This window comes from Poromitra crassiceps (assembly GCF_964638095.1).
Source record: "Poromitra crassiceps genome assembly, chromosome: 9".
Classification (NCBI taxonomy): domain Eukaryota; kingdom Metazoa; phylum Chordata; class Actinopteri; order Beryciformes; family Melamphaidae; genus Poromitra; species Poromitra crassiceps.
The window spans coordinates 6,166,673-6,238,761 of NC_139630.1; the positions used below are offsets into that span (position 1 = coordinate 6,166,673).

General features: G+C 43.6%; 2 protein-coding genes and 1 pseudogene across 3 annotated transcripts in view; all 3 read left to right on the top strand.

Annotated features, from left to right (window-relative positions):
* The window catches only part of LOC310782977 (uncharacterized protein), a gene marked incomplete at both ends in the record, with an annotated part of 30,095 nt that extends 5,157 nt beyond the window's left edge, over positions 1 to 24,938 (top strand). The window contains 3 exons of the mRNA XM_083643750.1: positions 3,529 to 3,648; positions 4,141 to 4,260; positions 24,824 to 24,938. Of these exons, the coding sequence (XP_083499876.1) occupies positions 3,529 to 3,648; positions 4,141 to 4,260; positions 24,824 to 24,938 (355 nt within the window). The remainder of the gene's footprint in view (positions 1 to 3,528; positions 3,649 to 4,140; positions 4,261 to 24,823) is intronic.
* A 4,023-nt stretch (positions 24,939 to 28,961) lies between these two features.
* Positions 28,962 to 57,178, top strand: LOC310782978 (NLR family CARD domain-containing protein 3-like; the record flags this gene model as incomplete). Its single annotated transcript, XM_083643751.1, has 7 exons — positions 28,962 to 29,050; positions 29,139 to 29,286; positions 30,097 to 30,200; positions 45,240 to 45,310; positions 45,654 to 47,562; positions 53,706 to 53,879; positions 56,983 to 57,178. 7 exons carry the CDS (start codon positions 28,962 to 28,964, stop codon positions 57,176 to 57,178), a joined length of 2,691 nt encoding a protein of 896 aa, XP_083499877.1.
* Positions 57,179 to 70,363: 13,185 nt separating this feature from the next.
* The window catches only part of LOC310782979 (selenoprotein T2-like), a 3,552-nt pseudogene continuing 1,826 nt past the window's right edge, over positions 70,364 to 72,089 (top strand). Inside the window, exons 1-3 of the transcript in view lie at positions 70,364 to 70,599; positions 70,940 to 71,049; positions 71,365 to 71,519. The product of the transcript in view is annotated as a selenoprotein T2-like (transcript). The remainder of the gene's footprint in view (positions 70,600 to 70,939; positions 71,050 to 71,364; positions 71,520 to 72,089) is intronic.

A 72,089-nucleotide genomic window follows, 5' to 3' on the forward strand; every position in this document is an offset into this window, starting at 1 on the left:
TAGGACAGGTTTTTGAGAGCCAGTCTATGTTTAAGTCTCCCACAAAGTAAATTTCTCTGTCTGAGTCAGAAACATTCTGAAGCATTGTACAGATTCTTTCGAGATATGCAGCATCAGAGTTAGGTGGCCTATAGCAGCAACATACTAATAATGGCTTGAGATGTGGCAGGTGAACCTGAATCCAGATTGCTTCTACATCTGTCCAGTGAAGATCTCTTCTTATTTTTGTTGGAATGTGATCTTGTATATAAATGGCCACTCCTCCACCATGTCTGTTTCTATCACGTCTAATCAGATTGTAACCTTGTACCATTACCTCAGTATTGTCAATCGATTCATCCAAATGAGTTTCAGAAATTGCAACTATATGCAGATCATTTTCAAGCATTATAGCACTCAACTCATTTACCTTATTTTTCAGACTACAGATGTTCAAATGGGCGACTTTAAGTCCTTTCTTCGGTAGTTTAATGGACATTTAGGATAGGTAAAAACAAAAGACAGGGCACATTGATTGATGTTCATGAACAGTGGTTTGAATTCTTCGAGTAGAGCAGAGAATCATAAAGTCAGTTTTGTCAGATTGGAGAGAGATGTCAGATTGATAAGAAAAAAAAGGAATAAAAGAGAAACACAACATAGACATATAACAAGATACAAAAATAAAACAACAAAATTGCATTTCTATGCAAATTTGTCTAACTCCTTCAAGCTCCTGACCATCAACACTTTTGCTTGCTCAGGTGTACCATTTAGCTTTATGTAGATTTTGCAGTTGGATGACCATGTTGCTTGTATTTTATTCTCTTTGCGTAGGTACCTAGCTCTTTTGGCAATATCGGCGTTGTTCTTGGTTAAATGTTCATTCAGGTACACATTTGTTCCTCTGAGCATCTTACCCTGTCGCAAAAGATTCATTTTAAATTTTCTATTTGCAAACCTCATGATGATGACTGCTGGCTTACTTTTGTCTTTTTGGAGAAGAGGGTGACAAGCTTCTATATTATCTTTGTTTATGCTAATTCCCTTGTCTTGGAGGAACTCTACTACCTGCTGCTCCACCGAATCCAAATCCTGGTCGCTGGGCCCTGCTCCCTCCCTCCCTCCCACTGCACTAGCAAATGACCGGGGTCTTGTTGGAATCCCAGTAATAATTACATCATTCATTCGAGTGTACTGTTCTAAATCAGACATCCTGTTCTCCAATTGTGCAATTTTCACATCTTTCTCCTCATTCTGTCTCTTTAGTTCCTTGATCTCCTTCATCATGTCGATTAAAGTATCTTGCTTATTTGTCATAGCTTCAATTTGCTGTCCCATGAACTCCACCGATTTCCTTAATTCCTCATTCGATCTCTTTAATTCTTCTACATCCCTTCTCGTAGCCATTCTGCCCCAGCCTTTCTAGCCAGCACACACAAGATGTTGATATAATTTAAGCAGATAGTAGGACAAAGAGTACCATAGCAAAGGGACCGGCCTGGTGATAGCTAGGCAGTTGGTGTAGCCTGGATCGGCCTGGTGGTAGCTAGGCAGTTGGTGTAGCCTGGGACCGGGTAGCAAGCAGACGGCAGTATTTGACAATTTAGCAGCTAAATCAGAGATTATTGAAATATATTCCATATTCTAGACTGAAATGCTATAACAGAAGTGGAGTATTGGCCAGAATGACATGAACATTTGGACACTTATTCAGCGAGTATCTTGCATGTTGCGTTCAGGTGCAATGTAATTTTTTTTTTTTTGCAATTCCATCGTGGGCCGCATGTGGCCCGCGGGCCACCAGTTGAGTATCACTGCTTTAACCCCTTCTACTCCACCCCTCCCTACCAGACACTTAAACTATCTTTTTTAGGGGGGACTGGTGAGTTTAGTGTAAGATAGCATCAACACTTTATGTCACATAGAAGTGGCATCTAAAAGCTGGAACCTGAAGGTTCATTTGAGGTGCAGCTCAGAACTGTGTGTCAAGGAAGATGTTCTGTAGAATTGGTTCCCTTCACTGTTGCTTCGTTCAGTGGTTCTCAAAGTGGGGTCCCTGAGGCGGTTCCAGGGGTCCCCAGCACAAAACGGCAATAAGTTATTTTCACTATACTTCCATCTATAAGTAACACAATGACAGAATGTATGATTATTTTGGTCATGTGTTAAATACACTTTCTGTAATAAAACATCTAAAAGCAAACATCTTATCAGATGGGGGTGTGGTCTAAGTTGTGTCCATTTAGGGGTCTTTGACGTGAAAAGGTTTGAGAACCACTGGTTTAGTTTAGTATGAGATGATTGTATTTCTGAAGCAAAGCTTGTATAGGATACACACTTTCAAACACATTTAAATCAGTGTTATGATGCTATAACAGTGTAGAGAGCTGCACGGGCCTGACATTTTGGCCCCAGCCCGACCCAGGCCCGTGGCATTCAGGCCAGGCCCAACCCGGCCTGAAGGGTTAAGAGAGCCCAGCCGAGGCCCGAAGTCAATAACACCATATGATGACCCATCTCTCTCTCTCTCTCTCTCTCTCTCTCTCTCTCTCTCTCTATCTCTCTCTCGCCACTGCCACTCAGAGTCTCTCTCTGCCCCCCTCTTCCTCTTACACACACACACACACACACACACACACACACACACACACACACACACAGAGACACACACACACTACAACTATGTGCGCTGCAATCACTTGACTACCGTAGCCGATCAAAATCCAACTTGCCACAATAATAAAAAATACATTGTCTCTCTCGTTTAATTGCCAACAGCAACAGTGCCCACAAACTGAAACATGTCACTCAAGCATATTGAAATTGAAACAGCAGACTTGAACCTGGACCCCCAGACACAAAGTAAGATGACTGTTATACCAGAGGTGCCTGAATTATTTTCTGTGAAGGACCAAACATGAATCTGAATGGAGGGCCATGGGCCAAAAAATAAATGTTGTTATGTGAAATAACATTAGATTAAAAAATAAGGTTGGATGAAATCTCTTGCGTGGATGCCAAACCCGGAAGAGGGTGTCACTTTGGCATTCTATAGAGCAGTGGTTTTCAAACCTTTTCTTGTCAAGCACCCCCAAACTGACACAAATTAGACCCCAGACCCCCATTTGATAAGATTTTTCCTTTTAGAGGTTTTATTACAGAAAGCGTATGAAATCCATGACCAAAACAGTCATACATTCTGTCATTGTGTTAATATGCAAATACAGTATAATGAGAAAAACAAACTTTTTTCTGGGGACCCCTGGAACCTCCTTCAGGACTTTTTTTTGCTTTGCCCTTTGACTTGCCTTGGGCACAAACAGTTTGAAAGCACCACAGTAGCACACATGAGACAGGCCAACCAACACATAACAGAGAACATGAGCACCGTGCTGAAATCATCACATTGAAGCAAACTAATCAAGACCTGTAGTGTGGTCTTCATCACACTAACAAACACACAATACAATTCAATATGCAACATCACATGCATTGTTGTCTGTCTTAACTAGAACTAATGATGTGTATAACACATGTCTGTTTCAGAGGTCAGTACCACAGGCAGAGAGCAGAGTCTCCAGTACCCAGCTGTCTGTCTATGAAGAGTGACTGGTCATTGCCTCTACCTCCAAACTTCAGTAATGAACCTGGACCTTCAGACACAAAGTAAGAGGACTGTCAGCCTACCTGAGAAGACTACAGTAATGATGATGAAGGAACATGTTCTGTTCTGTCATGTAGAATTAGTTCACTGTTGCCTAGTTCAGTGGTTCTCAAAGTGGGGTCAGGGGTCCCTGGGGGGGTTCCAGGGGGTCCCCAGCTAAAACGGGACTAAGTTATTTGCACATGCTTTTGCACTACTTCTCTTAGTTATTCAACATATAAATAGACTCTGAAGAAAACAATAGAATCATATATTCTTGAGTCCTTTAACCTCCTCTACTCCACCCCTCCCTACCAGACACTTTAATTTTAATCTTTTTTAGGGGAGACTGGTGAGTTTAGGCTAAGATAGCAGGTCAACACTTTATGCCACATAGAAGTTGTACACATCTGAATGCTTGGAACCTGAAGATTAATTTGACACGATGTGTGGTGATTTGGTGCAGCCATCACAATAACATGTCTAATGATGTGTATAACACATGTCTGTTTCAGAGGTCAGTCCTACAGGCAGAGAGCAGAGTCTCCAGTACCCAGCTGTGTGTCTATGAAGAGTGACCGGTCTAAAGGTTTTCCTCCACACTTCAGTAATGAACCTGGACCTTCAGACACAAGGTAAGAGGACTGTTATACTGTCATCCTACCTGAGAAGACTACAGTAATGATGATGAAGGAACATGTTCTGTTCTGTCATGTATAATTGGTTCCCTTCACTGTTGCCTAGTTCAGTGGTTCTCAAAGTGGGGTCAGGGGTCCCTGGGGAGGGGGGTTCCAGGGGGTCCCCAGCAAACACGTGTATAACTTATCTTCACATGCTTTTGCACTACCTCACTTTCACTAGCAAGGACCACACCACAACAACATATCATTTAAAGGTTTAATGACATTGAAATGTGTTGAGGTGCAAGTGTCTCAGTGCATGAGGATGTTGTCCCATGTCATCTGACTGGTCTGGGAGGCTGAACTGAGACCAGGCAGAGGGAGACTCAGTGTGGGGGTTCTGTCTCAGGCCGGGCAGAGGGAGACTCAGTGTGGGGGTTCTGTCTCAGGCCGCGCAGAGGGAGACTCAGTGTGGGGGTTCTGTCTCAGGCCGGGCAGAGGGAGACTCAGTGTGGGGGTTCTGTCTCAGACCGGGCAGAGGGAGACTCAGTTTGGGGGTTCTGTCTCAGACCGAGCAGAGGGAGACTCAGTGTGGGGGTTCTAGCTCAGGCCGGGCAGTGAGACTCAGTGTGGGGGTTCTGTCTCAGGCCGGGCAGAGGGAGACTCAGTGTGGGGGTTCTGTCTCAGACCGGGCAGAGGAAGACTCAGTGTGGGGGTTCTGTCTCAGACCGAGCAGAGAGAGACTCAGTGTGGGGGTTCTGTCTCAGGCCGGGCAGAGGGAGACTCAGTGTGGGGGTTCTGTCTCAGACGGGGCAGAGGAAGACTCAGTGTGGGGGTTCTGTCTCAGACCGGGCAGAGGGAGACTCAGTGTGGGGGTTCTGTCTCTGAGCTGATTACATCTTCAGAGTGTTTAACAGCTGAGCTGATTAGAGACCCGCCCCCCCCAGACAGATCCTGGAAATGAGACATTAGGAGAGACATGCACCAGATCTGACAAGAATGAATAAAGATGTTATTATCCTGAACCTAACTTAATAAAACCTTTTATACATCAAAAGTCCCACTAGTACATGTGTTTTTGTTAGCCAGGAAAGCAGCAGGGGGTAGCAGCAGCAGCAGCATCGCATTTTAAACTTTTATATCACACTCTCAACCTGTGTTTCTCCACCGCTGCAGGCTGTCTCTTCCCCCTCCCTTTTCCCTTCTTCTCTCACAGCTGTCCAGATGCAGCATCCACCAGCCAAAACAAAATGGAAACTTCTGAGTAAAAATGACAAACTAATGTGATTTAAACAAGTAAATAGCCTGACTGATGCACGTTGGAGGAGAAAAAGGTGTTTCAACAAACGAAGCAGCAAACATTATATCAAAATACTCATTTTGATGTTAAGATGACATAATAGTGAAGCTGTAAAGCATTACTCAAAATGTGAACGTTACAACGAGGGCTTTATTTTGAAAGAGCTAAAGCGGACGACCTACTTACTTAACACATTCACTGCCAACAACGTGTAAACACGTTTTCAGAATCCAGCTGTTGACTGCCAACAACGTGTAAACACGTTTTTGGCATCGATTTTTTTTTTTTAACGGGGGGTTGTGCATCTAACCCTTTTACATATCTTATATAAGTATTGGACGTGTACAACGTGTACAACCCATTCCACCGACCCACTAAGTGGCGACAAGGAAGTAGGAAGGCAAGCAAAAAGCAGTGTGATCCATTTCCATTCTCATTAAAATGGATTGGCGGAGGCGCTTTCGTTTTCGCGTTGATTGCTGGCGGTGCGGGATTGCAAACTTGCATCGTGGATTGCGGATGGAGCACACTTTGAGGCACGCAGCGTAAATATGACCAGAGTCGCAGGGGCTTCATCGGAGCTCTCGGCCAGGGCTCCGGGAGGCGGGCGAGTCCAGCCTGGCTTCCTCAAAGAGCGGCCGCACAGACAGGCTCACACCCGCACAGCAGCAGCAAAGCAAACTGGTGACAAGCGGGGACTGCCCCCTAGTCCGACACCAAATTGGAAACAAATCCCATTCTAAAAGGCTTTTAGAATGGGATTTTCAACCCATTCTTTTTTGTTTCTTTTTCGCTATAATTTAGAGTAATTTAATTTCTATTCAGAAATTTATTTGAGAGGTCGAGAGTATGAGAAAGTGCATTTGCAAAGGTAGGAAAGTGCTTGTGACATGGCGCTGCAGCAAAAAGAACGCCCACAGGAGGGAGGAGTTGAGCAGAGGGAAGTTTACTGCTGTTATGGAGGAAATTACTGTTCAAAACTATTGTTTAGGTCTTACTGATGCCAAAAATGAATGGTTAAAGTGACAGTTCTATCGAATTTCACAAAAAGCCGTTTATCTCTGAATATTTTTTCTGACGCTAAAACCATGCTGTATTCAACTGCTAATGCTTACATAACTACTAACTCTACAAACTAACTCTTTTAGACAGAGAAAGTACACATTCTATTAGTACTTTTGAGATATTGTATGTTCACAAACTCCAAGCAGAAAATAATCCTCGGCTCTTGTAAAATGAGCCACAATCCTCAAAAAACGGCTTGGCAGAAGCTACCTACAGCAAGAAAAAAACGTCTGGCAGTCAATGTGTTAATAAACTCCAAATCCTATTATTCAAAACATTTTTCTTTTCTTTAGAACATCTTTATCAATTTTCTTTTACAGGATATCTCTTTTTTTATGCCTCCGCCGGCGATAGCCAGGCCGGAGGCATTATGGATCCAGGTTGTCCGTCCGTACGTACGTACGTACGTACGTACGTACGTACGTCCTTCCGTACGTCCGTACAATGTTTGTTAACGCGATATCTGAGGAACGCCTTGACGGAATTTCATCAAATTTGCCTCAAACATCGACTTAGACTCAAGGATGATCTGATTAGATTTTGGTGGTCAAAGGTCAAAGGTCAAGGTCACTGTGACCTCTCGAACGCCATTTTCAAGCTTGTTAACGCGATATCTCACGAATGCATTGACGGAATTTCATCAAATTTGCCTCAAACATCGACTTGGACTCAAGGATGAACTGATTCGATTTTGGTGGTCAAAGGTCAAGTTCACTGTGACCTCTCAAATGCCATTTTCCAGCTTGTTAACGCAATATCTCACGAATGCCTTGACGGAATTTCATCAAATTTGCCTCACACATCGACTTGGACTCAAGGATGAACTGATTCGATTTTGGTGGTCAAAGGTCAAGTTCACTGTGACCTCTCAAATGCCATTTTCAAGCTTGTTAGCGCAACATCTCAGAAATGCCTTGACGGAGTTTGATCAAATTTGCCTCAAACATCCACTTGGACTCAAGGATGAACTCATTACATTTTGATGGTCAAAGGTCAAGGTCATTGTGACCTCACGAATGCCATTCCCAAGTTCGTTAAAGCGATATCTCTAGAACGGCTTGATGGAATTTCTGACAATTTGGCTCAAACGTCGACTTGGCCGCAAAGATGAATGGATTACATTTTGGTGATCAAAGGTCAAGGTCACTGTGACCTCACGAACGCCATTCCCAAGTTGGTTAACGCAATATCTCAAGAACGGCTTGATATAATTTCTTCTGATTTGGCTCAAACATCCACTTGGACGCAAGGATGAACTGATTCCATTTTGGTTATCAAAGGTCAAGGTCACTGTGACCTCTCGAATGCCATTTTCAAGCTTGTTAACGTGATATCTCCGGAATGTATTGATGTAATTTCTTCGAATTTGCCTCAAGCGTCCACTTGGACTCAAGGATGAACTGATTACATTTTGGTGGTCAAAGTTCAAGGTCACTGTGACCACACACACCCAATTTCCAAGCTCTGTAACGCAACATCACAGGAGCGCCTTGACGGAATTTCTTCCAATTTGCCTCAAATGGCAATTTGGACTCAAGAATTAACTAATGGCGAAGGCATAAGTCCGCGTTGCGGTCGTTCTAGTTCTTTAGCTTGACTCCTGAAATAGTGCATGAAACAATAAATTGCACAAACATGACTGGCATTACTTTTTTTTTTTTCATTGCCAGGTTTCTAGAACCAATGTCTTTACTTAATGACAACGTCTGTCAGCCTCTGTGGCAGCTTGATCTGCCTGTGGGGTCTCTCATATCTGGGTGTGAGAGGCTCTGTCACATGACACAGAGACTCAGTGTGAGTCTCTGTGCTGGACTCTCTAGTGTCGCTGTCCCGGTTCTGGTTCTCCTCATTCTCAGTCCATGCAATTTGTGTTTTGTCGGTCGTTTGTGGAACCTGGTCCTCAGCATAGTACTTCTTGACAAATGTAGTGTTCCTGGAGTATGTAGCTCCACTTGGTGATCTGACAACCACATTATTACCGTCCTTACTGATTACCTTGTTGTGGCGTCTTGTTGAATGTAGTAGAGAACTTGTCTGTCTTGCTTCAGTAGAACCTCATCACCGACTGTCACATCCGAGTACTTTGCTTTGCTCCTGTTGTCTGTGTAGATCTTTGACTTGCCTTTTCGTTCAGCTTCTGTGTCTCTTGTCTCCAGATCTCTCTGTGGTGTTGTTATGTCAGGGAGCTTCCCTCTGATTTTCCTTTTGAACAGTAGCTCCGCTGGACTCTTTCCTGTCATAGAGTGGTTGATAGACCTGTAGATTGTAACATATTTCCTTAGTTCCTTTTTCCAGTCTAGCCCTTCAGACTGGGCAATGCGTATCCTCTTCATCAGTGAAGCGTTTTGTCTCTCCACTTCTCCGTTGGCTTGTGCCCATTTCGGTGTCGTTTTCACGTGTATTATTCCGTTGTCCTGATAGAATGTTTGGAACTGGGAGGACATGAACTGTGGACCACAATCCGATCTGATCGTGATTGGGATACCATGTCGACTGAAAATGTTCTCCAGACTGTCGATCACTTTGTCTGTGGTAGTTGACTGTAGAATCTCATATTCCTAATATCGGCTGTAGTAGTCTATAACTACCAAGACTGAATGTCCTGTTGGCAGTGGACCTAGTCAGTCAGTGGCAACATCTTGCCACGGCCCATCTGGTAACGCCGTTGGTCTTAGTGGTTCAGGTACATCGGGTCGTGCAACTATCTGGCAACCGTGACATGACTTTACATGTTTCTCTGCCGCCCTATCCATACCCGGCCACCATACTTTACTCCTGAGGTGTTGCTTTGTGCCTACTATGCCTAGATGTCCCTCATGGGCTAATGTTAAGGCCCTTGCTCTCAGTGTGTGTGGTAAAATGATACGTGTTCCCCTCAACACTAACTGTCCAATCACACACAGTTCATATGCTATGGGTGCATATGCCTGGCACTTATCAAAACACCCGCCTTTTACAGCATTTCTAATTTCTCTCAGCTCCTCATCGGCCACTGAAGCCTCCTCCACTTCCCTAGTGGTCAGCGCTCTTGGTGTTGCGTTTGTGGCAACAAACCTCACATATTCCTCTGCTCCGTGCTCGTGAGTCTCCCTCATCGCACTTTTCCCGAGCAGGCGTGATAACAGGTCTGCAATATTATCTTTGCCTGGGATGTGAACTACTCTGAAATCATATGGTTGTAGCCTTAGCACCCACCGCTCTACACGGGCGCTTGGTTTTGACGTGGGACTATAGATGGCTTCTAGAGCCTTGTGGTCCGTCACCAAGTCAAATCTTGTACCATATACGTATGGGTGTAGTCTCTCGCAGGCCCAGACTAACGCTAGAGCTTCTCGCTCGGTCTGCGAATATCTACGCTCACAGTCTGTTAGGCTTCTGCTTACATAACATATCGGCACCATCTCTCCTTGCTGCTCTTGTACTAGAACAGCCCTTATGCCAACTTGTCCTGCATCCGCTATGACTTTGGTTGGTGTGTTTTTGTCAAAATACGCTAGAGTGCCAGCTTCAGCTAGTTTTTCTTTTAGCACTTGAAACGCTTGTTCCTGCTCTTGCCCGAATTGAAATGGCATATATTTTCTTGTCAGCCTCCTTAGAGGTTCTGATACACTGGCAAACTGAGGTATAAATCGGCTCCTGTAGCCAGCTAAACCTAGAAAGCTACGCACTTCTGATGCGTTCTCAGGCTCTCTTGCCTCAGCTACAGCTCTCACTCTTTCAGCAGTAGGGCCGATGCCCTTTTCTGTTAGTAGCATGCCCATGAATATCAGCTTGTCCATGTTAAACTGACATTTCTCTTCGTTCAGGGTCAGCCCACAACTCTCGAGTCTCTTCAGCAAATCCTCTGAGTTATTGTCTCTGTTGCATCACTACAGCTTCTTCTAAACAGTCAGATGTGAGTTTAACTTCTGCCTCAAGTCAGGTAAAATATTGACAATGCAGACTACTGGAGCTGTATTTGAGAACGGCATCGCAATATAGTTCGTTATTTCTTGAATTACTTTCGACTACTCGCTCGCTCCGCTGGAAATAGGAACGTATCAAATCCACCGCGCCAGGGGCCTGTACCACAAAGCAAGATTACTGGCTTAGCGAGGTAACTTCAGGGTTGCCGTACCACAATGCTAGTTAACTTCTTATCGAGATGGATCACCATAGCAACTTATGCTCTACGGCTAACCTGCTTTGTAGCAGGTTAAGTTCAGAGGATAAGATCAAAACCCATGAAAGACCCACCTGCTGACCAATCAGCTCTCTGGAAACAGCGAGTCACCATTCATATCTCCATATGAAATATACATTGCATTCAAATGAAAAAGAAAAAGAAAAAAGAAAAAGAAAAGGCTCCTGTTGAATTAATCAAGGACTAAAGCCTTGCACTTGTTGCAGGCTACATTTAAATTAAGCCCTACTTACCATTTTGGAATATGTTTTTATATATTCATTTTTGTGCTCTCAAGTAGCCTGGATACGTTGTTTGACCCCGCCGATCGATTGCAGCTGAATAGTGATTGGAGAAATATCACTAAACCGGCATAAAAAGGTTACATAAACGTCTCCAAAGCGCACGGTGCCGTGTGCGCAACGGAGCCGAGACTGACGTTGGGTTGGAATTGAAATGGTCATACATGCTAGAATAGCCTACTACATCTAAGCAATTTAATATGGGATCACCTGCACACAGGCGATCCCATATTAACTCATTGAGTGCCAATGACGACGCCTGTCGTCAAAGTAAATAGTGACGTAGAGTGCCATTGACGATAGCTGTCGTCAATTGCCTTTTTTGACGGTGGGACGTCGATCAAAGCCTTATGTATGTCCTGTACAAATATTGTAGCTATTGAAGCTGTATAACCTATTTTACGGACTCATCAGGTGGCGACAGTGCTCTCCAGATTATAGAAAGGTCCGGAACACAGCCTGAAAAAGCCCCGTGATCAAACAGAAACTGCTGCAGCCCAGAGCCATGTAGATTGATCTGGCTGCAGCTGAAGGTGCCTGCCAACAGCAGTCAATCCGCGCACACAACTGAGCTCCTCTGCCTCTGTCTGTCTGTCTGCATAGTTTCTTCACACGATTAGCCACTAGAAAAGCAGCAGCCGACACTGAAAAGCCAAACCTTTCCCTGCAGTCCGGGTTGGCATTTCCTTGTCCCGCTGCCTGGGAGGCGGCGCACAAAAAGCACTCCGAAAATAGACGCTGGGTGCGTGAGGCTGTGTGTTACTAGTGTGGGGAGGAGTTTTCAGCTGAGGGGGGGAGAGGGGGGTGGGGCACGCAGGGCAGCACACAACTACACCACGTCACTACATCAAAAAATATTAGCTAGAGCCAGTGAATGTGCTTGAAATGCTGCATTTCACAAAAGGCTCATTATCTCAGCTTATAGAAAAAAATGGCTGTTTTTGGTTAAATCAAGCTATCTTCTCCGGCTCATAACTAAAGAACGGAAAATGGGATCAATAAACTTTTTTTTGCAGATGATAGAAGAGAGTCTCCTCGTTCTTTGTGCGTGTTAGGTGTTTACATAGTAATATCACACAATATTCTGTGGGCCTCGAGAAATCACTGAAAACGCTCTGAAACTCTGGCACTGGGAGCGTCCGTTCTCCAAAAGTGGCTGGCACTCAATGAGTTAAGATGATTCATATCTAGGCTACTCCTGCATTTTGCAGCTGCAACTGTGTTACTTTTGGCCTGTATGATGTGATTGAACTTCATATTTCCAGCATCATTATATGAAATATGGAGATATGTGACTCTGCTGACAATAGCCTATATATGTGACCACAAAATAGGCTAGTTTTTATAAATGAAATCTATGCCCGCACGTACCGTGTCGATTCAGTTCAGAAGCATTTTTTTATTTTATTACCATTCTTTTTTTTATTGATTAGCCTATAGGAATTATTCAATCAGTGCGACTAAACACATCATGAGATCATTATTATTCATTGAGCCTAAATGGTCTATACATACAGATTTTGGACTGAGATAGATTACATATTGCTTCCACAAAAGACATGCCAGTTTTATTTAGTTTATTGAGAGGGTGAATTGAGCTGCTGTAGATAGCCTACGTGGAGGCAGAAACCGCTCTTCAAAGAAAATACTGGTGTCGATAAAAGTGGTAACTTTAGACAGTCATTCGGGAACAGACTAATAATATCCAATGCAGATTTTTATTTGCGGTTCCAATGAATGAGGAAATAGGCGTGTCTGGCGCTGTAGAAGTTGGAGCAGTCCATATTGCATTGTGATTGGCAGTTAAAAGCCACGCCTCTTTTGCGGGCACGAGCTCCAGTGCACGGGCATTTTCATGTGCACGAGCTCTCGGCTTGATTAGAAAAACCTGGTTCCAGTTAACGAGTGGCAATCGACGTTCGTGGTACAAGTTAACTACAATCGAGCTTATCTGGTTTAGACAAACCAGATCAAGGAACAGATCCTGGATCTTCTTATACAACATTCGTGGTATACAGCTCAGTTCAGCTCTTCCCAAAGTGCTGTGTGTGTGCGTGCGTGCGCGTGTGGGCGTGACTGGGTGGTGTCATATTATAAAAACCCTTTTTTCTGTTGGGGAGCAACAACAAAGTGCAATGCGGAGTCAGAGTAAAATAATGTGTCCATTATTACAAAAATATATATAAAACTAATCCAATAGATAAAAAGGTTCAAAGTTGTAGAAGTTCCAGTCCTGTCCAATTGTCCTCTGTCCTCGCTCCTGAAGACAGGCAGCAGATGAGTCCTTCGTCTGCCGGGGACGGCTGATCACACCAGCAGCTTAGGATAAAAACAGATATCTCGTCAGGGTGATGGGCTTCTTTAAAATCAGTCTGTTGTTATAGCTAAAAATGGGCGCTCGATAAGGCTTGGCTGGGAGGAGAATTAACAAAATAAAAATAGTCCACGGCACACCAAGAGTTCAACTCAGGAACAAATCAAATCAAATAATAAATGTTATGATTGCACTGCAAATTAAACCCACTTCAATTCAAACAGAAATAAGACCCAGTCCAAACTATCGTAGCCTAGATAGCCCACGTTAAAGCGCTGATATCAAAACCCCCAACTTGATGGATAACTAAATTTAAAAGGCGTCAATATGGGCGCCGATAGATAGCTTGCTGCGCTGGTAAAACACTGATGGAGAAAAGTGTGAGAGAGGCACTTAACTGGAGGAAGGGCGGAACACGTCCCCTCCACTTTTGTCCAAGGCCTCCTCTCTCGAACACCGAATGGCACTGGAACGGAAAGCGGCTGGCTAGTTCTCCCTGGTGACTGGGCTGGCTCTCAGGCTGACTCCCCCGGACGGCTTCCTGGATGCAGCAGACGGCCCGCTGTGGCTGTAGTAGGCTCACACTGTCTCCCGGACCTCTCGAGCACGGACGGGTGCTAGTCTCTCTGCTGAAACAACAGTCGGGTCGGGTTTGTCTCTTGACAGCTTTCTGGCTCGTCTCTTCCAGGCAACATTCTGTCTGCTTCCCTCCAGTTCTCCCCCTGTCCTCTCGGCTGCTGCTTAAGACAAGCCAGGGGGAAACCAAACTGCCCGCACCTGTGTGCAAATGGTGCCAATCAAACCCCTGTGGAAAGAGTAGAAGGCGTGGGACTCAATCTCACTCACACACGTCCCACACACACACATTATTGGCCCTATTCTCCCACAGGCCTTCGGCGGGCCTTAAACACAAAAAAACGTGCCTTGCGCCTGTTTCGGGAAGATATCAATATGGCTTTACGCTGCCAAATGCGCTTTAGGCCGAATGGGCGTGGCGCAGTCCCAGAATGGGCCAGAGTGGGCGTGTCGGCCTTAAATCTCGGCGTACTGATATCTTCCCACCTGGCGTAAATTTAGCGCTTTGCGCTTTTGAAAACCAGGCCTATTCAGTGCTGGACCACTGGAATTGGAGCTAAAAAGGCAAGTGTGCGATTCGTTTATTGCACTTATCCAATGAACTGACGGTACATAATTTTACGCTTAAAAGGCGTGGTGTAATGCGTTAGGCTGAGTGGAGCGCCAGCACCAAGATATCAAGTGCGCTGGTCCACGCCCACTGCGCCAGGCGCTCGGCCTAGAAACTACGCCGATGCAACGATAGGGGCCATAGTCACCCTGTGACATGTGTGTGTGTGTGTGTGTGTGTCCGCTCGCTCCCACGTTGGTCTTAACGCTACGTTTTGACTGCTTCTTGCCTCATCATTTCTGTTTCCATGGCCCATCAGTAACATGTAAGTTCAGATCATACGGTGACGCTACATGTAGTTTGTGTGAAGTAATGTTACGTCCTCTGCTGGGATGAAAGTTAATATAGCTACAGTATATGATATATATTATATACATATCACATATATATTATAAACAGTATGTGATATATTATATATATATCACATATATATTATATACAGTATGTGATATATTATATATACAGTATATATCACATATATATTATATACAGTATGTGAGTTCTGTAAGTGAGTAGACTGTATACAGAGAGTCACACTGTCTGTATACAGAGAGTCACACTGTCTGTATAGTCACACTGTCTGTATACAGAGAGTCACACCGTCTGTATACAGAGAGTCACACTGTCTGTATACAGAGAGTCACACTGTCTGTATACAGAGAGTCACACTGTCTGTATACAGAGAGTCACTCCGTCTGTATACAGAGAGTCACACCGTCTGTATACAGAGAGTCACACCGTCTGTATACAGAGAGTCACACTGTCTGTATACAGAGAGTCACACCGTCTGTATACAGAGAGTCACACCGTCTGTATACAGAGAGTCACACTGTATACAGAGAGTCACACTGTCTGTATACAGAGAGTCACACCGTCTGTATACAGAGAGTCACACTGTATGTATACAGAGAGTCACACTGTCTGTACACAGAGAGTCACACTGTCTGTATACAGAGAGTCACACTCGACTGGAGGTTTTAGAAGAAGTGCCTCAAAAGCAAACTCATATTGATATCTTATAAGGAGCAGTGTCTGGCCCCCACCCTCCAGAGTCTGCTGTAAAGTTCCATCACCTCACCAAAGTGATATAAGGTAATATAGCTACAGTATATGATATATATTATATACATATCACATATATATTATAAACAGTATGTGATATATTATATATATATCACATATATATTATATACAGTATGTGATATATTATATATACAGTATATATCACATATATATTATATACAGTATGTGAGTTCTGTAAGTGAGTAGACTGTATACAGAGAGTCACACTGTCTGTATACAGAGAGTCACACTGTCTGTATAGTCACACTGTCTGTATACAGAGAGTCACACCGTCTGTATACAGAGAGTCACACTGTCTGTATACAGAGAGTCACACTGTCTGTATACAGAGAGTCACACTGTCTGTATACAGAGAGTCACACTGTCTGTATACAGAGAGTCACACCGTCTGTATACAGAGAGTCACACCGTCTGTATACAGAGAGTCACACCGTCTGTATACAGAGAGTCACACCGTCTGTATACAGAGAGTCACACCGTCTGTATACAGAGAGTCACACCGTCTGTATACAGAGAGTCACACTGTATACAGAGAGTCACACTGTCTGTATACAGAGAGTCACACCGTCTGTATACAGAGAGTCACACTGTATGTATACAGAGAGTCACACTGTCTGTACACAGAGAGTCACACTGTCTGTACACAGAGAGTCACACTGTCTGTATACAGAGAGTCACACTCGACTGGAGGTTTTAGAAGAAGTGCCTCAAAAGCAAACTCATATTGATATCTTATAAGGAGCAGTGTCTGGCCCCCACCCTCCAGAGTCTGCTGTAAAGTTCCATCACCTCACCAAGGAGGATTCAACTGTCACTCTGGTCAGGCAGACCTGGACGTTCTCTCCCTCACATGCCTGAAGGCCTTTGAAGCTCAGCAAGCAGAGATGATTCATCTTAACCCATTGATAGCTGATGCAGCATTTGCGTATATATCCCTCATTTGTGTGTGTATCCCTTTAAGACCGCGAACCGCATCACACGGTTCGCGGTCTTAACACACACAAATGCTGCATCAGGTATCAATGGGTTAATGATGATTTTTAATGATGTTTGGAACTACAGCATCTCTCAGATGGGGAAGACCACTCACCAACACTGAACACAGACAATAATGATCAACAATCAATCAATCAATCAATCAATCAATCAATCAATCAATCAATCAATCATTTTCACTCACAGTTCCACTGCAGAAATGATGCACAGAATAAATTTTCTGTTAAACAGTTAATTACATTTTTAATTGGTGAAGGTCTTAATGGCAATTAATCGAGTACCGGTTAATCATTAACATCCCTAGTTTCATACATTTCTGTAATAAAACATCTAAAAGCAAAAATCTTATCAGATGGGGGTGTGGTCTAAGTTGTGTCCATTTAGGGGTCTTTGATGTGAAAAGGTTTGAGAACCACTGGTTTACTTGACACAGGATGAGATGATTGTATTCCTGAAGCAAAGCTTGTAGTGAGGATATGATGGAAAGAGAAAGATAACTGCTTACTGCTCTGCAAAACAGCTATTCAACCAAAATAGATCTTACTCTGGATTATGTTAGTCAAAAACTATATATCTTCTCTCAGCGAAATACTACACTCAAGACACACACATTCACACGCATGTGTTATAAATTTAAATTCACAATAAAGATTCTGAATTAATATAATAGAATATAATATATATATATATAATAGAATATAATATATATATATATATAATAGAATATATATATATATATAATATATATATATAATATATATATATAATATAATATATATATAGTGACATCACTCAGCCATCAGTGAATATATATATATATTGTTGCTCGTGTCTGTCGCGTTGTCTATAGCCTACCAGCTGAACTGTACATAGTATAAGCAGGAAAAATACATTCACTATGGGCTGAATTGTTACTGTGGGAGACCGGAAACTCACCGAGCTTCTGGTGTCCCTGATGCTCTCAGTCAGGCCGTGTTACTTCTCCGGCCAGCCCAAGCTGGACCCTAACCCTGTGAGCAGACTCCTCTTTCAAGATGATCCCAAAAGTGAGATCAAAATAGGAAACACCATATATATATATATATATATATATATATATATATATATATATATATATATATATATATATACGTGTGTGTGTGTAAAGAACTAATGATGATATGTGATAGAGAATAGAATTCTATACATCCGCTTAAATGTATATGTAAATGTATATCACAGCTTATCTAATACCAAATGAATTGAGCCTTGAGTCCAGGACTGTTTAACACAAAAGTATATTTAATAGCTTACATTCTCTGCAATACATGTATATTGACAGAGGGCTGAACCTCAATGTACACATTCTGATATGTCATACAGAGTCAATTATTCAGCCATATGGCCGACAGTGTAACATAGATTTATAGGCAGAGGAGGAAAAGGCAGAGAGGGGGGGGTGTGTGCCGTGCAGGCTCCTGTCTGTATCAGCAAGTGTTCCTGTCTCATGGCCATTGTCATGCTGAGTTTCTGAAGGCCAGAGCAAAGGGGAGAAATCTCCTGCTTGATAAGCTAGTTATGTGTCTCTGCATACAGTTATGTGTCTCTGCATTTGTGAGATGTCATGGGTGAATCTATATGTCAGATGTCATGTCATAATGTGTATGTCATGTCATCGTTTATAGCATTAATTATGTGTATGCAATTATAGCTTATTGATTAGGAAATGGCAATGGAACTTATATTTTTCTCCAACAATCCACCCAATTGTTATGTTCATCAACTATAACAATAATAATTACAAAATTTAAGTTCACTATTCAATATAATGCTTGTATCTATACTTAATTGTGGGCCAGGGGGGGGGCAGGGTTTTGAAAACATAGGAAACATTAAACACTTGAAAAAACACAGAATTTTTGATCAATATGCAGTCCAGCGCAGTCTCAGCTCATATCACAGCATCTCCATTATCTATTGGAAAGAGAAAAACAAATTTTAGGGATATAATGACAAAATTACATCACCACTGCGGCTATAATAATATAGGAGTGGGCCTTAATGTTAACTCTATATGGTTCAATGCAAACAGTCTAATTAATAATAATATAATGCATTGAACTTAATATTCAGTGTGTTCCAAATCACACTTAAATCTTTTCCACTATTGTAAAAGAAACTTCTTATATACCGGTACATGTATGTATATATATATTTTCCAGTTTCACTTTATTCAACGCTTGAGTCCTTCGGACCTTCCTCTAAAAGGAATCATGTCTTTAAGTAAAATATTTTCAAAGTATTCACAACAGGAACAATATTTTCTCATCATTCATGTGATGACTCTAGTTCATTCATTTATTTGTTTGTTCCTGGTGCTGTTGTTATTGTTGTTATTAAACTATTTAATAGCCCAACTCCATGCAGTGGTTTAATTTCTTTTTGGGAACTATTTTATTAGAATAAAATTCTATTTCTAGTTTACTTTAATATTGGTTTGTTTGGGATAGGAACTGAAACTTTATAAAATGCAAAACATTCATAACATTGATTAATCATATTCATTAAAACATAATCACAGTATCATATAACTGATTATTCTTAAAATGATACTTTAAAACACTTCATTTGCAATATTGAAAATAGAAAGAATTTTCTTTACTCTAGTGAGCACAGTTAAACGTCCTCTCTCTAGTAGTTTACTAAACTAGGGAGCACAGTACTCAAAGTACAGACTTTAGTGCTGGTGTGCAGGTTTTCTGTGACGTACAACCTGTAACTATAAACATTAGATTTCACAATGGGCCTGTATTTTAGACAAAATAACTTCATTACAAGTTATTAGTACAACAAGTACGTACATACGGCAGATAATGTTTTGAGATACTCTGTGAGTACATATTCAATTGTTTACTTTATAATTTGTTTGCAATGGACCTCGTAAACAAGATGACTCCTGAGTGGGCATTCACAGCTTACAGAGTGGCAATGAATTGACCTTGTGGACTTGTGGCAATGTGCAATGGGGCGGAGGGTGACCCCAGAAAGTGCTGTTGGTGAGGGCTTTACATGGGGGGGGGGGGGGCTAGACCCCAGGCAGTTCACTTGAGTGATTTTGGGGATGGCAAGACCCCACTAGATAAAACAGTGAGGGCCAACATTGTTCACATGCTCCAAACGCAAACTCAGGACTGTCTGTCCTCCGAGGTCATTGTCTTATCTATAGATACTTTTGAAAACATCTCACCCGTACTTAAGTGTAAATTTTGCTATGTGTATATCAAACCAAAAGTTAAATGTTGGTATGCACATTTTATAATAATATTTCTCATCTTATCCACCCAATTGGTGGTTCATAAATGTATATTTTTCTTGTTTAAGAAAATACTTCAGATTCAGATTATCGTACACAGGAAACTCTTATCACCACACATTCTATTATGATTTATTTTCAAAATAATAATCAACAGTCTATTTACTCTAATTGATTTTCAAATTTGCTTACTGCACTTTAAATAATGCAGAGCTTACTTCACTCTATTGATTCATAACAAACAAAAATTTCATTCAATCACATACTGTCGGGTTTGAACCTGGGGCTTGTTTCGACATTCAATTTCATAATGTATAATACTGTGGGGTTTGAACCTGTGACAGGGCTTATCTCTCCGACCTAGAAAGGCGGTGGCTGGCTCACTGTTTGCTCAAAGGTTTTGGGGATCCAATTGTTTCTGGCTAAGTTTAACCTTGTTGGAAGACTGACTGTTCCAAGGAAACATAAACAAATTATTTCAGCCTGCTATGTTCCATCACATTGGGCCAGCTATAGGGGGAGATTGACCATCGCTACTTGGGCCAATTGAATCAACAAGATGGCTGTTTGTCCACTCGCTGCTCCCGTTTTTTATATCGGCATTTGTTCGCGTAATGTCCTCTTTTTCTGCAGTAGTTGCATTTATCGTAGCCTTTATAACGAGTGTGGTTTCGAGGCACATGCATGGTGTACTTGTATGGGGAACTTCCTGAATTGTCAATGCGTACTGGCATGTGGTCAGCTGATATAGAATGCTGAACCATCTGATCTGGCAAATGATTTGGGTCTGTTTGTATGTTCACAGGTATCTGCTTGGCCATATTTAAAACACTTTGTTCGCCTTTTGTGTCAAATATCCCGTCCCTACATAAGTCCGACAGAGCTGCTATAGTCTGATCAAAATCTGCTGTGTGCCAATCTTTTTCAGATATCTTGTAGGCAGTTGCAATCTCGGGACGTAAACAATTCATGAGTATTTGTACAGCTAACAAATTTTGCTGATCCACTCCAACAGAATTGTCCCACGTCATTTGAAACCGCTGTATGAAATGAAAAGTGTCTTCCTTCAGACCTTGTGTACAGGAAATGACTTTACTATAATCTACTGAGTCTCTGGCTGACCCTTTGATCGATTCCAGACATATTTCTCTTATCCAATCATCCCTGGAATAATTTTCTCCTGTTGTTGCTGCTATCCAATTTTCATTCCCATCTCCCACTGGAAAGGAGAAATTTTTGTGTACACTTTTCCACTCCAGATTGTAAGCCAGTGACAACAATTGTCTCACATCCGGAATCAAGCAGTCATACAAACTTATCATTTGAGCTAGCCAGCTATGGAAAGCAATGGGTCTTTTTAAAGGATCTGGACTGTCCTTAACTCATTGAGTGCCAGCCACTTTTGGAGAACGGATGCTCCCAGTGCCAGAGTTTCAGAGCGTTTTCAGTGATTTCTCGAGGCCCACAGAATATTGTGTGATATTACTATGTAAACACTGAACACGCACAAAGAACGATGAGACTCTATTCTATCATCTGCAAAAAAAAGTTTATTGATCCCATTTTCCGTTCTTTAGTTATGAGCCGGAGAAGATAGCTTGATTCATCCAAAATCAGCAATTTTTTTCTAGAAGCTGAGATAATTGGCCTTTTGTGAAATTAAACATTTCAAGCACATCACTGACTCTGAAGCTAATCTTTTCTAATGTAGTCACACCTCAAAAATAATTTCCTTCAATAAAACAGTGAAGGCCAGGGAATTCTGTTTGGCAGAATAATATTTTTTAGCTACAACCAGCAGCGCTGGCCCCTGCGTGCGCTGCTGGTTGCAGCTTCTTGCTGGTCTTGATTTGCTGCTGGTGGGCATCGGATATTCTGGCTTGCGTTTGTCAATCCTGTCCTGCTGCCTGGGTCTGTCTGGGTGTTGCGCGCTGCTCTGCGTGCCCCCCCCCCCCCCCCCCCCCCGCCCCGCCCCGCCCCGCCTCGCCTCAACTGCACACTCCTCCTCCTGTCTGTGGTGGCTCTCTGCTGAGTTTGCTGTGCGCACAGTGAAGGGACATCGACATCCTGCTTTTTTACAGCGTTCCGCGTGTGTTTGTCACCGGCAACGATGCTTCCAGTTCAGAATAATAACAACTCCACGGTGTGGATGTGCGGATGTGCTGTCCGGCTCAATTGTGGGAGCAGATTGGCTGCTGCAGGCACAGCTGCAGTAACGTGCTTCAGCATATCGATGCATACGGATGCGATGCGATTTCCGTTTCCATAACGACTTCTTCTTTGTTTTTTCCTTGCCTTTCTGTTATGTGGAGAGCACTGTCGCCACCTAAGGGTTCTGTAAAATAGGTTAGACACATCCAATAGCTATAATATTTGTACATCAGAGGCAGAAGGCTTTGATCGACGCCCCACCGTCAAAAAACGCAATTGACGAACATGTCCGTCCTTGGCACTCTACGTTACTATTTGAAATGACGAACATGTCCGTCCTTGGCACTCAATGAGTTAAGCATGCTTCGTGCTTCCTGGGGGGTCCATGGTTTGAGAATGGCTGTATTATCACACATTATCTTGGGGGCAATTTGATGAGGATGGTCAGGTTTATCAGTGAGTGACTCTGTGCTGCTAGTGTGAATTTGTTCTTCATCAAGGTTAGACTGTATCGCATGTTTAGGGTCAATTTGGTCTGAATCCCTTTTCTCCGAGTCAATTTTTGTCATATCTGGCATGGGAGCCTTATTTTTGTCCATGTCAGAGCAAGGCACTCTCGTTGCGTTGCCTTGGGAAAGCTGATGATGCCTATCAGCAACATGCTTCCAACCTCTTATGCATTCTGTCACATAAGACTCTGACCATTGGAGATTGGGTGACTGTCTGGCTGCAATTTGCATGTACCCAATCTTATCTTTATCAAAAGATCCTCCTACAGGCCAGAGGCCTCTAGTACCTTTATTAAGATCATGCATGAAAGGTATCACATACTTTTCTCCTAGTTTTAAACGTACTATGTCAGCACATGAGCCAGGTGGTATGGGGGGCATGTTTTTCTTTTCATGCTGTCTAAGAATGTCTCTCGCCCGCAGACGTTCCGCTTTTCGTAGTTTCCAAGGTTCTGGCTGCCCACTCTCCGACCTATTATCACTCATTTTTACAGGTCTCAGAGAGGGAATCAAACCATTTTTACAGTATGAGACAGGAAAAGAGGGAGAGAGCTGCTTATCTCAATTGTCTTTTTGGGGCTGTGCTCTATGAAAATTGTCAACACTGCTGGTGTACGCATTTGTCTCTCTCTCTCGTAAAACACTCCACTTTGTTGCTTAAGCAAAGCACTGATTTAACTAGTTTACTGTGAATGTCCCATTTTATATAAATGTCTCATTTATTCACATTCAAAACACTTTATATTTCAGTCTTGCATTACGCACCAAGGGTATTAAAATAGCTTACTTCATTGAGAGAGAGAGAGACAGCTACTGTTTTTGTTTATCACTTACTTGTGATCTTGAGGTGTCCGTGTGTGTGTAAAGTAATTTACAACACCTTACCTTTTAGTCGATGTGGGGTGGTGACAGAGGGACGGTTGTTCTCCTGTTGACCAGTTCCGTCCGTGTGTGGGGTATCTGGAATTTACAAATTTGGTGACAGATCAATTTGTTCGATGGACAATTGATTCTGTATTTTGGGATTGGCTAAAATACACTTTTTGCAAACTTCCTTCAATTTTTTTTCTTTAAAATAGGCTTCTTAAGAAATTGTGTTGTTTTACAATGAAACAGCTGCTTATTTTTTGGTTGTTTGTTTGTTACATGCTTGTTACACATTGTGGGAATCTCAAAAAACTTATCAACCATATTGCTATACAACTATGATTGATTACAAAAGCATCAACTTGGTCCTGCGTTTGGACCTGTTGCTGGACTTGTTATGTCCTCTTAATAGCCTCAACTAAGTCCTGCTATCGGACCTGTTGCTGGACCTGTTTCACAAAAGCCTCAACTAGGTCCTGTTTGCTTGGACCTGTTGCTGGACCTCATTTAAAAGGAGATCCATAATGAAAAGACCCATTTGTTCAAAAGCATCAACTTGGTCCTGCTTCCTTGGACCTGTTGCTGGACCTACAGTATTTATAGATCCATCTCACAAAAGCCTTTTGATAAACCCACAACATGCAAATATTTCAGATTCTTTTAAATATCAGATGACAGCTCAGTAATGAATTATGAAATTAATTCAGACTTACCCGCTCTGTCATAGATATCCTGTTCGTGACACGCCAATTGATAGAGAATAGAATTCTATACATCCGCTTAAATGTATATGTAAATGTATATCACAGCTTATCTAATACCAAATGAATTGAGCCTTGAGTCCAGGACTGTTTAACACAAAAGTATATTTAATAGCTTACATTCTCTGCAATACATGTATATTGACAGAGGGCTGAACCTCAATGTACACATTCTGATATGTCATACAGAGTCAATTATTCAGCCATATGGCCGACAGTGTAACATAGATTTATAGGCAGAGGAGGAAAAGGCAGAGAGGGGGGTGTGTGTGCCGTGCAGGCTCCTGTCTGTATCAGCAAGTGTTCCTGTCTCATGGCCATTGTCATGCTGAGTTTCTGAAGGCCAGAGCAAAGGGGAGAAATCTCCTGCTTGATAAGCTAGTTATGTGTCTCTGCATACAGTTATGTGTCTCTGCATTTGTGAGATGTCATGGGTGAATCTATATGTCAGATGTCATGTCATAATGTGTATGTCATGTCATCGTTTATAGCATTAATTATGTGTATGCAATTATAGCTTATTGATTAGGAAATGGCAATGGAACTTATATTTTTCTCCAACAATATGTATCAAACATTTGTGTTTCCAGAGGTCAGTACCACAGGCAGAGAGCAGAGTCTGCAGCACCCAGCTGTAAGAGTGACCACTCTAAAGGCATACCTCCATGGTTCAGTAATGAACCTGGACCCCCAGACTCAAAGTAAGAGGACTGTAGCACTCAATAACATAATCATATAATGAAAATGTAGTCAAATCTGCACTTATCTTGATCAAAAATGTAATAAACCTAATAATGTAATAACTTCACCAATAATGTAGTAAAATGTCCTGGCTGATATTGTAATAATATTTTACTGATAATGTAATACCTTTCAACATAATAGACCCCAATAATGTAATAAGTTGAGTCAAAAGTTTAAGTGGGCAATACTTTATTGACACCCACAACTTCGAAAAAGAAGACTTCTATAGATATTTTCAGCTTAGATATAATTTCAATAGAAATATAAAAATTACTGAGGAAGTTGAAGGGAATCTGGTTAATCTTTTTATAGATGCATATAAGGGCAAAGCTCACAAGAAAGTATCAAGAATGTACTCATATATACAGTTCTCCAGGAATCACTCTACTGTATGGTCCCTATCGTTGCATCGGCGCTGTTTCTAGGCCGAACGCCTGGCGCAGCTCAAATCAGTGGGCGTGGACCAGCGCACTTGATATCGTCGTGCTGGCGCTAGATGCAGCCTCAACCATTACAACCACGCCTTTTAAGCGTACAATTATGCACCGTCATGCTCATTGGATAACTGCAATAAACGAATCGCACGCTTGCCTTTTTAGCTCCAATTCCAGTGATCCCGCAAAACCAGACGAAAGCCAAACGCTCTGCCCCCCTCCCCCCCCTCCCTTCATCCAGTCTGTCTGTCTGCATTATAGGCTATTATTCCATATTATTATGCTTCTCAAACCAATCTAACTGCAGTTTCAATACTGCAAGCATGTAAATACGCTACACTATAGCAAGATCAAAGTGAAAATAATGTTCTAAACGCATCAGCTAGAAAAATATAGCCTATTAGATTGGTGAAAGTTTGTCCAGAAAGATATCATTTTCTCTCGCCTGCTGCAGGAAGGATGATGCACATAAATATAGCCTACATTATGTAAAGTCATTGCATAAATGTGTTTTTATTGTAAAACTAAATGTGGAGTAGGGCCAAGTTATTGGAGCGGACATCACAGTATAGCAGATGACAGTAGAAGCTTCCGAAGCGCGTTCCGCTGTTACTTATCTAAATCACGTTAAATCGACAAGGGATATTTATAGCCCCAGTAGGACATATATGTTTCACATAGGGTGGTGTTTTCATTTCGATGTTTTATTTGGTCCAATATTGAAATGTTCTACAATTGGAGGTTGTCTTACCATTACACATTATTTAGATCCTCCCTTAATATAGGTTTTCGCCTCATTTGGTTGCTATTTAGTAGCGAAATGGAGAAACACAATGCATCTTGGGACATTCACATTACAGTGAAGTTACAGCTTATTTTTTCTATGGGACTCTGAGCGAGGGAGTCAGAGACAGTCGGTATTGTGCCTGTCAGACTGAGGAGAGAGGGAGAGAGGTGACACAGAGAAGGGTGAAAGAGGAGAGAGCCAGAGGGGAGGGAGAGAGCCAGAGGGGAGCGCTCCAAGCAACTGGCCCACTGAATAGGCCTGGTTTTCAAAGGCGCAAGGCGCTAAATTAACGCCAGGTCAGAAGATAGCAGTACGCCGGTATTTAGCGCCGACACGCCCACTTTGGCCCATTCTGGGACTGCGCCACGCCCATTCGGCCTAAAGCGCATTTGGCAGCCTAAAGCCATATTGATATCGTCCCAAAACAGGCGCAAGGCACGTTTTTTTGCGTTTAAGGCCCGTTTTAGCGCCGAAGGCTTGTGGGAGAATAGGGCCCCATATGTAAAGGCTAAATGGGAAAAAGAAGCAGACATAACCATAACAGAGGACGAATGGTTAAACAGATGAAATATGCAATCCTCCACCTCCAGCTCTGGCCAATGGAGAGAATTTTCATGGAAGAACCTTATCAGATTTTTTATTACTCCGAGAAGAAAATATTTACAGAACGATAGACTAGAATCCGGTAATTGCTGGAGACTATGCAATAATTCAATGGCTGATCACTATCACATATTTTGGAAATGCCCAGCAATCCAACATTACTGGTTAAAAATAATCTCAGAGATCAAATTAATACTGGGTTTTGAAATAGATGACAGTTTTGGCACTATGGGCTCTATCGTTGCAGCGGCGCAGTTTCTAGGCCGAGCGCCAGCCGCAGCGCAAAGCAGTGGGCGTGGAAAGGCGCACTTGATATCTTGGTATCGGCGCTAAACTCAGCCTCAACCATTATAACCACGCCTTTTAAGCGTAAAATTATGCATTGTCCGCTCATTGGAGAATTGCAGGGAAGAGACACACGCTTGCCTTTTAAGCTCCAATTCCTGGACAAATCCGGTAAAACCAGACAAAGCCAAGGGCTCCGCCGCCCCCCCCTCCCTTCATCCGGTCTGTCTATCTCCATATATAGGCTATTATTCCATATTATAATGCTTCTCAAACCAATCTAACTGCAGTTAAAATACTGCAAGCATGTAAATACGCTACACTATAGCAAGACCAAAGTGAAAATAATTTCTAAATGCATCTGATAGAAAAAAATATTGCCTATGGCTGGATGTCATGAGATTAGATTAAAGTTTGGCCAGAATGATATCGTTTTATCTCTCCTCCCCCACTGCACGATGCAACATCCTCTGAATGACACCTATCACTTTTACTGGATCTGATAACTTAATTCTATTTAATTTACAGGATTTTATTATTGAGTAATAGTTTTTTATTTGGCCTATATATGCGTCCCCCCCACCCCCTGCCCACAGGCTCTGACAAATATGTTCATTCTCAATAAAATCTTCAGTAATCAATCAGAGTGACTTTAAAAGCCAGATTGGCAGCAGCTGGCCAGTGTGATCAATATGGCAGAGCACAACAGAGCCACCAAATTCACAGCTGAGGAGAAAATGGTGCTGGCGAATCAGGTGATATATCTGTCCACCATTCATTTTGAATAGCTACAAAACAACTCTTTACTGAAGTCGTTTATTAATCTATCCATCCAGGTTCAAATGTACCAAAAGCCATTATTTGGGGAGGGAAATTACCCCCTCGGGAGGGCTGAGGCCTGGCGGAGAATAGCTGTCAGCGTCAGCTCGGCGTCTGGCACTGTCAGAACTTGGCAGCAGTGCAAAAAAAAGCATGACACTGTCAGACGCCGAGCTAAAGAAAAGCTGGCAGCCTCTCGCCGGGCCTTGGCCCGGACCGGCGGGGGCCCCCATGAAGACGACTCAGACACACAGCTCAGCCCCAGTGAGGAGATAGCCGCTGCAAGTATCCCCGCGGAGATGGTGGGGGGTTTTGGAGGAGTACAGGTGGGCGGTAAGTAATCAAATTAACTCTTCATTTATTCCATTTGTTTAATTATAGGAATAATACCATACTAATCCAATAACTATCGATAATCATATAGGCTAGCGGGAGACTACCACACTATCATTAGAACCTATCAATAAATGTGTATTCAGTACAGAGTAATCAGCAGTGTCCGGTGTGCGTAATGACTGCAGGCTAATTTGTTGGACACGTGCTTTGCGCACTGATGGGATCAAGCACACCATTGTGGAATGGAGCTCCTGTCAGAACAGCAGATGTACCGTAGTAGGCTAATCAGTGCAAATATTCACATAGAACAGTCTTCATTCAGAGTCGGTGACAAACAGATTGAGTGCTCATACAATAATTTTATTTACAGGAGTGGACACCACTGAGTCCGAGGGCGAGGGCTCTCCTCCCATCCCCTCCCCCTCATCCCCCCCCCCCTCCTCCCCCTCCCCCTCCCCCCCTCCACTGGGACCGGGACCGGGACCACCTGAGGTGTGCGGCCGCTCCCGCCAGCGGCCTGGGTCGGAGACAGGCCGCTCCCCTCCCAGGCAACCCCCCGACTCCCCTCAACGTCCGGGAACATCTGGGTTGAGCGGCAGCAGCGGCGCCCGCTCCCGCAACAGGCCTGGGTCGCCAGGGGCAGGCCGCTCCAGGACCGGCCGCCTGCATGCAGCGGAGAACCAGCGCTTCCTCCATCTCCAGGAGGCCGGCTTTAACATGATGGAAGTCGGTTTTAACCGTGTGGAGGCCGGCCTCTTGGAGGTGAGGGAGGAGCTCCGGGAGGTCAGGGAGGAGATGGCCTCCCAGAGGCACATGCAGGACGGCCACCTGGGGCGGCTCACTCAGGCGGTCCAGGACTGGGCGCGGGGCGCGCTGGCTGCTGCTGTCGCTCCCCAGTCAGCTCCACTGCTGCGCCGCCGCTCGCCTCCGCCACCACCAGCGCCTCGTAGCGCGCCAGCAGCGCTGCTCCGCTCCCCTCATCTCCTCCGTGAAGGCCGGCGGCCTGCAAGGCGAAGAGGACGGCCCCCTGGAGGGAAAGGAGCACGTCAAGGACGCCCCTATTAATTTTTTTTTGCTTTGTCCCTTTTGCAGCCTAATTGTAGCCTAATTAAACATCCCCCTCCCTTGAGATCGTTTTGTGTCCAGTCTTTCTTGCAATTAATGTAGGCTACATGGGGTATTTCCCAAAAAGGGGAAGAGTAATTACAATTCTAAGCTTAAAATGCATTACACTACACCCATGTGAACAAAACAGTTTGCTTACCATGCGCTATCTCACCAGCCTGCCTGCCAGCTCATCCCGAAGCGCCCGTGCTGCTGCTGCTTCGTTGGGCCCCCCTCTCCTCGGCCCACGCAGTTCAGCTTCACGCCTCATAATGTCCTGTAATGTCTCCTCTTCCATGTCAACGAGCAATCCTTCACGCATGGCTATGTTATGCAACACACAACATGCCACGAAGAATGCTGCGACTTTCTGAGGGGTGTATTGTAATGTACCACCTGACTTATCCAAACATCTGAATCGCATTTTGAGCAATCCAAACGTTCTTTCTATGACAGCGCGTGCTCTCCGGTGTTTTGCATTGTAGGCCATAGCACGCGCTGTTGTTGGCTGGATGTATGGGGTCATCAGCCATGTCTTCAATGGATAACCATTGTCCCCTAACAGCCACGCATCCAGGGGGGGATCCCCCTGGAAGACTGCAGGAATGACAGAATTGGTTAATATAAAGGAGTCATGGCTACTTCCAGGATAATTTGCGAATGCATGAGTGATGTTACAATGAGCATCGCAAATTACCTGGATATTGATGGAATGGGTCCCCTTACGGTTCATGTACATTTGTGCATTCAGCGACGGGGCACGCAGTTGCACGTGGGTGCAATCGATAGCACCCAGAACCGCAGGGAACCCATACTTAGCCATGAAACCCGCTTTTACCCGGGCTTGGCGGTCAGGTGTGCGGGGCCATTTGATATACTTGCCTGCATGTCGGACTAGGCTTGCTGTAACTGCGTGTAAGGCCGAGCTGATGGTGGATTGTGTCATGCCTCCAATGATACTGAGGGGATGTTGGAATGACCCAGAGGCATAGAAATACAAAGCAGCAGTGACTTTTACCGCAACGGGTAGCGCATGGGGAGAGCTGGAATGAGGCTGCAGATCATCTGCCAAGAGATGGCAGATGTCTGTCACAGCCTGACGGGTGAGGCGCAGGTCCCTCCGGCACTCCTCCTCGCTGTGGGCAAGCAGAGAGTAAGAGAGTAACATAAGAGTTACATAAGAGTTGCAAGGTTAAACTCCAATTCTATTTAGAAAAAGAGGAACCACAACATTCATCTAAGAGTTACAGCAATGCAAACAGTTACAAAGTTAAGCTCAAATTTTATTTAGAAAAGGAGTACCTAACATAAATCTTAGCGTTATAGCAATGCAAACAATTACAAAGATAAGTTCAATCAAGAAGGGGGCAATAAAAATTACAGCAATAGGCAATAAAGAAGGTTAAGCTCCACTTTGGTCTAGAAGTAGAGGACCTGTATCTCCCTCAATTGCTAAAGGGGAGGGGGTGAGTGTCAGGGGGCATAGTGGCTGAGTGGCTCATCTCTCCCTAGGACACCAATCTGAGAAGATAACCTTGCATTGCTGTAACTCTTATTGTATAGGTCCTCATAGTCTTTATAGATTTTGAGCTTATCTTTCAAATATGCTCATTTATGTAACTCTGCCAGTGCTGCATATTAATGCTAGCTTATGTCCTTGCTTTTTAACTTATTATTATATATCGCCATTCCTTTTGTGATATTGTAATTACCTTTTTGACTATGATATTATGTATTTTTCTGCAACCTGTAAACTAAAAAAATTGTGAAAAAAATTGTGATTTCCTAATTGGTCATGTGACCAATTAGGTCCTATTACTACTTAGGCTCACCTGGGCCCTCTTGGTTGTATGAGCAAACCTGATGAAGCTGCTACAGCGAAACGCGTCGTTTGCTGAATAAATCTCAGTTAAATCCTGACTCCAGTGTGCGGTGGTACCTTCTTTTGTTTTATGCCTTGTACCTGCAACCTACCAGCACCTGATCTTTCCACTGGCTGTGCCACTCTCCTTTCTCTTCATATATATATATATATATATATATATATATATATATATATATATAGTGACATCACTCAGCCATCAGTGAGTAGACCTCCCAGACACACCTGTGTCTCACAGAGAACCTGCATCAACAATCATTGTGAACAATAAGGCATAAATACATGATGGATGGTTTACAAAGTAAAGAAGGTCCATAATAAAGTTTAAAAACAAAAAGTGGTTACCCACAAAAAAGAGAGACACAGAATGCAGTAAATGCACTGCAAGTGAGACCATAAAGTGATGATCAGATACAGGGAGAGGAGAGACAGTGAGGTTGGAAGTGCAGCAGGATTGGGTGAAGACCAAGTCAAGCAGGTTCCCTGCTTTATGAGTGGGTGGAGATAGAGAGAGGGAGAGATTGAAGGATGAGAAGAAGTTAAGGAAGAGGGGGGATTTCAGGGTTACCGCCTGTATGTTGAAGTCCCCCAGAAGAATGAGTGGAGTGCCATCCTCAGGAAAGACGGAGAGGAGGGTATCCATCTCATCAAGGAAGTTACCAAGCGGACCAGGCGGGCAGTACATCGGTGCCGCGTCTATGTGCCGACAGGCCGCAGTGCCGACAGGTCGCAATGCCGATAGCCCACAAGCAGAACCACCTGAGCGAGGCGGCGTGCAGCGTGTCGGTGGAGCTAACCTCTCCCAGCCCCCACGCCAAACCTAACCTCCCCCCATGCCTAAACCTAACCTCCCCCAGACCCTAACCCAAAACCTAACCTCTCCCAGCCCCCACGCCAAACCTAACCTCCCCCCATGCCATGCCTAAACCTAACCCCCCCCAGACCCTAACCCAAAACCTAACCTCTCCCACCCCCACGCCTAAACCTAAGATCGGCATTGCGGGTGGTCGGCATAGCGGGTGGTCGGCATAGCGGGTGGACCCCGGTAGATCACCACAATGTTGAGCTTGACAGGTAGGGAAACAGCAACTTGCATGGGACTCAAAAGAGGATAAAGAGAGATGAGAGAGATGAGTGACAGTGTAGGTCCATTTTGGTGAAATGAGGAGACCAGTGCCTCCGCCATGCCCAGAGGCTCTGGGGGTTTGGGATAAAGAGTAAGCCACAGAGAGTGCGGCTGGAGTAGCAGTATTCTCAGATATGATCCAGGTCTCTGTGAGAGCTAGAAAGTGGAGGGATTGAGATAGAGCATGAGCTGAGATGGTCTCAGTTTTCTTAACAGCTGACTGACAGTTCCAGAGTCCTGCAGTAATAGTAAAAGGACTACTTGTGCGTTTTGGGTAGGAAAAATTACAAGGGTTACTACATCTGAAGCTGCCATATCTACGGCGTCTATGGGCTGATGTTATAACGGGGATGGGGGAAAGACACATGGGTAGAAGAGTAGGTAGTTAGTAAAATAGAAGTAACACAAAGCCCTATTCTCTGGCCTACCCTCGATGGACTCCCGAGTCTTGGTGCCCAGAGGCTGCAGCTTACAGCTGCCGCTGTAGACTGACTATGATAAGAAATACTGGTTCAACAGGGGCTCCAAGGTCCGCCTACACAATCAATCGGTCGTTCACAACGGCTGCTCACCTGATGTCAGCTGAGAGCAATTAGCAGCTTTAAACTACTCTAGTTTCACTCTATGATTTACAGACAGAGAAAAAACTAGCCTACATAACCCTAACCCTAACTACAACTATATAGCAGTATCACTTTAAAAGACAGGAAAAGCAAGGCAAACTAGAACGACCGCAACGCGGACTTATGCCTCCGCCATTAGTTCATTCTGGGGTCCAAATCGCCATTTGAGGCAAATTGGAAGAGATTCCGTCAAGGCGCTCCTGTGATGTTGCGTTACAGAGCTTGGAAATTGGGTGTGTGAGGTCACAGTGACCTTGAACTTTGACCACCAAAATGTAATCAGTTCATCCTTGAGTCCAAGTCGATGTTTGAGACAAGTTTGATTAAATTCTGTCAAGGCATTCCTGAGATATCGCGTTAACCAGCTTGAAAATGGCGTTCGAGAGCTCACCTTGACCTTTGACCTTTGACCACCAAAATCTAATCAGATCATCCTTGAGTCCAAGTCGATGTTTGAGACAAGTTTGATTCAATTCCGTCAAGGTATTCATGAGATATCGCGTTAACAAGCTTGAAAATGGCGTTTGAGAAGTCACAGTGACCTTGACCTTTGACTTTTGACCACCAAAATCGAATCAGTTCATCCTTGAGTCTAAGTAGATGTTTGAGGCAAATTTGATGAAATTCCGTCAAGGTATTCATGAGATATCGCGTTAACAAGCTGGAAAATGGCGTTTGAGAGGTCACAGTGACCTTGACCTTTGACCACCAAAATCTAATCAGTTCATCCTTGAGTCCAAGTCGATGTTTGAGACAAGTTTGATTAAATTCCGTCAAGGCATTCCTGAGATATTGCGTTAACAAGCTTGAAAATGGCGTTCGAGAGGTCACAGTGACCTTGACCTTTGACCTTTGACCACCAAAATCTAATCAGTTCATCCTTGAGTCCAAGTCGATGTTTGAGACAAGTTTGATTAAATTCCGTCAAGGCATTCCTGAGATATTGCGTTAACAAGCTTGAAAATGGCATTCGAGAGGTCACAGTGACCTTGACCTTTGACCACAAAAATCTAATCAGTTCATCCTTGAGTCCAAGTCGATGTTTGAGACAAGTTAGATTAAATTCCGTCAAGGCATTCCTGAGATATCGCGTTAACAAGCTTGAAAATGCCGTTCGAGAGGTCACAGTGACCTTGACCTTTGACCTTTGACCACCAAAATCTAATCAGATCATCCTTGAGTCTAAGTCCATGTTTGAGGCAAATTTGATGAAATTCCGTCCAGGCGTTCCTCAGATATCGCGTTAACAAACATCGTACGGACGGACAACCCGGATCCATAATGTCTCCGGCCTGTAGTGATGCGCGGGTCACCCAGAACCCGCCGGGTCCCTTGGGCTGGGCCGCCCCGCAGGCGGGCTGGGTTGGCAAATTATGAAAATATCGCGGGTGCAGGCGGGGCAGGCTCAGAACGTGACAAAGCAACATTATTAAATAATTTAGAGCAATGAAACACGCAGAGTAATTAACCTTAAAGACGTGAACTCTCTCTCACACGTAGGTACACACAATCAGACAGACTCCTGCTGCACTCTCTATAGCCTACATGGAGTAAAGAAACGCTTCAATGAGGTAGCCTATGTGCTCTCAAAACAAACATTTTGGAAGGATTATTCGCTGTAATTATTATTTGAAGTGTCCATATAATGCCACCGCAGATTTTCTGTTGTGGACTCAGACTGTGATCTATTTGTCAACTTTACTGCAACGTGAGTAGGCTGTGAACAATTGAGTGCGCATGAGGTAATTAAAAGAAATCAGACAGCGAGTCTGGCCGTATCTGCAAGCCATGTGCGCACCTGCTGCACTACGTTTAGTAGCCTACTACAGTACTGCAACATGGCCAATTGAGAGCGCATGAGGTAATTAAAAGAAATCAGACAGCGAGTCTAGCCGTATCTGTAAGCCGTGTGCCGTGTGCGCACCTGCTGCACTACTACGTTTAGCCTACTACTGCAACATGGCCAATTGAGAGCGCATGAGGTAATTAAAAGAAATGGGGAAGAATAAGAACTGTTTCTGTAGCCTGCCTAGTGCTTACCTCTACCTGCTACCTCCATTTGAAACACTGCGTGGTCACGCCATCCGCACTTTGGGGACGCGTAGTCGGTCGCGCTATCTGAAGACCATGGATTAATTGAAGAAAGACCGACATGAAAGCAGCAGCGCAACTCATCCAGAGCAGCAGGCTACAACTGTTGTCGCGCAGGGCAGCATGTGAGTGTCTGTGTGTGTGTGTGTGAGAGAGAGAGAGAGAGAGGGGGGAGAGAGACAGAGTTATTAGCTGCTTTGCACACCTTGGAAGCTCTGCTGTGCTCCTCCTGCGTCCGGAGACATATTACATTAAATTGGCCGTTGCGGGCTGCTGGGTTGGGCTGGGTTCGGAATTTTCAGATATTTTAACGGGGCGGGCGGGGCGGGCTGGCTCCAATGACGGGTTGGGTTGGGGCGGGCCTTAAAAAAGCCTGACCCGCGCATCACTACCGGCCTGGCTATCGCCGGCGGAGGCAAGTTGGCAGGTTGTTTATCTTGAGAACCGGTTGTCCGATCAACTTCAATCTTGGGGAGTCCGCTGACGGAGTTCAGTCCCGGATTTGGTGCAATTCAGCATAGTGCCACCTACTGGCAACACAAAAAGTGGTTTACCTCATGGACCATTCATCCCATTGACTTCAAACTTGAGGGCCCCTATCGTTGCATCGGCGCTGTTTCTAGGCCGAGCGCCTGGCGCAGCGCAAATCAGTGGGCGTGGACCAGCGCACTTGATATCGTCGTGCTGGCGCTACACGCAGCCTAAAGCATTACAACCACGCCTTTTAAGCGTAAAATTATGCACCATCATGCTCATTGGATAACTGCAATAAACGAATCGCACGCTTGCCTTTTTAGCTCCAATTCCAGTGGTCCCGCAAAACCAGATGAAAGCCAAACGCTCCGCCCCCCCCCCCCCCTCCCTTCATCCAGTCTGTCTGTCTCTATTATAGGCTATTATTCCATATTATTATGCTTCTCAAACCAATAACTGCAGTTTAAATACGCTACACTATAGCAAGATCAAAGTGAAAAGAATGTTCTAAATGCATCGGATAGAAAAATATAGCCTATCCCTATATGATGAGATTAATTTTATATTGGTGAAAGTTTGTCCAGAACGATATCGTTTTCTCTCCCCTGCTGCAGGTAGAATGATGCACATAAATATACCCTACATTATGTAAAGAAGCGTTCCGCAGCGCGTTCCGCTGTCACTTATCTAAATCACGTTAAAACGACAAGAGATATATATAGGCCCAGGAGGACCTATGTTTCACATAGGGTGGTGTATTCATTTCGATGTTTCATTTGGTCCAATATTGAAATGTGTACAATTGCAGGTTGTGTTACCATTGCACATTCATTTAGATCGACCTTTTATATCTATTTCGCCTCATTTGGTTGCTATTTAGTAGCGAAATGGAGAAGCACAATGCATGCTGGGACAGGCCAGACAATTTACAACTTATTTTTCCTATATGGGAAGTGTGTTGTGCCTGTCTAAGCGAGGGAGTCAGAGAGAGAGAGAGAAGGGTGACAGAGAAGGGGCAGAAGAGCACTGGCGCACTGAATAGGCCTGGTTTCAGAGAGAGACAGAGAAGGGTGACAGGGGAGAGGCAGAAGTGCACTGGCGCACTGAATAGGCCTGGTTTTCAAAGGCGCAAAGCGCTAAATTTACGCCAGGTGCGAAGATATCAGTACGCCGAGATTTAAGGCCAACACGCCCACTTTGGCCCATTCTGGGACTGCGCCACGCCCATTCGGCCTAAAGCGCATTTGGCAGCGTGAAGCCATATTGATATCGTCCCAAAACAGGCGCAAGGCACGTTTTTTTGCGTTTAAGGCCCGTTTTAGCGCCGAAGGCTTGTGGGAGAATAGGGCCCGTGGAGTGTGCTTCTGGGAACCGCCCAGAACACACACAGGCCTTACACACACAACACAACACAACACAACACCAGGGTGGAGTCCCAGCAAACTGGCTTTATAATTTAGTAATGTAATAAATTGACTTGATTGTTAAAGTGTAGATTAGGATCAGAACAGAAGCAGCTGTTCTCCTGATGAAAAACTCCAGATGAACAGAAACAGTAACAGTGTGACAACGCATTGTTGTCTGTCTTTACTAGAACTAATGATGATATGTATCGAACATTTGTGTTTGCAGAGGTCAGTACCACAGGCAGAGAGCAGAGTATCCAGCACCCAGCTGTAAGAGTGACCACTCTAAAGGCAGACCTCCATGCTTCAGTAATGAACCTGGACCCCCAGACACAAAGTAAGAGGACTGTAGCACTCAATAACATCATAATATCATAAAAATGTAGTACAATCTGCACTTAACTTGATCAGAAATGTAATAAACCAAGTAATGTAATAACTTCACCAATAATGTAGTAAAATGTCCTGGCTGATATTGTAATCGACATATCCACAGCAACAGACAATAAACAACACACCATAGGAGTATTCATAGATCTAAAAAAAGCATTTGACACAATTGACCACAAATTATTAATCAAAAAACTGGAACGGTATGGCATCAGAGGGGCAGCTAGCATATGGCTTAAAAACTATCTTGAAAATAGACTCCAGTATGTACAAATAAATAATGAAAAATCCAACCTGAAGAGGGTCACATGTGGAGTACCACAGGGTTCCGTTCTGGGACCAAAATTATTTATTTTATATATAAATGATATTTGCAAAGTGTCTAAGCTGCTGAATTGTGTTTTGTTTGCAGACGACACAAATCTTTTTTGTTCCAGTAGCAATCTTGAACAACTTCTGGATACAGTGGAGACTGAGCTACAAACTCTAAAACGATGGTTCGACATTAACAAGCTGTCACTAAATTTAAACAAAACCAAATTCATAATATTCAGCAATAGTAAAATCAATAACCACATCCAAATCATGATAGATAACGTAACATTAGAAAGAGTAAATGAAAATAAATTCCTGGGAGTAATAATAGACCATAAACTAAACTGGAAATCACATATATTACATGTAAAAACTAAAATCTCAAAATCCATTGCAATACTCCACAAAACGAAACATATCCTTGACTCCAACTCACTACATACACTGTACCTCTCTCTTATAGTCCCCTATATGACCTACTGTGTGGAGGTCTGGGGAAACACCTATAAAACAAACACAAATCCAATTTTTATACAACAGAAGAGAGCCATAAGAATCATAAACAGAGCTGATTATAACGAACCATCAAATAAATTATTCATACATTCACATGCCCTCAAATTCAGAGACTTGGTGGACTTTCAAACGGCACAATTCATGTACAAAATCCAAAACAAAGAGCTCCCAGAATGCATCCAGAGGTTGTTCAGAACCAGAGAAAGCACTTATAATCTAAGAGGAATCTGCATGTTTACAACTACAAGAACAAAAACCAGAACAAATGCAATGCAAAGATGTATAACAGTTAAAGGAGTTAATCTATGGAATGGACTAGAAAATGAAATAAAAATGTGTAAAACAATCTACAAATTTAAAAAAATGTTAAAAAATCAGATTATTAACAGATATAAAACTCAAGATTGATATTTATATTATATTACATTATTATATTTAAACATATAATTCATAGATATATAGAATATATATATATATATATATACATATAGAATATAGAATATATAATATATAATATATAATATATACATATAGAATATATATATACATTCATAGATATATAGAAACCTAGTTTGTGTATTTGACTCTGTAAGTACAATTCTTGTGTATATAGAATACCTGTATTTTGCTTAGTACTCATTGTTATTGTTATTATCATTACTATCAATATTATCAATATTATATATCAAGAAAAAAGAAAATAATGATAGTAATAATAATGATAATAATAATAAAAAAAAAAAAAAAAAAAAAAAAAAAAAGGGTAGGCGCTATAAGCGTTTGCTTCAGCCTACTCCTTTTCGGTCTTTTCAGGCTTGTATAACACCCAACCAGCAATCACTGTTTGTTCTCTTATTTTGTTTTCTTGCTTTTCTTTAATCACAACTGTATTGAGCTGTACTTGTGAAATTGACCGAAATAAACTAAACTAAACTAAACTAAACTAATAATATTTTACTGATAATGTAATACCTTTCAACATAATAGACCCCAATAATGTAATAAGTTGAGTCAAAAGTTGAAGTGGGATCCTTGCAGGTAAAAAAGGAGTGGAGAGCAGGAGAACTTGGAAAAAATCCAAGGCAACAAACTGTTTCAGAAGTAATCATGAAAAAGCCTTTATTGTGGCACGGCTAACAAAGTTCAAACAGGGACCTACAGTACGTGTTTCAGCTCAGCAGAGCCTTCATCAGGGTAGAGGCCCAACACAACAATGCATACGTATATATATATATATATATATATATATATATATATATATATATATATATATATATATATAGTGACATCACTCAGCCATCAGTGAGTAGACCTCCCAGACACACCTGTGTCTCAGAGAGAACCTGCATCAACAATCATTGTGAACAATAAGGCATAAATACATGATGGATGGTTTACAAAGTAAAGAAGGTCCATAATAAAGTTTAAAAACAAAAAGTGGTTACCCACAAAAAAGAGAGAGACACAGAATGCAGTAAATGCACTGCAAGTGGGACCATAAAGTGATGATCAGATACAGGGAGAGGAGAGACAGTGAGGTTGGAAGTGCAGCAGGATTGGGTGAAGACCAAGTCAAGCAGGTTCCCTGCTTTATGAGTGGGTGGAGATAGAGAGAGGGAGAGATCGAAGGATGAGAATAAGTTAAGGAAGAGGGGGGATTTCAGGGTTACCGCCTGTATGTTGAAGTCCCCCAGAAGAATGAGTGGAGTGCCATCCTCAGGAAAGACGGAGAGGAGGGTATCCATCTCATCAAGGAAGTTACCAAGCAGACCAGGCGGGCGGTAGATCACCACAATGTTGAGCTTGACAGGTAGGGAAACAGCAACTGCATGGGACTCAAAAGAGGATATAGAGAGATGAGAGAGATGAGTGACAGTGTAGGTCCATTTTGGTGAAATGAGGAGACCAGTGCCTCCGCCATGCCCAGAGGCTCTGGGGGTTTGGGAGAAAGAGTAAGCCACAGAGAGTGCGGCTGGAGTAGCAGTATTCTCAGATATGATCCAGGTCTCTGTGAGAGCTAGAAAGTGGAGGGATTGAGATAGAGCATGAGCTGAGATGGTCTCAGTTTTCTTAACAGCTGACTGACAGTTCCAGAGTCCTGCAGTAATAGTAAAGGGATTACTTGTGCGTTTTGGGTAGGAAAAATTACAAGGGTTACTACATCTGAAGCTGCCATATCTACGGCGTCTATGGGCTGATGTTATAACGGGGATGGGGGAAAGACACATGGGTAGAAGAGTAGGTAGTTAGTAAAATAGAAGTAACACAAAGCCCTATTCTCTGGCCTACCCTCGATGGACTCCCGAGTCTTGGTGCCCAGAGGCTGCAGCTTACAGCTGCCGCTGTAGACTGGCTATGCTAAGAAATACTGGTTCAACAGGGGCTCCAAGGTCCGCCTACACAATCAATCGGTCGTTCACAACGGCTGCTCACCTGATGTCAGCTGAGAGCAATTAGCAGCTTTAAACTACTCTAGTTTCACTCTATGATTTACAGACAGAGAAAAAACTAGCCTACATAACCCTAACCCTAACTACAACTATATAGCAGTATCACTTTAAAAGACAGGAAAAGCAAGGCAAAAAAGTAACTCACCAACAGATTTTGTGCAATTCGGCATAGTGCCACCTACTGGCAACACAAAAAGTGATTTACCTCATGGACCATTCATCCCATTGACTTCAAACTTGAGGAGTGTGCTTCTAAGAACCGCCCAGAACACACACAGGCCTTACACACACAACACAACACAACACAACACTACACAACACAACACAACACAACACAACACAACACAACACAACACAACACAACACAAGACCATGGTGGAGTCCCAGCAAACTGGCTTTATAATCTAGTAATGTAATAAATGGACTTGATTGTTAAAGTGCAGATTAGGATCAGAACAGAAGCAGCTGTTCTCCTTATGAAAAACTCCAGATGAACAGAAACAGTAACAGTGTGACAACACATTGTTGTCTGTCTTTACTAGAACTAATGATGATATTAAATGTGTTTGCAGAGGTCAGTACCACAGGCAGAGAGCAGAGTCTCCAGCACCCAGCTGTAAGAGTGACCGCTCTAAAGGCAGACCTCCATGCTTCAGTAATGAACCTGGACCCCCAGACACAAAGTAAGAAGACTGTAGCACTCAATAACATCATAATATCATGAAAATGTTGTCAAATCTGCACTTAACTTGATCAAAAATGTAATAAACCTTATAATGTAATAACTTAACTTGTAATAACCAATAATGTAGTCAAATGTCCTGGCTGATATTGTAATAATATTTTACTGATAATGTAATACCTTTCAACATAATAGACCCCAATATTGTAATAAGTTGAGTCAAAAGTTTAAGGCAAGGCAACAACTGTTTCAGAAGTAATCATGAAAAAGCCTTTATTGTGGCACGGCTAACAAAGTTCAAACAGGGACCTACAGTACGTGTTTCAGCTCAGCAGAGCCTTCATCAGGGTAGAGGCCCAACACAACAATGCATATATATATATATATATATATATATATATATATATATATATATATATATATATATACATATACATATACATATATATATATATATATATATATATATATAGTGACATCACTCAGCCATCAGTGAGTAGACCTCCCAGACACACCTGTGTCTAACAGACAACCTGCATCAACAATCATTGTGAACAATAAGGCATAAATACATGATGGATGTTATACAAAGTAAATAAGATCCATAATAAAGTTTAAAAACAAAAAGTGGTTACCCAAAAAAAGAGAGAGAAAGAGAGAGACACAGAATGCAGTAAATGCACTGCAAGTGGGACCAGTGCTGAAAACACTGCCCACAGACTAGAGGTAGTAGCAGGAATCACAATCCCAACCTGACAGGGAGAACTACTGTATATACAATCAACACTTATACAGCCTACAAAGGTGAGGCAATAGAGGCCCTCACAAGGAGCCACACATTGAAAAGTCATCTAAACAGCCCAACAATGGAATGCAGCTGAGAAAAAAAACAAAATGAACAAAAAAATCTCAAGCTCACATTGAGCCACAGTAGACTTTCAGCATTCAGCATGGAATTCAGCATTAAAACTCTTAAAACTTAAAATGGAGAGAAATCAATGTCATCATTTAGACCAGGAAAAGTGGTTGGTCTTAGGGTAACGATCCAAAAAGTTTCTCTTTGGAGAAGATGTTTGAGTCTGTCCCGTCCTCTGATAGATTTGGGGATGACTTCTATTGCCATGATTCTGTCAGTTACAATGTGTGTGTCCAGCAGGTTTGTAATGATTGGCCATAGGGTAGTTAGGAATAATAATAAATAATTACAGTAATAAATAATTACAGTAGAAAGTAACAAAGTAAGAATTATCAATACTATGGTACATTTATTTCATCACCCCGCATAATGTGCTGTAGTATTAATCAATCCTTCTCAGTTACTAAATGTTAATTAATGTTTCATGTTAATGTTTGTAGTTTGTAGTTTCAGTAAACTACACAAAAATGTCAAAAAAGTACTTTAACTACTTGAATCATGATGCAAATATGAATGTAGTTGAACTACCAGCAGGTTGCTGCAAAATTTAGTTAAACTACTAGTTCAATTACATGTAGTTCACTAGTCTCCATCACTGAAAATAGAAAGAAAACAGTTAAAAAAACACTTTGCATGACTCTATGTCCCCATTTAGAAATGGAAGGATAAAATAGTATAATTAATTTAAATTGATACAGCATGTGTTGACACCTGACCATGCACGTATTACACTGACTCCCTCACATAACAAATTATGCCCTGCCATCTACTGGCCTAAAGGGTGTATTACACTTAATGACAGTTAATGTGTAAAGCACACGGGATGTTGCACAGAACTTATGAAGACAGCTAAATCTAAGGCAAACAACTTGAAAAGTTCAATTAATTTTGAGGTACTGGTCTAAATGAATAAATCATGCAAAAAACTTGAACTGCCCGACACTAAGAGCCCTGAGCAGACACCAGTTTGCTGCAGTGAAAGAAAGGTACAGATTCAATAGAGTCAAAGTCATGCCCACTTTAGTTGTATAAACCAAGGGATTTCCTCCTCCATTCTTTTATCCATATAGACATTTCATCAAATGCTGATAAAAATAGTTTTACTTGCTCAAAGCAAGTGATTCAGGTGCAGGTGTTACTCAATTGGTCACTTTTACCGCAGTGTTGCTGCAGTACACAGCGGTAAAAGTGGGGCTTTGGTTATTTAAATGTTTTATTTGTTCATTACAAAAGACCCCCCTCACTGCTGCCACAGCAGCTCAGCCCCCTCACTGCTGCCACAGCAGCACAGCAGCACCCCCTCAATGCTGCCACAGCAGCATAGCAGCACCCCCTCAATGCTGCCACAGCAGCACAGCAGCACCCCCTCACTGCTGCCACAGCAGCTCAGCCCCCTCACTACTGCCACGGCAGCACAGCAGCACCCCCTCACTACTGCCACAGCAGCTCAGCCCCCTCACTACTGCCACAGCAGCACAGCAGCACCCCCTCACTACTGCCACAGCAGCTCAGCCCCCTCACTACTGCCACAGCAGCACAGCAGCACCCCCTCACTACTGCCACAGCAGCACAGCAGCACCCCCTCACTGCTGCCACAGCAGCACAGCAGCACCCCCTCACTGCTGCCACAGCAGCTCAGCCCCCTCACTACTGCCACAGCAGCACAGCAGCACCCCCTCACTACTGCCACAGCAGCACAGCAGCACCCCCTCACTGCTGCCACAGCAGCTCAGCAGCACCCCCTCACTGCTGCCACAGCAGCTCAGCAGCACCCCCTCACTACTGCCACAGCAGCTCAGCAGCGCCCCCTCACTGCTGCCACGGCACAAAAAAAACACTTTGAAAATGTGACAGTAAGACGGCAAAGTAAAATCTGTATTATTAGAATCACGAGAGACCAGAACTTGGGCCGAGTGCTTTGACCAAGTAATTTTTTTTTTTTTTTTTTTTTTTTTTTTTTACATTTATTGGTGGATGAAATCTGTTTGTTTGCCTAAACTGGAAGTGGCCGTGACTTTGGTTTTCTATTGCGGAGTCGATGCACCAGTTCGTGGGGAAAGTGTTTGTTACATAACCACAAAAAGTCATTAAGATTAACTTAAAAAAAAAATGTGTTTTGGAGCCAAATTAGAAAAGTCCAATACTTACTCATTATCTGCTAGATTTTGCACACTTTTTCGACACTGGCTCACAGCCACAACTGTATAGCAGAAATACTGATACTGATACTGATTAGGCCTCTGAGTAGAGTGTGCTGAACAACCCAATTAGGGATGCATCAATATGAAAATTGTGACATATACCGATCACCGATATTAACTTTGCTGTTATGGCTGATAACCGATATTTACCAACATTTATTTATTCAAAAGGAATTTCAGCATTTCAGTGTAATGTGTTTCCTAACATCGCTGCTTCTTTTCATTAAATACTGCTTCACTACCCTGTTTAATTTGATGCTGCTTTTAACACTACTGTTAATCAATAGCACGTCCATCATGTGTCAATCAAATTGTCTCATCCCGCCCACCAGTAATGTAGTGTTCACACTATGATCTGTGTACTCAGTGATCGACTGCACTTGACAGGTATATGTTTGTGTCATCAAGTTAGCAACAAAGATGCTACATGTCTTTCTGTGAAGAGACGCAGGAACAGAGAGACAAGACGCTTCTCTTTTGGCCCAGCAAGTAGCTGGAGCCGCTTATTTCCTGGTACTCTACATATTCCATCACTGCTCACAGTCGCTCTCAGGTCACGAGATAGACTGAATCACTAAGTCAGAACGTGGCAATACCTCAACCCATATCCCATAGTCCTTTGCGGGCCATGTGACTGTGGCCCTCCTTGCCCAAACCTGTACTTGTGATTTATGTCCACTAGATGTCACCACAACTGATACTTTCCATTAATTCCATACTCTGCTTGCTAGCAACAAAAGATAGTTAAAACCTTTTTTAGTTGTTTTACAACCTTTATAAACATTTCTTATCTGTCATAATGAATTGCCTTAATCTCCACAGAGAGAGGAAGACGAGTGATGACAGACGCAGACCTGGACTGCAGACATCCAGTCAGACCAGCATCGTCCAAAGTAAGACTTGGAGTGTATCTACTGTTGTCACCATTTCTACAACCAGGACTTCTTGTGTTGCTACAGACACATGTTTCTTTTTCATGCAATCATATAATATACATACACAGTGTGTGTGTGTGTGTGTGTGTGTGTGTGTGTGTGTGTGTGTGTGTGGGTGTGTGTGTGTGTGTGTGTGTGTGTGTGTGTGTGTGTGTGTGTGGGTGGGTGGGTGGGTGGGTGTGTATGTGTATACACACACACACACACACACACACACACCCACACACACACACAAATAAAATTAATACCAGATACTATACAGTATTTGAGTAACCCTTATTTACTCCTTCGTGTCTTCCAGTGGACGGTGCTCTGCAGGTGGTTTTAGATGAGCATAAAATCATTCTGATAAAGAGATGTGGATTTGTGACAGAAGGAACTGAAGCAGGAACCGCTGAAGCAGGAGCTGGAACCTCCTTCAACATGATCTACACTCTGCTCTACATCACAGTGGGACGAAGTGAAGACGTTAATACCCAACATGAGGTGTGGCAGCTGGAGACAATGTCCAAGATGAAGACCCTCCATGATGCTCCACTCAAACAGGAGACAGCATCCAAGATCGAGCCCATCCATGAAGCTCCGATCAAGTGCCACGACATCTTTAAACCCTTACCTGACCAAGAGAATAAAAAGAAAGAAAAAAGGAGAAAAATCAGAGTGGTTCTGACACAGGGCATTGCTGGCATTGGAAAAACCTTCTCAGTGCAGAAGTTCACTCTGGACTGGGCAGAGGGTTTGGAAAATCAAGATGTCAGTCTTGTGATTCCACTTTCGTTCAGGGAGCTGAACTTGATCAAAGATGAGCGGTACAGTCTTCTCACGCTGCTCCATGTTTTCCATCCAACATTACAGACGGTCACAGCAGAGCAGCTCTCTGTCTGTAAAGTTGTGTTCATCTTTGACGGCCTGGATGAAAGCAGACTTTCAATGGATTTCCAGAACACAGAGGTTGTGTCTGTCGTCACACAGACATCATCAGTAAATGTGCTGTTGACAAACCTCATCAAGGGGAATCTGCTTCCCTTGGCTCTCCTCTGGATAACTTCCAGACCTGCAGCAGCCAATCAGATCCCTCCTACATGTGTCCACAGGGTAACAGAGGTACAAGGGTTCACTGATGACCAGAAGGAGGAGTACTTCAGGAGAAGATGCAGTGATAAGGAGCAGGCCAGCAGAATCATCTCCCACATCAAGGCATCCAGGAGCCTCCACATCATGTGCCACATCCCAGTCTTCTGCTTCATCACTGCTACAGTTCTGGAGCACATGTTGACTACAGACCAGAGAGGAGAGCTGCCCAAGACCCTGACTGAGATGTACTCACACTTCCTGCTGGTTCAGACAGAGAGGAAGAAGCAGAAGTATAATGAGACACGTGAGAGGAGTCAACAGGAGCTGACGAAGACTGACAGGGAAGCTCTTCTGATGCTGGGGAGACTGGCGTTTGAACATCTGGACACAGGTAACCTCATGTTCTACCAAGAAGACCTGGAGAAGTGTGGTCTTGATGTCAGAGAGGCATCAGTGTTCTCAGGAGTGTGCACAGAGATCTTCAAAAGAGAGTGCAGTGTGCACTTAAAGAAGACGGTCTACTGCTTTGTTCATCTGAGCATTCAGGAGTTTCTCGCTGCAGTCTACATGTTCCACTGCTACACAAACAGGGCTGAGAAACTACTGGAGACATTCCTGGGAAAATACAGGCACAGGGATATCTGGGATGACTACATGGGTTTACATTGTCAATCACTGGATGTCTTCCTGCAGAAAGCCATGGCCAAAGCCCTGCAGAGTAAAAATGGCCACTTGGACCTCTTTGTCCGCTTCCTTCATGGCCTCTCAATGGAGTCCAGCCAGCGTCTCTTAGGAGGCCTGCTGGGTCAGACAGACAGCAGCCCAGAAAGCATCCAAAGAGCCATCAAGAACCTGAAGGAGATGACCACCTCCAGATCCTCTCCTGACAGAAGCATCAACATCTTCCACTGTTTGATGGAGATGAATGACCAATCAGTACATCAGGAGATCCAACAGTTCATGAAGTCAGAGAACAGATCAGATAAGGAACTCTCTGAGATCCACTGCTCAGCTCTGGCCTACATGCTGCAGATGTCAGAGGAGGTTCTAGATGTGTTGGAGCTGGAGGCCTACAACACATCACGTGAGGGACGATGGAGACTGATCCCAGCTGTGAGGAACTGCAGGAAGGCTCGGTTAGTCCTGGTATCCTATTTATTTATTTATTTATTTATTTATTTATTTATTTATTTATTTATTTATTTATCTATCTATTTATGTATTTATTTATTTACAAGGATCCACATTAAGTCATGTCTATGGCACCAGCAAGTCTTCCTGGGGTCTGAATCCAGTACATCATATTCATACAACATCACATTTGTGTTGTATATGTTCATCAATAAAAAATGTTGATGAGTTTAAATATGTTATTTTAGATCCCACTCTGTGCTTTAAAAATCATATAGGGAAGATGAGCCAAACACTGAAATATAATCTAGCCAATTTCAGACAAATCAGAAACTCGCTCACTACTGTGGCCTCCAAGATCTTTTTAAACACAATTTTTTTTTCTCCTATTGTATGCCATGATGCCATGATGTATGTTTGGTTTTCCACCTCTGAAATAAAGCTTTGAGCGATAGCAGATGTGTTTGTGACCACATCAGCAAATCCCTTGCTATTTCCAGGAGTGTGGCGGAGTGTGTCTCCCCCTGGTGGTTGATTAAGCCGCTGCAGTTGTGCTGTCTGTTCTGACCAGCATGTGATAACCTGACAGCTGGGGGGCAAAGTGCTTCCAGGGCACTTATGTGCAGGGAGAGGGTGTGTCCCCCCCCCCCCCCCCCCATCTGGAGAGGGAAGCATGTGTGAACACTGTCACGTGTGACGTCACTCTCCCCAGAGGGACTCCCTCTGAGAGTCTGTTGGGGGTCCCCCAAAACTCCAGACCTGGGAGAATAGAGAGGGCGGTCTTAGGACACGCCTCTTGTGCCGTATTGAGTCTACTTTCATTCGATTGAACCAGCGCTGTATCCTTCTCATGTGAAGGAGACCCAGCACCACCATGACGTGACTCAATGCCATTGTCTCCAGTAAGTGCCTCACAGTGAGGGCTGTCACTGTGGCTCCTGGGGTGAATTGATGGAGGAGGGAGAGTAGGACTTCCGCCCTTTCTGAGGATAATCTCCCTCTCATGACCCTGGAGTCGAGGTGTATCTCCAGATAGGTCACTGTCTGACTGAGGAGGGGAGAGCTCTTTGTCCAATGATGGCACAACCCAGTGATTGGAGGTGCTCTTCTGTCTCCATCGTATGCAACAAGACAGTCTGTTCTCTTGACTCGCCCAGCAGAATCAGGTCATCCAGATAGTGGAGGACCCTGATACCGCTCCTTCATAGAGGGGCTAAGGCTAGCTCCATGCACTTGGTAAATGTTCGAGGGGCTAGCGCGTAACCGAAGGAGAGACGGTTGTATTGCTAGGCTACCCCCTGAAAGGAGAAGAGCAGGTATTTGCAGTGTGCCTGGCAGATTGGAATATGGAAATATGCATCCGCCAGGTCTATTGTCACAAACCAATCATGTTGTTTTCTGCATGACATCAGATGTCTGACTGTCAGCATGCAAAACCGACACTTTATTATGAAATTGTTGAAATACGACAGATCCAGAATCGGTCGAACACCACCTGACCTCTTGGTTGTGAGGAAGTAACAGGAATAGAAAGCGCTCTGTACTTCCCTCAGGGGAACTCGGGAGATCGTCTCTTTTAATAGAAGATCTTGCAATTCTCCTTCTGAAGCCTGTTGTGATTGTGTTCCAAAGCCATTTAGGCTGTGTTCTGAGAGGGGCTGTACTCTGTATGAGTCTGTATGTTTCATTTGTTTCAACAGCAGCTTTCAGCCCACTGTGCTGCTGCTGTGTGCGCGGGGGCCACTATGAAAGGGAGTGAGAGTGTTATCTCTTGTAGGATTGCTCTGTCTCTCCTCTGGTATTGTTGTAAAGCGGGTGAGAGAGGAAAATACATCTCATTTTGAATAAGGCCGCCTAGGCAAACACCGCTTCCCCTCCTGTGATAGGACAGAGAGCGAGGAGTAGGTGTGGTTACTGACGTCCCAGAGATTCAAGAGATTCAAAATGTTTATTGTCACTCCGTAGTACAAGTATCACGTGTGAAATTCTTGTGCTGTAGGCTCCGTTACAACATAGTGCAAAAATTAAAAGATATATAAATAAAACAAGAGGCAACAAGCAATAGAGCAGTAAGACACACCACAGACAGTCGCGTATTCACTGCCCATCGTGCAAATGGCATGAACATACTTGAAACATAAGTAAAGGTCCCATTCCGTGCAAAAGCTGTTTTTACTTGTAAATGCATATATACTGCTGTCATCCCTCCCTCTAATGAGTGGTCACAAGCTCAGAACTGCCACAGTTGGATTTGTCCTTATCCAGCTTCCCCCTGCAGTCTCCTTCAAGCCACGCCCCTTACACTGTGTTCACCCAGACGGGAGAATGTGACGTCAGTCGCTTCCTCAAGCATACTGCGCGCGTCTCTCTCACACAAGCTACCTGCACCATTTTGTCTATAGCCACAAAATGAACACTTCTAGCTGGAGTGACGCCAACTGTACGTGATCCAGCAACTGCGGAGGTGCATTCGGTAAGTCTAGGCATTTTGAGATGTCCTCTTTAGCGTAGCAACCGTTAAGTTAGCGATAGCTCATTGCTAACGTTAGTTGTGGACACAACCTAGCGTGCTGGTCCACAGACGCTAATCTGATTGGCCGCTGGGAGCCTGGGGCGGGCTCTCCCTCAGCGGCCAATGGGAACTGTTAGTTCTGAATATATTATAGAAACAGGCCATTCTTGGGACGCAACGAGATGAGGAAGTGACAACTCCGTCATAACAAACGGGGTTGCTATATTTTCGACAAATTAATCCAGAATCATGTTTTATGGACCAGAGACACACGTTTTTAAGAGGTTACAGCTGCACGAATTGGGACCTTTAAACATAATAGCATTCTGTTGCAAATAGCGTATACCTAATTAAACATACTATTGAACATTAGTCATACGTGATGGTAGCAGCTGCAGTGCGGTACAGTACGGCTATTACACTATTTGTATATGTTAAGGAGTCTCGTGGCCTGTGAGAAGAAACTGTCCCTCAAGCGATTTGTGCGTGCTCTTGGGACCCTCTATCTCCTCCCTGAGGGTAACAGGGAGAACAGGCTGTTGTGGGGGTGGTTTGTGTCTTTGATGATCTTCAGGGACCTCCTGAGGCACCGCTGGTTGTACAGTTCATGCAGTTCTGGCAGCTCACATCCTGTTACGTGCTCGGCCGCGCGCCTCACCCTTCTTAGCGCCCTGCGGTCCATGGTGGTGCCGTTCCCGTACCAGGTGGTGAAGCAGCCAGTCAGCAGGCTTTCAATGGTGCCTTTGTAGAAGTCTCTGAGGATTTTTGGCCTTAGCCCGAATTTCTTCAGGCGTCTGAGTCCGTATAGTCGCTGTTGGGCCTTTTTGACAACAGTGGCGGTGTGACCGGCCCATGTCAGGTCCTGGTGGATATTGACTCCCAGGTACTTGAAGCTGTCCACCCTTTCCACCACTGTGCCGTTGATGGTGATTGGGGGGAGAGTGCGAGCAGGACTCTCACTTCTTTCAGAGTGAGCCCAGGCGGGGGGAAATGTGAATTCTGATGCATTTCTTCCTCTCCTGTGATTGGACAGAAAGGTTGAGTCTTTTGTGCCCTCACAAGTTATAGGCCAATCAGGAGGCTTGCTTTTGTCAGAGGTTTTCTGCTGTAAAACCTCTGAGGCCCTCTGGGAGCACCGCTGAGGCAGCGGGCCTCCTGTCCAGAGTGAAACTGAGCGTGGAGCTGCCGGCCACACACACACACACACACACACACACACACACACACACACACACACACACACACACACACACACACACACACACACTCTCACACACACACACACACACACACACACACACACACACACACACACACACACACACACACTCTCTCACACACACACACACACTCTCTCACACACACACACACACACACACACACACACACACACACACACACACTCTCTCTCTCACACACACACACACACACACACACACTCTCTCACACACACACACACACACACACACACACACACACTCTCTCACACACACACACACACACACACACACACACTCTCTCTCTCTCTCTCACACACACACACACACACACAGACACACACACACACACACACACACACACACAGACACACACACACACACACACTCTCACACACACACACACACACACACACACTCTCACACACACACACACACACACACACACACACACACACACACACACACACACACACACACAGCTTGGTGATGTTGTATTAAAAGCACAACAGCTTTATTATTATTATAAAGCTGTGGTTCAGCAGGAAACGTTTTATCTCATCGTTTTCCTGCTTTAGACTAAAATAGTGTTTTAGACAAACTAGCTTTCTGAACGGCACCAGCCCCATCTGGAGAATTGGGCTTTGGAGCCGAAGCCGTTAATGTTTGTACACTATTAAAAAAACACATGACACTTTATCTCTGGTATCTTAGTTTTCAGAGGGAGGAGGGTGAAGCCCTTTATAGTGTTTTTATTACCAGGCGGGTGATATTAGGCTTTATATCAAACTCCACTGCTATCTGATATTTGAGCTGCTTGGCCGGTGGTGAGGACCGGGGAGAAGGAGATGGGATATGAGGACACTGAGCTGCTCCATCCTCTTCATCTGAGCAGAGGACAGTAGCACGGGGTCACTTTTAGATAATAAACCTGTACTTTGTGAACCTTTCCTACACAAAAGCAGCACTCTGAGAGTCTGGACATTTGCTATAGGACACTTTTCATATTGTGTTGAATAGTGACTTTAGGCTGCTTTATGTGAGCAGCAGACAACAGCAGGACGTTATGCTTCCGTTGTAGAAGGAGGCACCAGGCAGGAGCACGAGGACCAGGCTGTCTTCAAGTGGAGGAGCAGAGGGGAAGCCTCAGTCTGTCTCCCCCTCCACCCACGTCATGTCCTCCCACCGCATAGCGGGACCTCTCGTGGTGCACGGCCACAGTGTTTCAGCTCGTGCAGGCTGGGCAGGGCGGGTCAGAGAGGAGAAGAGCCGCCCTCTGAGCACGTGGCTCCCGGGGCAGGAAGCTCCAGGCCCAAGTTGTGAGCTGCGGTGGAAACCAGGAAGGTGGAGCCGCTGCCCCGCTGCTGCTGGACGAGGGGTGGGCGGCATCGAAGTGTGGGGCGGCCACACATCAGTGATGGTCGCCCAGTGGAGAGTGGTTCCCATCCCGGAAAAGAACTCTCACAAGCTCAGCGTGTGGAAGCTCTCTGCAATGCAGGCAGGTGAAGTCACAGGAGCCGAGTGGCAGCCCAGCATGATGAGGCACCAGGCACGCTGCACACTTGACATACCCATCCTCCAGGTTCATGTAGGTGGCTTGGCACTCTGGACAAATACAGATGCTAGGCCTGAAGCCAGAGTTAGGGAGCTTCGGCCTGACAACCGCGCTGCCTGGAGCTTCTACTTCAGGCTACTACTCTCCTACTACTCACACTTTCACTACTCACATTGCACACTGTATTCCTACTACTCTCCTACTCAACACTCACTCTATCAGATTGTAATTTCTTTTCAGAGTTTTATTTCTAAATATCTTCCAGTTAAGGTGTGAAGGGGGCTTGAGTTCAGGAGCTTAAAGCTGTGGTTAAAATGTTTAAATGTGATTAAAACAACTGTTATTATGATTATTACAATTATTATGACTAGGATTATTATCATTGTGATTATTATTATCACCATCATGTACAGGTGCAGCTCATAAAATTAGAATATCGTGAAAATAACATGGACAAGTTATTTCTTTAGGCAGTAATTAAAGCAAAATTATTCCCGACCAAGTATTGAGTGCAGGCATGAACATAACTTTTCAGAAGATCGACATTTCTATTTTGAAAATCGTTTTTTGTGTGTGATATTTAATTTGTTGAAATACTGTCTTGGGGGGTTTTATGAGCTGGAAGCCAAACTTATGCAAGGTTAAACAAATAAATTCTTGAAATAATTTACTTAGTGTGTAATGAATCTATAATCTATGAAAGTTTCACTTTTTGAAAGGAATTATGGGGAACAAGTAACTTTTCCACAATATTCTAATTCATTGAGCTGCACCTGTATATTCATTCAGCATAAAGTTATTGGTATGCTTGTTCTCTGCTCCGTTTTGATAATAACTGATTTTACATTAAATCTGTCATCACAGACTTGGTGGCTGTGAACTCTCACAGACTCACTGTGAAGTCGTGGCCTCAGCTCTGAAGTCCAACCCTTCCCATCTGACAGAGCTGGACCTGAGTCAAAACACGCTGGAAGATTCATCATGGAAGCTGCTGTCTGCTGGACTGGAGAGTCCACACTGTCGACTGGAGACTCTGAGGTCAGACATGCTGTCAGTTCTTTGTTCATTATAGATGTTATATGAATATCATGCTGACATTTAATGTAAAGAACACAGGAGCTGGAGATGAGCACCCAGAGACTTGAGGTGAGGTGCAGACTGTCTGAAGAAGGGGTCATGTGAAAAGATGGAGAACTGCACACTCTGTTATGCTTCTATATTTAAATCAAGTTGTGACCTGATGTTTCAACACACTGTGCCTTCATCAAGGTCACAAAAAGTGTAGACTTTACAGCCTAACTTAAGAGATAAATAAGGTTCAGCTGGTGCAACAGTTACCCTGGTCTCAATGAGGACTTGGATGTCAAGACCCGGTGTAACAGTTTTAGGACTTCAAGGCAGAGAGGCACAGGAGGCAGTTAGCAAGGAGAACAGGTGTTTATTTATAGAACGACTGATGGCAGGTCTGCAGGTCAGGCAGGAGTCCAGAGGTTCCAGCAGGCAGACAGGCAGGCAGACAGGCAGGCAGGAGATCCTGGGTAAAAGAGAGTTTAGGAGAGGTTAGTATCCTGAACGGAGCAGAGAGCAAACAATTGCTATGGAAGCTGGAGAGACGCGACTGACGTGAAGACAATCTATAATCCGGCGTGGACTGGGTGTTGGGCTGGAGCTTAAGTAGGCAGGCTGATTCTGATGGCAGGCAGCTGTGACGCTGAGGCTCCGACTCCCACACACCAGGCTCCAATCTGCTGTAATCATGCCAATCACACTCATACACCACACATAGAGAGAAGAGGGGAAAAGACTAGGGGGTAGATGAGGCTGAGGGCATGACATTGGAGCTCTCATCATACTTATAGCCATGGTCTTAGTCCTAACATGTAGCCATTGGTTCTCTCTCCTTTCATTCCCAATGCTCTTTCCTCAAAAACACTGTATTGCTCATGTGGTTTCCTCATTGGTTCTACTGTCTTTTTATTGTTTTATTGCATCTGTAGTGATGCTGTCATTTGGTTGACTTGCTACATTTTAATGTTTGTTTTCTGGATTTCTCTGTGTGTCATCACACCCTGAAGAAGGTGCAAGCCGACACGCGTTGGTGTATTTTAATGATTCAAGCCCATTAAATTTAAGGCCTTTTACATTTTCAAACCTCCTTGAGTGCCTGGACCTGCATCTTTAGGCCCTTTTGGTTATGAGTCTACCTCTCCATTTGATTACTTTTCCTTTCCAAGAGCATCGGTGGTTTGAGGGACTCAAAACGATATTTTCTCCCCCCAGGATGGCGAAAGCGGCAGGTCATGCCTTCGCCATCCTGGGAAAAAAAGATATCTCCTACAGTTTTCGAGGCTACCAAGCTAGGTATAGCTACCATTTGTTTTGTAAGAGGCGGAGTGTTTCGGGGGATGCTGCTCTAGCTGTACGCTAAATACCACAGCTGTGAACCAATCAGATTGCTTGATTTGAGAGAGCCATTATATAATTACTCATAGACCCCAAAGTGTGGGACAAGCTGGATGAAGAGCTGGTGAAAAAAATCCTTCAAGGTGTGTGTGTGTGTGTGTGTGTGTGTGTGTGTGTGTGTGTGTGTGTGTGTGTGTGTGTGTGTGTGTGTGTGTGTGTGTGTGTGTGTGTGTGTGTGCCAGTGAGGACCGCCTGGCACCTGCTCCATCCTTTCAAATTGTTGTTAGGGTACATGTTTAATCCTTTCCAGGCTCTCTCTCTCTCCCTCTCTCTCTCTCTCTCTCTCTCCCTCTCTCTCTCTCCCTCTCTCTCTCTCTCCCTCCATCTCTCTCTCCCTCTCTCTCTCTCTCTCTCCTGCTCTCTGCTGGTGAGTATTGATTGTCCATGACTGATCTGTTTTGTTTTGATTGGTGGTGTTTTGATGAGTTTTTTGAAGGGGTTGCATTGGTTCTGATTTTGTGTTCTGTGAAACTTGTTTGTCCTCTGCCACAGGCCCGGCGCTAGGGGCGGGCCTGACCGGGCCGGGCCCCCCCATTCAACAAACTGCCCCCCCCCCCATTCCAAAAAAAAAAAAAAAAAAAAAAAAAAAAAAAATTGCTAAACGTTTTTCCGTTTTTCTGTTTTAAAGTTTAACATGGAATCTGGCTGTCATTAGGCATTGATTAACTGAATGCTATTGCTAACTGTTACTTTGAACATCCATTTGCAATGATTCTGGCTGGATATTAACTATTGTAAATTTGTCACAATGAATGCAATTTGTGCACAATGTGTAAATACACTTAATATTAATTGTTTAGGCCTAATTATTTGTAAAGTCACAACACATTAGAGATGTGTGTAGTTCTTCACAGATTTAGCCTCTTCATTTTGCTCTCAAATGCACCAGGTTGACGAATTTTACTTTAAAATGTACAAAATCTTCTTCCGGGGGAGAATCCCCCCGGACCCCCCTTGGGTAGCTTGGCCCCCCCAAGCTAGTGGCAGGCCCCCTCTGTAACTTGGGTCTGGAGCCGGGCCTGCTCTGCCATGATGTTCATGTCGTAGGTAGAGGTTTCATTAAAGGCTTGTTAAAACTCAAACTCTCCTGCCCTCTGCTGGTGAGTAATCACACTGAGAGAAGACAGAGATCTGGGTCGTGCCCTTTGGTTAAAAAAAAAAAAAGAAAAAAAAAAAGGTAAATAGAAACGTGTTTGGCACGGGGAATTGACGGGCCTGAAACTCTGATTACAGGAACACAAACATATTTTTGCAAGTAGGCTACAATGTCCAAGTTTAGCTCTGTGTGTTGAGCTGAGTGATGCCACTCTTTCGAGTGGAAGTTTGTTCCACCAGCCACAAATTTACATTCTCATCTTTTTTTATTTGTTTCTGCTGATTTATTTGATAGTGAAGAAAAGCCTCCACTCACTAACTCACTCTTCAGTCTCTGCTTGTTTATTGAAGCAGCAGCATGTTGTCATTCATATGAATGAGTGCTGCTTTGTCCTTGCTATGTCTTTTTGAACCTGGCAGCCTTGAACCTTGGCTTCAGCTGCTTTCAGTTGACTTCACTATTTTAGAAACATGTATATTTAAATCCTCCACAGCTCTGAGTGGATTATGAAACATGGTTTCAATCAGGTTTTCTATACAGGAATGTTTTATTTCATATCTACATGTTTTATTCTTTATTCAGATTGTGGCACTGCGACTTGTCAGAGAGCAGCTGTGCTTCTCTGGCCTCAGCTCTGAAGTCCAACCCCTCCTCCCATCTGAGAGACCTGAACCTGAGTCACAACTATCCAGGAGCCTCAGGAGTGAAGCTGCTGTGTGATCTTCTGGAGAGTCCACACTGCAGACTGGAGACTCTGAGGTCAGACAGCACTTTTTAATGATGTGCTGACATGCATATTATATGAATTTGACGTCTATATAGAGTCATTTAATCTGAAATCAGGCTTAGGACTCACATTGTCTTCCTATTGTTTTCACACATTCCTGGTGTCTTCAAATGAATGAAGATGAACTTTGGTGATGATATACATCGTTTTAAAGACACAGGGCTCCAAATGGCTCCAAAATGGCCTCCATCATCTATGGAGGACAAACTTTGATGTGAGAGTGTTGGAGGCAACGAAGGAATTTAAAATATGATAATTAATGTGGTAATTACACAGAACGTTCAGAGCACATAATATTACACATAATATGTTGCAGTGGAACAAACTATGAGCCTTTGGTTCTTCTCAATGTCAGTTCTTTGGTCAAATCAGATGAGGTGTGACTATATGAGATAGATATTAGAAGGTTTTCATAGAACACCAACGCTTCTACAGGCAGGAAAACTGACTGGAGGAGCCTTTAATACTCAACCACATCAATGCCTACTTTTCTCACTGATGGCGGTGGACGGCAGCAAGGTGGCGCTGTCGCCTCACAGCAAGAAGACCCTAGGTTAATTTCACCAGCCACCATGTGTGTGTGTGTGTGTGTGTGTGTCTGTGTGTGTGTGTGTGTGTGTGTGTGTGTGTGTGTGTGTGTGTGTGTGTGTGTGTGTGTGTGTGTGTGTGTGTGTGTGTGTGTGTGTGTGTGTGTGTGCATGCGTTCAGTGGCGGAGTGTTTTGGGAACACAGGCATGATGGGTCCCTGCACATCCGTTGTTCTCATCCTTTTCAAATCCTTATTTATAAGGAAGACCCATGGGCTGCCAACTTTAGGTACCTGAAGCCTCCATGTTTTGTATTTGTTTTATTTAGATGTGTTTCAGCAACAAGTTCTAATCCAGACTATATCACTGCAGGGTCATGTCCACTTGTTTAAAAAAGAGCCTTCATCCATGTTTTTATTTGTTTAGCATATCATCACTGTCGGGTGGGGACCTTGAATTAAGCAATATTACATGAGAGGGTGTACTTTACCGTGGTTATTGGCACGACGGTGATGCAGCAGGGCGCGTCACTGAAGTACCAATAGGCACGGTAAAGTACACCCTCGAGTGTAATATTGCGATTATACAACAGTTACCAACAAAATACAAGCTATAAACAAAAGGTGGTCATATTTTGGAGCCATTTGCTCTCAAAATAACAAAGTTTTGCCGAGTGTGTTAGTCCGAGACAAGAAATAGTCCCCGTGGACTCTGCCAGGCTGAGCCAGCCGACTAAATAGGCTACCACACATGTAAACACAAAACTGCCCCATTAACTCAATATTTGTTGTGACTCTGGAGAAAATAAAATAATTAACAGATTAGCAACTACGTTGGTGAACTTCACATGTAGGCTATTTTCTTTTCTTTTACTTTTTTACAATGGCACCAGGCTATTCCGGGGATTCAGTTGCTATTTCTTGTAGAAATTGAATTGCATACTCCCGTTAAAAGAACAAGTGGTGAAACAGCTGTCCATAAAGTCCATGCTGGACCTCTGCCATTTAGCAGGTGAGGCTGTAGAGCGGTTTGAGGGGCTGGGCTGCAAAGGCATGACGTTTCCACGGCTCTCGCACAATATATTGCTCCACCTTGTGCGATTATCAAGACAAGGTGCCCAATAGCTCTGTAAAGAAGTCTCGCTAACGCAGAGGTTCTCAAATGGGGGTCTGGGGACCCCCAGGGGTCCTTGAGGGCGTTCCAGTGGGTCCCCAGCCAAAAGGGCGGTAGGCTACTTTATTTTCTATATAATTCCATTCATAAGTAACACAATGACTATTTTGGGTTTTATACACTTTAATACACTTTCCGTAATAAAACATCTAAAAGCATCAATCTTATTATCATATGGGGGACCATGGGACAAAATCCTATCAAACGGGGGTCCGTGGTATTTTTTTTTGTCAGTTTAGGGGTCCTTCATGTTAAAACATTTGAGAACCACTGCGCTAACGGACATGATTTCTCTGGCTTCCAGTCTGTCCTCAGCCAGCTTCTGGATGTAGTGCTCCTGATGCTGTGATTCATGTAAATCACTGATGTGTCTGCTTCTTTGGAGATACGTGTTAGCATGGAACCCAGGTCATTTACACCCATTGGCTCCAAAGAGTAGCACACCTCTCCTAACTTGTTTCCTCTCTTTGGATGGAGGTAAAAAGCTTTAGCCTCCTGGGGGATTTTAGATAGATAATTTGTAAGTGAGCGAGCCACTTACGTTAACTTAGGAGCAGTGCGGTAAATACAATATTCCTGGAATGTGAGTTTAATGAACCAGTTACATGTCCTATGCATTCTACATCAAATGAAGGCATTACTGTTTGTTTTATTTTGTGTGTTATATACTTATTGGCCAAGTTATTAGTTTTAGAAGTTCTGTGGGGTTACAGGCAATATAGTTGACCATGTTGCCTGCAGAATTTTGGCCGCTGCTGTTTAGTGATGAGGCTGCTGTTCTCTGCTGAACAGAGCGGCCGGTGGAGTGATATTTTAGTGATGAGGCTGCTGTTCTCTGCTGAACAGACCGGCTGGTGGAGTAATATTTTAGTGATGAGGCTGCTGTTCTCTGCTGAACAGAGCGGCCGGTGGAGTGATATTTTAGATTTTAGTGATGAGGCTGCTGTTCTCTGCTGAACAGAGCGGCCGGTGGAGTGATATTTTAGTGATGAGGCTGCTGTTCTCTGCTGAACAGAGCGGCCGGTGGAGTGATATTTTAGTGATGAGGCTGCTGTTCTCTGCTGAACAGAGAGGCCGGTGGAGTGATATTTTAGTGATGAGGCTGCTGTTCTCTGCTGAACAGAGCGGCCGGTGGAGTGATATTTTAGTGATGAGGCTGCTCTGAAATGAGAGGGGGGGGAGATAAAGTCTGCACACTGAGGCTCCATCAATGGTTTTTTATTTGCAACGTTTCGATCTTCACAGGATCTTTGTCAAGTTCTGAAATGAACCATTTGAGAACGGCTATGTGTGCTGTTATGCTAATTTGAGAACATCCTTGACCAATCAGATTGCTTGGTCAGAAGTGAACTACATGTTGTATAATATTCATTTTCTCAAATTTTTATTTTTGGTCATAGATCAATGCCATTGGTCAGCCTTCAAGTCTGTCTGTGGGTTTTACTAAACTTAACCAATGGAAAAGCATTCAAACCATCTTGTGAGTAAGTCACAATTTTAGAAACATGTATATTTAAAACCTCCACAGCTCTGAGTGGATTATGAAACATGGTTTCAATCAGGTTTTCTATACAGGAATGTTTTATTTTATATCTACATGTTTTATTCTTTATTCAGATTAAGGGGCTGCAGCTTGTCAGAGAGCAGCTTTGCTTCTCTGGCCTCAGCTCTGAAGTCCAACCCCTCCTCCCATCTGAGAGAGCTGGACCTGCGTCTCAACAAGCTGGATGATTCAGCAGTGAAGCACCTGTCTGATCTTCTGGAGAGTCCACACTGCAGCCTGGAGACTCTGAGGTCAGACAACATTTCTTAATGATGTGCTGACATGAATATTATATGAATATTGTGGTGAATCTTAATTTGAGGACGTCTATATAGAGTCATTTCATCTGAAATCAGGCTTAGGACTCACATTGTCTTCCTATTGTTTTCACACATTCCTGGTCTCTTCAAATGAAGGAAGATGAACTTTGGTGATGATATTCTCCATCGTTTTAAATCGTGTGTGTGTGTGTGTGTGTGTGTGTGTGTGTGTGTGTGTGTGTGTGCTGTGCGTGTGTGTGTGCTGTGTGTGTGCGTGTGTGTGTGTGTGTGCACATTGTGTGTGTTTGCACATTGTGTGTGTGTGTGTGTCTGTGTGTGTGTGTGTGTCTGTGTGTGTGTGTGTGTGTGTGTGTGTGTGTGTGTGTGTGTGTGTGTGTGTGTGTGCGTGCGTGAGCGTGTGTGTGTGTGCGTGCGTGAGCGTGTGTGTGTGTGCGTGCGTGTGTGTGTGTGTGTGATTGGCTGCATGTGTTGTGGGTGTCTATGTGACAGATAAAGACAGCTTTGTCCCTCTAGTTCTTCTTCATCTGAAGGTCAATCAGATCAGCCAGAAGCAGAGAGAGTTTCCAGCTGAGAGTGTTGATCATGTGACAACCTGCAGATGACTGATGATGATGATGATGTTGTCTTCATCTCTACAGGCTGTATGATAAAGTATTACGAAGGAAAAAATAAACCTGGATCACAGCTGACATCCTGACAACATGTGAGTATTGACACACCATAAAAACATGACCTCACACTCTCTCTCTCACACACACACACACACACACGCACACACACACACACGCACACGCACACGCACACGCACACGCACACACACACACACACACACACACACACACACACACACACACACACACACACACACACACACTCACACACAGTTTAAATTATCTCTCCCAGTCTTTCTACTGGCTTCTCACTGACTGAGAGCTGATGAACAGTCTCAGTGAACGGTGATTTCTGATGTCAGCTGTGTGTGTGTGTGTGTGTGTGTGTGTGTGTGTGTGTGTGTGTGTTTGTTCTTCTCTCCATCAGATCAGGGCCGTAACCAGGGTTCCGAAATAGGGGAGGTCCAGCAAGGGGAGGCGGATTCGGTGGCGCCCTCAAGGGCGCCGCCGGAAAAAATTTGAGGGTTTTTTTCCCCCTTTTTTAGCCATATTTAGAGTAATATATCATTTTAAATCAACATTAGGATTATACTGTTGTGATGTCATTATTCAGTATATTCTCTTTCATGTCACCACCTGGGGCCTGTACTACAAAGCAAGATTAGTGGTTTAGCGAGGTAACTTCAGGTTTAAACCTGGTTTGGCCGTACTACAAAGCAAGTTAACTTCTTACCGACATATATTTCCATAGCAACTTATGCTTCACACTTAACCTGGTCCGCAGCAGGTTAAGTTGCAAGGATAAGATTAGACCTTAAATACACCGCCCACGAACCAATCAAATCAGCAGTTTGGAAAAATGGCCAACCCCTTTCTGGACGAGGAAGGAGCACGAATTGTAATGTTGAATTAACCAAGGACTAAAGCCTTGCACTTGTTGCAGGCTACATTTTAATTAAGCCCTACTTACCACTTTGGAATATGTTTTTATATATTAATTTTTGTGCTCTCAAGTAGCCTAGATACGTTGTTTGACCCCGCTGATCGATTGCAGCTGAATAGTGAGTGGAGACATATCACTAAACCGGCATAAAAAGGTTACATAAACGTCTCCAAAGCGCACGGTGCCGTGTGCGCAACGGAGCTGAGACTGACGTTGGGTTGGAATTGAAATGGTCATACAGCCTACTACATCTAAGCAATTTAATATGGGATCACCTGCACACAGGCGATCCCATATTAAGATGATTCATATCTAGGCTACTCCTGCATTTTGCAGCTGCAACTCTGTTGCTTTTGGCCTGTATGATGTGATTGAACTTCATATTTCCAGCATCATTATATGAAATATGGAGATATGCGACTCTGCTGACATTACAATAGCCATGTGACCACAAAATAGACTATTTTTTATAAATGAAATCTATGCCCGCACATACCGTGTCGATTCAGTTCAGAAGCATTTATTTTATTTTATTATCATTCTTTTTTTTATTGATTAGCCTATAGGAATTATTCAATCAGTGCGACTAAACACATTGATTTTATTTTATTTTATTTTATTTTATTTTATTTTATTTTATTTGACGGTTACAAATTGAAATACAATATACTGAACAAAGTACAGACACGGATCATTATTATTCATTGAGCCTAAATGGTCTATAGCTACATACGGATTTTGGACTGAGATAGATTACACATTGCTTCCACAAAAGACTGTAGATAGAGAGCTGTAGATAGCCTACGAAACCGCTCTTCAAATAAATTACTGGTGTGGATAAAAGTGGTCACTTTAGACAGTCATTCGGGAACAGTAATAATATCCAACGCCGATTTGTATTTGCGGTTTCATTCAATGAGGAAATAGGCGTGTCTGGCGCTGTCGGAGTTGGAGCAGTCCATATTGCACTCTGATTGGCAGTTGTTAAAAACCACGCCTCTTTTGCGGGCACGAGCTCCAGTGCACGGGCATTTTCATGTGCACGCGCTGTCAGCTTGATTAGAAAAACCTGGTTCGAGTTAACGAGTGCCAATCGACGTTCGTAGTACAAGTTAACTACAATCGAGCTGATCTGGTTTAGACAAACCAGATCAAGGGACAGATCCTGGATCTTCTAATACAACATTCGTAGTACAGGCCTCTGCTCAGCTCTCCTGTCAACATAATTGTAACTAACAAACACAAACTGTTTTAGCCAAATTCATATCAAAATGACACCTACAAACACAGGTACACAACCCAAGCCGTACACAACACACAAAGTCATCATCGATAATAAAAAAAACATACAGAGGGACATTTATTTATTCCTGATAGGAACGATTGAAAAATAAAATAAAATATATTATGTTGTTTTTAACTTTACACCACCTCTTTTTGTTACTTATTGGGTCATGAAACTGAAACCATGCATATAGCCACCTGCATACCTGACTTCGGGAGCTTGGCAATTGGCATCATGCATGATTAGCCAGTAGCATCCCAACGTGTCACACAGGTAACATTACTTAAGAGACAGACTAGACACTTACTTTCTTGGTTGTTGCTAAAAAATCTGTCAGTGTCACTCACTGTCTGTCGTTCACTCGCTCACTGTCTCGCAGCTCGCTCACCTTCAATTATCTCGCCAGGCAGACAGACAGTCATCACTCACCACCATGCTGCTGCTCTCTCGGAATCAAGTTACCGCGGACGCGGCGTCAGATGACTTCCTGCCTGACCTGCCTTTCGTTTAAAAATAAAAGCGATCCCGTGTTTTTCATGCTTTTCCATGCAGATTGTTTTATAAAAAAAAAAAAAAAAAAAAAAATCTCTCTGAAATATTAGGGGAGGTCCGGACCTCCCCGTCCTCATAGCTAGTTACGGCCAGATGCCTGCATGTCATCTCAGTGTGGATCCAAACACAGCAAACACATCATCTGTCTGAGGGAACAGAGAGCTCACAGTGTATTTTAGTGCAGGAGAGTCTCCTCTTTTTGTCTTTGTGTTTCAGATGGAAGCAGGGGTGGAGTTATGTGGGGGCCAATGAGGGCTGAGCTCCCATAAGGAGGGTGGAGTTATGTGGGGGCCAATGAGGCGTGATTTTGAATCGCACATAGGTTAGGCAAAAACCACGCCCTGTGCCGCCTACGCAGCGGTCAAGCGCCGGGATTGGCCAGGAGCAAGTCTTTTGTCTTCTTCTTTTGACAGCTGGAATCACCCACACCACAAACACTGCACAGCACGCAGCCCAGCGATTTCATGTACCAACTGAATTGCTCTTGATAGCGGACATTGAAATGAATTATTAGTGTTTTAACGCTAACGTAACACACAAGCTTTTCAAACAAACATTTCCCACACACCACAAACACTGTGCAATTTTATTAACCAAATTGCTCTTGATAGCGGACATTGAAAATAAATTATTGTAGCCTAATAACACAAATGAAAATGTAACACAAGCTTTAGCCAAAGCTTCAATAACAGAGCTCAGCTGACAGTTTAACCTGCTTAATGACAAATATAAAAAACATGAAATTAAAAATACAATAGGCTACAGCACATAGGCCTAGCCCCCCCCCCCCCCCCCCCCCCCCATCCCCAGTCCAGCCGTTTGTTCCAGGCCAGTGAAGTCCCAACAATCTACAAAAACATGCAATAATATAAAATTATAGATAAAAAGTTGAATCATACACAATAAATAAAACCAAAAGTAAAGGGTTAGCCTTCCCAATGGCCAGCAGCATCTGTTATTCTGGCCTCATAATAAGCACTGAGGCGGGTGGTCAGAAAGTCAAATAACATTAAAATACATTGTATGCTTTGGTGCGATGTAGAATTTTGTCTTTCAATATCCTCATTGCAGCCTCGCTTGGTGTTGTTGCTTCTCACAGGAATGGTGTCCCTCAGAGCCGTATACAGAGAGCCCAACATGAGCATGAGCACCTGGCCAATCCCGGCGCTTGACTGCTGCGTAGGCGGGCACAGGAAGTGGTTTTTGCGTAACCTATGTACGATTCGAAATCACGCACCAATGAGGGCTGAGCTCCCATAAGGAGGGTGGAGTTATGTGGGGGCCAATCGGGGCTGAGCTCCCATAAGGAGGGTGGAGTTTTGTGGGGGCCAATGGGGGCTGAGCTCCCATAAGGAGAGTCTGACCTCATTTCAATCAGGAGACTTGATGGATAAACAATGATTTATTACAATGAATGAATGTTACAGAATATTATGATGAGAAAGTTAGTTAGTCTTTGGAGCTTGACACCACTGGGAGATATTCAGATCGAGCTGGATCAGCTCGAGCAGCACGGCCATATATACCCCCCAGTGGAGTCAGGATACTGGTGCTGGTGAACCTCTTGGTGACTGATGGATCAGGGATTTGGCGGAGACGGGGAGGTGGTGGGTGTGTGTCAGCCAGCAGGATGAGAGAGACTGAATGAGACACAGAAAAGCATATTTATGCACACATCAACCATGTGATAGGCTGCCTAAAGGGGAGTGCCACAATGTGATAGGCTAAAAGTGCAGGTGAGCAAAGGTGTATAAGGTGATGTGTTGCTATGCTATTGGTTTATGGGAAAGTAGGAGGCAACCACTGATTATTCAATTATCACCAGGAAGCTGACAGGTTAACAGGTGAGCAAGCAGGAGAAGTGCAGTGACTGTGGAACCGGTGAGGATCAAGATCGTCCTGTCTGAACCTTCGTTTATAAACTCCACCACACACACCTGTGGGGGTCTAACATACTTTTACACACAAGCTCAACCAAGACCAAAACTATGGATTTTTACTGCCAGTTTACTAATGCTTACACTGAATGTCAGAACCAGTGGGCTAACTCCTAGCTCCGTTTGTGAAGCCAATTTGAAAGTAACTTAAACCTGCATTATTTCGAATGGCCTGCAGGGGGTGAGTTCACTGGCTGCAAAAGAAGTGTGTTGTATGGAAGTGAATTAGAAAATGAGCGACCCTACTTCCCACTTGATTGATGACCTCAGTAAACACTTCCTAATGAGTTGATGGTCTCAATCACTCACTGTTCATTTAGTACATTATGGTCCCATTTAGAGTCAAACAGATGATAAAGCAGACTATGTTTTGGGGCTTGATTGACAGGTCGTCTGTCCAGTGATCGTGCAGCTTGTCGATCACAGACCAATAGCAGGAGGCGCTGCAGCTCTTCTCATCTAAATTCACCTCACTTCTGCCTCCAAATAACCAAGATGGCGACAGTGAAAATGTTCAGATTCAGATTCAGATTCATTTATTTAGAAGATGGGACATTGCACATTAATGGACAGTACAGCCGTACAGTAAATATGCCAGGTTTTAGCCCAAGGGCTAGTTTCCACCTGTAATGCCAACCTTAGAGGCTTCAAAGCACGACTCCAAAAACCAATGGGTGACATCACAAAGCTACGTCCATATATTTATACAGTCTATGGTCAGAACAGATAAGCTCATGTTCTAAAATATCACTTATAGGCTAAAGTTGAAGTGAACAGCAGGTCAGAATCACAATCTGCTTTATTGGCCATATGTACACATACAAGGGATATGACTCTGGTTTGCTTTGCTCTCAAAGTCACATACAGAGAAAAAAAGCTATGAACAGCTTAAAATGGACATGGCTGGGTGACATCACTGATGACATCATCACCGTTATCCTTTCCTGACTGAATGAATGAATGCCTGACTCACCCCAAAACGCCTTCTCTTGACCATGCGCACGTGGTCAAAAGTTGGGAATTCTAAATGATTTGAAATGGTCTAAATGAGATTAGAGGCCTTTTCTATTCAATGTTATTTTAGATGTGACCTGTTGATTTCTTGAAATGTATAATGTTGCTATGATGGATGTATCCTATACACTGTTGTTGTTGTATTCTGTTATAGGCTACTTTTGAGTGTATTCTATTACTTATGTATGCGATCTAAACAATTACCGGCCTATCTCCAAGCTGTGCTGCCTGGCCAAAGTCCTTGAAATTTTAGCAAATGAGCAACTCCGTTTATTTTTAGACACATAGAATATCCTTTAATCACACCAATCAGGGTTCAGACCGAGGCACAGTACTGTTACCGCCACATCCCTTGTTGTAAACAATATACTGAAAAGCCTTGATGAGCGTCAGCACTGTGCGGCTCTTTTCGTAGACCTCTCAAAGGCATTTGATACAGTAGATCAGAGGTTCTCAAATGTTTTTCAGCCAAGGACCCCTTACAAGATAGAAAATATACCGGGGACCCCCTCATTCTGATTTGTGATTTTGGGCTAAGCTTAATTGTTTCCACGGTAACGTGCTTGACTTTTAATTTGATAGGTTTGTTATTAGAATGTAATCCATGAACCATTTTAGATTTAAAGCAGAAACTATTTTCATTGAACTATGAAGATTTTGCACACAAAAAAATATATATATCTTTTTTATTACATTACATTTACATTACGTCATTTAGCAGACGCTTTTGTTTTTTCCAAAGCGACTTACAATATCACAATTTGTCAATAGTACAGAAAACCACTATGCAACACAATCAATGACAGCCAAGATATTTTGATAGACTAGCACCATGTAGGAAGTAGTTTGAGAAGGAATAAGTAACATGTAGCATTTTTTATTTTTATAAAAAAAAAAAAAAAGATTTTACATGAAAACTTTTCGCGGCTGAATGAGACAGAAACAAGCATATTTAAGGAACCCGCCTCCAAGCAATTGGCTTACGACTGGGTTGTGGAGCAACGTGATAGGCTTACACTGGAGGTGCGTAGGGTGAGAGGTGATCAGAGCAGTGATGTGACACTATGCAATTGGTTAACAGAGACTGGGCGGCAACCAGCTGATTGTTCATTGAAACCCGGAAATTGACAGCTTATTATGATCTTGTGAGTAGATTGAAGAGTGGAGATATAAAGTGCATTAAAGAAGTGTAAAAGATATTATAGTCTTCCTGCTTGAACTTACGTTGAGAACTACATTTAGTGTTGATGACACACGATCTGGGTCTTTGTGTATAGGTAAGGGGGTCCCCCAAGGATCAATTTATGGTCCCACATTATTCACTCTTTATATTAATAATATTTTCTTTCCTTCTGAGCACTGTAACGTCCATTTTTATGCTGACGACACAGTTGTGTACTGTACTGGAGCGACACCTGCACAGGCAGTCACAAGGCTTCAGACTGCCTTTGACTGTCTTCAGCAGGCCCTGTCTGACATGAAATCAAAGAAAACAAAATGGCTGATGTGCTCTAGAACCTCTACTATCAATGAAAATCTGAGTATCCGCACAGTGCAGAACGAGCTAATTGATTGTGTTTCTTCATATAAATATCTTGGTATTTGGTTGGATGCGAAACTTTCTTTTCGCGTTCACATTGACCATTTAACGAAGAAATTGAGGAGGAAAATTGGTTTTCTATACAGAAACAGATCTTGTTTTTCTCAGAAGAGCAATTGTACAGTCTCTATTATTGTCTGTCCTGGATTATGGGGATGTTGTGTATATGCATGCCCCACCTACCATCTTGAAAACCCTTGATGCTGTGTACCACAGCGCTCTGCGCTTTATAACAGGTGACGGTTATTTAACGCATCATTGTATTTTGTATGATAAGGTGAACTGGCCCTCCCTGTCATCTAGAAGAAAGCAACATTGTCTCTTGTTTATTTACAAGGCTCTGATTGGACAGCTTCCTTTGTATTTGTGTTCACTTCTAAACCATGTTAATACAAATTATCAGACACGCTCACGATCTCATATTAGACTGTCAGTCCCACGAGTGAGATCTGAGCAAGGTAAGACTGCATTTTCTTTTTATGCACCAGATGGATGGAATCGGCTCCAGGACACTTTAAAATTGGAGCAACTGATCTCCCTGGAATCATTTCAAGTACTCCTCGAAAGCACTGTACGTGAAGAGTGCACTTGTTTTATCTAAACTGTTTTATCATCTCTGTCTGTACATTTCTGTAGGCCTATGTGTTCTTTGTAACAGGGCGCTCTTGAAAATGAGAGTTCGCTCTCAAGGGCCTTTCCCTGTATAAATAAAGGTAAAATAAAAAATTATAAAAATGTAGTTCTTACTCTGTTTTATATTTCTTTGTTTTTATGTTTGGGGACTGCGGATGGAAACTAGCCTCGTGCTACATCCACCACTTTTTACACTTTTACGATGTTTCAGGTGACTGTATCTGCTTCATGTCCAATGTGTTCATTAATTTTGCATTGTCCCGTCCAAATAAACAAATAAAGTCAAGTAAAAGTAAAGTTATTCTGATGTTATGCTATTGTTGACTTGAAATGCGGTTCATTAATTTGTTTAGTTTGCTTCTCATTGTGATCCATGTTTATCCATTTGAGAGCCAATTTCATAGTGTCTGCTTGGTGATCATTCCCACTCATGTATGGAGACCTGAATGGACGAAACCGGTCATTTTTCTTTTCTTTTTATTACAGTATTATTATTGTCATTGTCACCTACATGTATATGACAGAATAAAGGCTTTAACTCCAAATTCAAGTATTATTTGTTCCTGCTCCACAAGAGTGCCTGAAGATTGTCTCCCTCCATGTGATGATCCTTTGAGAAAATGTAAGAAACGCTCCAGAACTAGACTCTTAGCCCTCTATGATCTCTATAAGACAAAGACAACACATAATAAACTTCATGGAACTTCTCTAAAAGTGGAGTTAAGCTGGACAGCAGAGTCACAGATGAAGGCCCGTTATTCAACTTGAGACTCCCCTGCTTCCCCAGTGTTTAGTATGTTGTGTAAAGCGTATTTAAGCTCCATTTATCATTATCCCACTGGATCCCACTGCTGTTCTTGTTAAGACCCGCACTACTCTGCCTCTGATTGGGTTGGGCTTAGGCATGGGGACTGATGATTGGTTCAGGTTAGGGTAACAAGAAAGGGGGTTCCTTAACAACGTTTTGTATTTATTTTGAAGGCAGTGACCGGAAGTCTTGTGCGTTAGTTAGTGTGTCCATCTTGCCAGCGGTCCAGTGACACTGACACTGACAGCCGGTGTGTGTGAGGAGGAGAGATGGCGGAGTACAGCCATGCGGGCCTCCTGGGCGCCGTGCTGCTGTTCACCGTACTGACCGTCAGAGACGTGTATGACGCGGGCAGGTCGAGTCCGCAGCCCGGCCCCGGTCCCGGTCCCGGCCCGGAGGCCGCGGGGAGCCCCGGGGCTCTCCCACACAGCCCGCCCGAGCCCGAGCCCGGTAGGCCGGCCAAGCACGCCCTCTACACCGGGCCCGTGCTCAGGTTCCAGTACTGGTGAGACAACACACACACGCTGTTCTGTGTATGTTGAGCGTTTTACTACATTAGAGGCAGCTAACATAACCCTTAGCTTAGCTTTAGCGCGATGTTGTGTAAGCTGCGAGTGAAGCAGGTGCCTCGGTAGCTAACTGCTAGCTAACTGCTAATCTGATTAAGTCACAGCGACGTTTCCTCACCATTTTATAAACCCGTCACGACTGAGAGTGAGTGTGATCAGAGAGACCTGTCTCAAGGCCCCCTGGTGGTTCTCAGCCTCCATGTTGAAAACCACTGGCAGAGAATATCAATAGGAAAAGGATGTGAATGACTGTTGATATGATCTTGTGTGTTGCAGTATCTCCTGAGGGTACAGTAAGGTGTTCCAGGAGTACTCTCGCTCTATCAGCCAGCTGTACCCGGACATCCACATCGAGGGAGAGAACTACCCCCCCACCCCCCTGAACAGTTGAGAACTACCCCCCCCCCCCCCCCACACACACACACACACACACACACACACACACCCTGAACAGGTGAGCTCAGGTGTTGCCTGTGGAGCGCTAGCCTGGTAGCCATCATGACCTCACAACAACTCACGTTGTGTTTCGTTCCATGGGTCAGTCTGGACTGACAGTCTGAAATCGCTGTAAGTGGCAGGAAGTCCAGGCTGATAGGTCGAGCGAAACAGGAAGTAAGGTTGTGTGATCATGAGCGTTTTAACCAGGCTAGTGGAGCTCTGAGGTTGATAAATCCTCAGTGTGCAGTGAGCTGCTCTGTCAGCCGTGTTCTCCCCTCCTCCTCCTCTCAGGTACATCGGGAACTTCTTCTCCTACTTCAAGCTGCTGGCCATCACGCTGATCGTCAGCGGGCAGAACCCCTTCCCCCTGCTGGGCGTGGCCACGCCGCGCACCTGGACCTGGAGCCAGGACAACAAGGTACCAACGCAGCTTCAGCCAGACAGAGCCAGAGGCTGCACATCCTCCTGGGGTCCACCAACATCAGTGTTGCAGTAGTCTGGCTCCTCTTACTCTCCCTCTGCTATAGTGGGTAAGAAAAAGGCTCTGTTATCTTTACAACCATCCACCGAAATAGCCAAGCGGGCCTGCTTTATTAGAGGCAAAGTGGCCGCCTACTTCCTGCTTCAGCACTATACCAGAGATTTTCATCCGCCATTTATTTTCACATAGACATTTCGTAAAATGCTTATAAAAATAGGTTTACTTGTTCAAACCAAATGGTTCAGATATATTTAGAAACAGGAGAGACCACATAACATTTCACTCGGACCAAAACCTACCAAAATTGACAATTTAAAGAAAATATTTTTTCAATGTAGTGTTTTTAAGTTTTGGTCCGAGTGAAATGTTCTATGGTCTCTCCCGATCACAAAATGTTATTCCCCTTGAGTTTACATGTGCGCGGGTGTGTGTGTGTGTGCCCCCTTATGACATCACTAATGACATCATTGGTCTTATGACATCACTGATGACATCGTCAGTGATGTC